Here is a 72089-nt window from a genome sequence, read left to right on the forward strand (position 1 = left end):
GTGTGTGTGTTTGTCCAGTCAGGGCAGGGTGTGTCAGGTGTTTGGTTATCAAATGAAACTTTCATTTTGAAGAAAAGAAATATAGAACATATGGGTTCTTTCAAAACTCGCCTGATTGCCCCACCCCTCCCATCATGGTTTAATATTCTTGAATTCAACCGTTAATTCCTGGAAGTTAGTGTGTACTTTAGTTACATAAATAGTTGAGTTTCTTACTTCCCCATGGGAGAGATCTGTGCTGAGTATTTGCATATGAACAGTTCACAGGAAAGCTAATAGCATTAAAACTGGTTTATACGGACAACCTGCACTTTTCAGGGGACACTTCTTGAAATCGAAACCACAGTATTTTACCATTACTCAAAGACTTAGAAATGTATAAACGGTCCACTTTATAATTGTGTTACAGAGCGTGTAGGACAGGGATAGGCAGGTTCGGTCATGAAGGGTTGTAGTGTTTGGAGGTTTTTTGTTTCAGTCCAGATCTGACATACCTCATTCCGCTAATGGTGGCCTTAATTGGCTAGTTGAATCAGGTGTTTTTAGAGCTGGGCTGGGTAGACATAAAGTCAAAGAGAATTAAGAGGAAGATAATCAAGAAGATCAGAAATAAACAGGCAGGGTAGACAACTTTGCATCTGATGTTTTTTTATTGGTTCACAGTAATGAGTGTAGTGATATTTGGGCTGTAAGTCAGCTTTGCAGCCAGTACTTAACCACAGCTATCCCAGCTATTCCGAGGGCAAACGTCACAAAATCCATTTCCGGTTTTCCATACAAACACGCCAGTTAGGCATATCAACATTAGCAAGGTTTCCATACAATTTGATGCGAATATTCTAAAATCCGCATAAAACAGTATGCCCACATGAGAGGTGTTTCCATCAAATGGACTTATTGCTGATAAAAGGCTGTGCGTAATGACGTAGTGCATATAAAATTAACTTTTGCGGTTAAATTGCCATGTACCGAATGAAAAATACTAGTTAAATGGGTTTCCATCGCATTTTCAACTCTACTGATGGTTTTGCCAGAATAACTGTTGCTTTATATGCCCACTGGTATTGACAAGTGCGTGTTAGCCAACAGCTCACATACACAGTGCAGGGAGGTTACCTACATTATTAGATTATTGTGGATAAGAGCAATATTATTTTTTATTGTCAAGCGGCAGCCAAGCATCAGTTCATGTCACCAGAATAAAAAGAGCCTGGATATGTAAAGGAAATGAGCATCAAGCTCATCAGCTTGCACTTTCACCACCCTGTGAAGTTCATCATTATTTATTTAATCAGTAGCCTAATAAACGACATGGTTTCCCCGAGTCGTAGTGGGAAAACCACACAGCATATCATCGCGTGACTCTAAATCGTTTCTACCGGCATTTCTCGCAAACATAATTTTACTGACACAAAAAGATCCCACCATGTCGAACGAACAAATTGTCTGTAGACATTTATAAAATTGTACCGGCATATTATGTTAGCATCAGTCCGTTCGTGACGTTTTTCAATTCATCCTCATGAAATGGTTGGATAAAAACCTAGTAATAGTGGACTTCTCAAAATAAATATCTTTAGTAAAGGGGTTAACATGAAACGAATCTTCATGTGAAACCATTTGACATAAGAATTGCTCATTTATTTTCATGAAAGTACACTTTGGTCACACATGAAACAAATATTTGGTTTTGGGAGTTATTTGAGTCCCTGAGAGCACAATCGTTCTATATGAATATTAGATAAGCACCATAGCGCACACCCTCAGCTTACATATGGTTTCAAACATTATTGCATAGGACAACTGGTTAGGAAACTGGCAATTCTAGAAATCCCAACGCTAGATAGTCCAACAGCATGGGATATGTATTGTACAGTACAAGATAATAAAAAAGTGAATGTGATGAATGCTAACCAAACATATACAAAGTTGTTATTAAAGTTATGGAACGCAATACAAACATTAAAAAGCAACACATAGAACAGACTATTTTGTTATGTCAATAGCAACTGTACACAAGCACCATACAATTCAATTAAAAAACACATATTAGCCTATAATGTGTTTTTTTTACATTAGGAAATAGCCCTGTAAAGACACATCTAAGGTCTATTCAGTATGATTTCATCTACAGCTTTTATTGATTAAAGTTTGACTGTGTGTGTGTGTGTGTGGGGGGGGGGTTTGTGTGCGTATGTGCATGCCTACATTTGTGCGAGCATGTATGTGTGCATTTGTGCGTGTGTGTAAGGAAGTTGTGGGTTAACTTAACACTGTTTCATAATAACATGTAGGTGTTGTGATATAAAATGTTGTTGAAGACGATATTAACTGAAGCCCCTAATAACGAAATGTGAATGAGTGGGCCGAGGGAACCAAAGGGATCTGCTAAAAATATTCATTAAGGAACTGTACTGTTAACAGCCGACTACGGCATATTATAGAGTCCTGGAAAATGTCCATTGCTGCTGCTGACAGCATCTAGACTTGAGGACGGTTGGTCATTCAATCACATCAAAAGGCCATAATGGTGCAAAAGGTGACAGTGAACATGGAGCTTTGCGCCAGATTTGTTTCCGTTTTAGCCAACTCACGCAAAAGACAAAGGAGAAGGATAAAACACAAACAGATCCATCTACCAGTCAACATCTATGGCGTAAAAAAGCCACAAACATGGATGACATAAAATTGAGTTACAGCATTGTACAGAAAATGGAATATTCCACCGATACTGATTGAACTGAGACATGGATAGAAACAGCACATTTCAAACCCATTCTCCTTTAAGCATCTACTTTTAGATTTAAGCAGATCTCAACTGCGGCAGCAGCTGTTGACTGTGTGAATCCAGCAGTTAATTTTCTCTTAGACAAACATATTGTTCTCTTTAGGAGCTCAGTATGCCAGCCCTGCGGTCTCAGTGTGCCAGCCCTGCGCTCTCAGTATGCCAGCCCTGCGGTCTCAGTATGCCAGCCCTGCGGTCTCAGTATGCCAGCCCTGCGGTCTCAGTATGCCAGCCCTGCGGTCTCAGTATGCCAGCCCTGCGGTCTCAGTATACCAGCCCTGCGGCCTCAGTATGACAGCCCTGCGGCCTCCGCAGCAGTGGCCAGGGTGGAGGTGTTGCCCACGTCAAGGCTTATTTATCCTCTATCTATTTCTCATTTTCTTTCTCCCTGCCAATGTCAAGGCATTGTTCTCCATATCTTTCTCTCTACCCCCACCAAAAATGGTTATTTCTGAAACAGAACAGAGTTATATCTGGAACCAAAAAGGGTTAACCAAGCTACAAGAACAGCCAAATAAACCGTGGTTCTAGGTAGACCTTTTTTCTAGTGCATACCCTAGCTAGTGACATACTGTAATGGGTGAAAATGTGTTTGTTTTATGTTTAATCAATACAAAAAGCATTGCACATGGTAACCTTGAATAAATTAACTGCAGTATATATGATACATTACATGTTATGACAAAATGAGCACCAAAAGCATTGGAATTCAGTTACTACAACAAATCAGACAGTAAACTGCATCAAAAGTTACATTTTCATGGCAGGTATCAAGAGATAATGTCACAAAATCAAACATTACGGAGTCAGTCACAGAGGGACTAGGCTGTCCTAATATGGTAACCATGCATTTTATGACTGATCATATTAAACTATGGAGGGGGGACTTGGTCAAAATTCTAAATACTGATATTAGTTCAATAGATAAAGTGCATCATCCCATGAAAATTATTTGACCTCATGTTACAGTAATTTTAAAACCGAAGAAGAGTGAAATGTTAACTAAATAAACTATATTTGTTTTGTTGTATCAGATCTACTGTAGTTACAGTATATCGTCATTATTTTCAGAATATGGCAATACCTGCACAAAGTAAAACAACTAATTAAATTGTAAAAACTAAGATAAACGTTCATACCCAACTATGTATTCAAACTCGGGCCTTGAGGTCCACTCAAGGAAACTCCTGGTTTTATTTCATCCCTGGTTATGGATTAAATAAAGTTGAACTGCAGACCTCTAAAGTCTACTGGAAGGTTGAGATTTGATCAAACAGCACCGATATTGTAGGAGACACTGTCTAGACAGACCATCAGTCAAACAGATAATACAGAACTCTTTTCAGTCATCCTTTCCCCTTTCCTGGGACATGGGCATATGGGATCATCCATATCTTCAGCCTGGTCTCATAGACTAGACTTAACATAGTAAACTTAAATCCGGGACATTCAAACGAGTATCATATGTTATGGTTGGTATGGTTACATAAGACAGATGGTTACTTAAGGCAAAAAGGAAAGTAGGGTGGTTGGTTGGGGTGGGCCTATGGGTGGTTGGTCAGGGTGGATCAGTAGGCATTTAGCGCAAACGTCTAGCAACCCAAAGTTTGCGAGTTTGAATCTCATCACGGTCAACCTTACTATTTTAGCTAATTAGCAACTTTTCAACTACTTACTACCTTATAGCTACTTTTCTACTACTTAGCATGTTAGATAACCCTAATCATAACCCTACTCATAACCCTAACCATAACCCTAATCATAACCCTAATCATAACCCTAATCATAACCCTAACCATAACCCTAATCATAACCCTAATCATAACCCTAACCTTAACCCTTTTAGCTAACCCTTCCCTTAACCTTAACCCTAACCTTAAACCTTTAACCTAACTCCTAAACATAACCCTAACCCTAAGCCCTAGCCTAGCTAACATTAGCCAGCTAGCTAACGTTAGCCAGCTTGCTAACATTAGCCACCTAGCCACTTTACTAGAATTCATAAAATATCACGTTTTTGTAAATTCGTAACGTGTTTTGTAAATTTGTAACCTATTTTGAATTTTGAAAATTCATAACATATAATATGAACAAAGTATATGAAATGGGTGATGGACATCCACAAATTAATACATACCATACGAAATGTAACATATCATACTAAAAGGAGTATCAGGGATTTACATACATAATCATACGAAATGCTCTTTGACCAGGTTGGTATGTTAGACGTACAATTATATTTTCAACTTTAATTGAAATTAATTCATTAATTCATACAAATTTGAGTAGCTAAATTACTAGTAGTCCACATTCATTAACTAACAAAATACCTAAATGTTGATTGAATCCATATCATTGTAACCCTCCATTGTTAACTGAAATAATTTGGTTTCCCTGGTGACATCAGTCCTGCTCTCAGATTCTATTGGCTGTTGGGGTCGAAAGGTGTAGTCAGGGTGATGGTCTTCTCCTAGTTGTGGTTTATTCTGGGTAGTGTAGTCCACAGCAGGTAAGGGTAGTGGACAGGTGCCATTTTGTGAGTCCCCTAGTGTTGTGGGGCAGGAGTCCCACGTCCCACCAGACCTCCAGACCCCAGGGCACCCTGAGCAGTTTTGGCCCCAGCTCTGAGCCCTCTTTGCTGGGCACCAGCCTGGGCCAGCACTGGGCCCTGGATGGGCCTAGACAAAGTTATTGGTGATCTGCCTTTGGTGCTCAAACAGGTCCTCAATCTCTGCACTGTACGCATCACCTGGTAAAAGAAACAAAATACAGTTAGAGATAAGGAGAAAGAAAGAGAGAGAGAGATTGAGGAAGAGACAGACAGAGAGAGAGAGAGAGTTTGTGAGAGAGAGAGAGAATGTGTGTTAACGACAGATAAATGTAATTTCCCATACCTGCGTGACATCCATACATGTACGCTCTGTGTCCGTCGTATTTGCATCGACATCTCATCACGTTATTCTGGAAGTCCGACTCAGCCATATCTAACGAGGGGTTGACTTCCACCTACAATATGACAGAAACAGAGATTTTTTTATTTTTTTACTTTATTTAACCAGGTAGGCCAGCTGAGTACATGTTCTCATTTATAACTGCGACCTGACCAAGATAAAGCAAAGCAGTGCGACAAAAACAACAACACAGAGTTACACATAAACAAACGTAGTCAATAACACAATAGAAAAATCTATGTGCAGTGTGTGTAAATGTAGAAGAGTAGGGAGGTAAGGCAATAAATAGGCCATAGAGGCGAAATAATTACAATTTATCATTAACACTGGAGTGATAGATGTGCAGATGAGGATGTGCAAGTAGAGATACTGGGGTGCAAAAGAGCAAGAGGATAAGTAAAAATATGGGGATGAGTTAGTTGTGTGTGCTATTTACAGATTGGCTGTGTACAGTTACAGTGATCGGTAAGCTGCTCTGAAAGCTGATGATTAAAGTTAGAGAGGGAGATATAAGACTCCAGCTACAGTGATTTTTGCAATGCGTTCCAGTCATTGGCAGCAGAGAACTGGAAGGAAAGGCGGCCAAAGGAAGTGTTGGCTTTGGGCGTGACCAGTGAAATATACCTGCTGGAGCGCGTGCTACGGGTGGGTGTTGCTATGGTGACCAGTGAGCTGAGATAAGGCGGGGCTTTACCTAGCATAGACTTACAGATGACCTGGAGCCAGTGGGTTTGGCGAAAAATATATGTAGTGAGGGCCAGCCAACGAGAGCATACAGGTTGTAGTGGTGGGTAGTTTATGGGGCTTTGGTGACAAAACGGATGGTACTGTGATGGACTGCATCAAGTTTGCTGAGTAGAGGGCTGGAGGCTATTTTGTAAATGACATCGCCGAAGTCAAGGATTGGTAGGATAGTCAGTTTTACGAGGGTATGTTTGGCAGCATGAGTGAAGGAGGCTTTGTTGCAAAATAGGAAGCCGAAATCCAGATTTAATTTTGAGTCTGGAAGGAGAGTTTACAGTCTAACCAGACACCTAGGTATTTGTAGTTGTCCACATATTCTAAGTCAGAACCATCCAGAGTAGTGATGCTAGTCGGGCGGGAGGGTGTGGGCTGCAATCGGTTGAAGAGCATGCACTTAGTTTTACTTGCATGTAAAAGCAGTTGGAGGCCTCGGAAAGAGTGTTGTACGGCATTGAAGCTCGTTTGGAGGTTTGTTAGCACAGTGTCCAAAGAAGGGCCAGATGTATACAGAATGGTGTCGTCTGCGTAGAGGTGGATCAGAGAGTCACCAGCATCAAGAGCAATATCATTGATATATATACAGAAAGAGTCGGCCCGAGAATTTAACCCTGTGGCACCCCCATAGAGACTGCTAGAGGTCCGGACAACAGGCCCTCCGATTTGACACACTGAACTCTATCTGAGAAGTAGTTGGTGAACCAGGCGAGGCAGTAATTTGAGAAACCAAGGCTATTGAGTCTGCTGATAAGAATGCAGTGATTGACAGAGTCGAAAGCCTTGGCCAGGTCGATGAAGACGGCTGCACAGTACTGTCTTTTATCGATGGCGGTTATGATATCGTTTAGGACCTTGAGCGTGGCTGAGGTGCACCCATGACCAGCTCGGAAACCGGATTGCATAGTGGAGAAGGTACGGTGGGATTCGAAATGGTCGGTGATCTGTTTGTTAACTTGGCTTTCAAAGATTTTAGAAAAGCAGGGCAGGATGGATATAGGTCTATAACAGTTTGGGTCTAGAGTGTCTCCCCCTTTGAAGAGAGGGATGACCGCAACAGCTTTCCAATCTTTGGGGATCTCAGACGATAAGAAAGAGAGGTTGAATAGGCTAGTAATAGGGGTTGCAACAATTGCGGCGGATAATTGTAGAATGAGAGGGTCCAGATTGTCTCGCCCAGCTGATATGTAGGGGTCCAGATTTTGCAGCTATTTGAGAACATCAGCTGTCTGGATATGGTTGAAGGAGAAGCAGGGGGGGGGGCTTGGGCAAGTTGCTGCAGGGGGTGCTGAGACGTTGACCAGGGTAGGGGTGGCCAGGTGGAAAACATGGCCAACTGTAGACAAATGCTTATTGAAATTAGCGATTATCGTAGATTTATCGGTGGTGACAATGTTTCCTATCCTCAGTGCGTGCAGTGGGCAGCTGGGAGGATGTGCTCTTATTCTCCATGGACTTTACAGTGTCCCAAAACGTTTTGGAATTAGTGCTACAGGATGCAAATTTCTGTTTGAAAAAGCTAGCCTTTGCTTTCCTAACTGACTGAGTATATTGGTTCCTGATTTCCCAGAAAAATTGCATATCGCGGGGGCTATTCAATGCTAATGCAGTACGCCACAGGATGTTTTTGTGCTGGTCAAGGGCAGTCAAGTCTGGGGTGAACCAAGGGCTCTATCTGTTCTCATGTTCTACATTTTTTGAATGGGGCATACTTATTTAAGATGGTGAGGAAAGCACTTTTAAAGAGCAACCAGGCATCCTCTACTGATGGGATGAGGTCAATATCCTTCCAGGATACCCGGCAAAGGTTGATTAGAAAGGCCTGCTCGATGAAGTGTTTTAGGGAGCGTTTGACAGTGATGTAAGTCGCTCTGGATAAGAGCGTCTGCTAAATGACGTAAATGTAAAAATGAGGGGTGGTGGTTTGACCTCGGACCCATTACGCACGCAGGCAATGATTGCTGAGATCCTGGTTGAAGATGGCGGAGGTGTATTTAGAGGGCAAGTTGGTCAGGATGATATCTAAGAGGGTGCCCATGGTTACAGATTTAGGGTTGTACCTGGTAGGTTCCTTGATAAATTGTGTGAGATTGAGGGCATCTAGCTTAGATTGTAGGATGGCCGAGGTGTTAAGTACAGTGCTGTGAAAAAGTATTTGCCCCCGTCCTGATTTCTTATTTTTTTTGCACATTTGTCACACTTAAATATTTCAGATCATCAACCAAGTTTTAATATTACACAAAGTTAACCCAAGTAAACACAAAATGCAGTTAAGTGATCATTTTATTTATTAAGGGAAAAAAGCTATCCGAACTTTCATGGGCCTATGTGACAAAGTAATTGCCCCCCCTTGTTAAATCATGAATTTACTGTGGTTAATCCAATTTTTTTGGAAAGCTGAGTTCAATTTCACTAGACACAACCAGGCCTGATTACTGCCAGACCTGTTGAATCAAGAAATCACTTAAATAGAACCTGTCTGACAAAGTGAAGTAGGCCAAAAGATCTCAAAAAGCAAGACATCAATTCAGGAACAGATGAGAAACAAAGTAATTGACATCTATCAGTCTGTGAAGGGTTGCAAAGCCATTTCTAAAGCTTTGGGGCTCCAGCGAACCACGGTGAGAACCACTATCCACAAATGGAGAAAATTTGAGTGGGCCAAAATTCCTCCACAGCGATGTGAAAGACTCATTGCCAGTTATCGCAAACGCTTGATTGCAGTTGTTGCTGCTGAGGGTGGCACAACCAGTTATTAGGTTTAGGGGGCAATTACTTTTTCACATAGGGCCATGAAGGTTCAGATAGCTTTTTTCCCTTAATAAATAAAATGATCACTTAAAACTGCATTTTGTGTTTACTTGGGTTATCTTTCTGTAATATTTAAATTTGTTTGATGATCTGAAACATTTAAGTGTGACAAATGTGCAAAAAAATAAGAAATCAGGAAGGGAGCAAATACTTTTTCCCAGCACTGTATGTCCCAGTTTAGGTCACCTAACAGTACGAACTCTAAAGATAGATGGGGGGCAATCAATTCACATATGGTGTCCAGGGCACAGCTGGGGGCTGAGGGGGGTCTATAACAAGCGGCAACGGTGAAAGACTTGTTTCTGGAAAGGTGGATTTTTAAAAGTAGAAGCTCGAATTGTTTGGGCACAGACCTGGATAGTATGACAGAACTCTGCAGGCTATCTCTGCAGTAGATTGCAACTCCACCCCCTTTGGCAGTTCTATCTTGTCGAAAAATGTTATAGGTATGGATGGAAATTTCAGGATTTTTGGTGGCCTTCCTAAGCCAGGATTCAGACATGCCTAGGACATCCAAGTTGGCAGAATGTGCTAAAGCAGTGAATAAAACAAGCTTAGGGAGAAGGCGTCTAATGTTAACATGCATTAAACCAAGGCTTTTACGGTTACAGAAGTCAACAAATGAGAGCGTCTGGGGAGTGGGAGTGGAGCTAGGGGCTGCAGGGCCTGGGTTAACCTCTACATCACCAGAGGAACAGAGGAGAAGTAGGATAAGGGTACGGCTAAAGGCTATTAGAACTGGTCGTCTAGTGCGTTCGGAACAGAGCGTAAAAGGAGCAGATTTCTGGGCGCAGAATAATAGATTCTAGGCATAATATAGAGACAAGGGTATGGTATGATGTGAATACAGTGGATGTAAACCTAGGCATTGAGTGATGATGAGAGAGGTTTTGTCTCTAGAGGCACCATTTAAGCCAGGTGATGTCACCGCATGTGTGGGGGGTGGAACAAAAGGGCTAGCTAAGGAATATTGAGCAGGGCTGGAGGCTCTACAGTAAAATTAGACAATAATCACTAACCAAAACAGCAGTAGACAAGGCATATTGACATTAGGGAGAGGCATGTGTAGCCGAGTGATCATAGGGTCCAGTGAGTAGTTAGACGAGCTGGAGAAGCGGCGATTCAGACAGCTAGCGGGCCGGGGCTAGCAGGCTAGCAGATGGGCCTTCGGGGGACGCCGCCACGGAAGAGCCTGTTGAAACCCCCTCGGACGGTTACGTTGGCAGACCAGTCATGATGGATCAGCGGGGCTCTGTGTCGTCAGTAAAAGGGTCCAGGCCAACTGGCAAAATAGGTATTGTAGCCCAAGAATTGGCTGATGGACCTCTTCAGCTAGCCGGGAAATGGGCCTAGCTTGAGGCTAGCTCCAGGCTAACTGGGCTGAGGCTGGCTGATGTCCGAGTTAACGGTGATGACTGCTAGCAGTGGCTAACTGACTACTAGCTAGTAGCTAGTTAGCTGGCTAGCTCCTGATGGGGGTTCCGGTTCTAAATTGTAAAAAATAGCAGATCCGTAACACATTGGATGAGGCGGGTGGCAGGAGAGTGTGTTCAGTCCATAGATGGAAATTGAGATTAAAAAAATATATATATATATATATATATATACGAAGAAAAATATATATACTTGGGATGGGACGGGACAAGACAAACAGACGTCTGACTGCTACGCCATCTTGGGAAAGTATAGTCAACTCCCATATATATTGTAAATGAGAACTTGTTCTCAACTTGCCTACCTGGTTAAGTAAAGGTGAAATAAAAACATATATATATATATATATATATATATATGTGCAATGTCTAACACCAGTGTGCACTAAACTAGACCAGAACAAGAAACACATATTTCAATTGGGACCGATGAGCTTGATGTACTCAAATAGAGTTTGCACTTGTATCAGTAGCTGAGAGTACTTGAGCCCTGCAATGAGCCAGAGCTACTACAAAGCTATTACAATGTAAGAGTATGATGGCTGTCTGTGACCTCCTGACCTGCAGCTGCTCACTCCATCTTCACCCCACTGTGTTATTAGAAAACAGAGGGAGGGAGTTTCTCATTTCATTCTTCCCCCTCAAGTCTCCCTGCCATATCAGACCCATGGAGAGGAAGAGAGCAGTCTTAGCCTACTTCCCAAGTAGCACCCTATTCCCTTTGTAGTGCACTACTTTTGACCAGGGCTCATATATAGCTAGGGAGGGAGAGGGAGAGGGAGAGGGAGAGGGAGAGGGAGAGGGAGAGAGAGAGAGAGAGAGAGAGAGAGAGAGAGAGAGAGAGAGAGAGAGAGAGAGAGAGAGAGAGAGAGAGAGAGAGAGAGAGAGAGAGAGAGAGAGAGAGAGAGAGAGAGAGAGAGAGAGAGAGAGAGAGAGAGAGAGAGAGAGAGAGAGAGAGAGAGAGAGAGAGAGAGAGAGAGAGAGAGAGAGAGAGAGAGAGAGAGAGAGAGAGATATCCACATTTGCTATTTAATAACATTCAGTTGAAAGACACTGGGAGACATCAGCAGTAATAGCAGCCTAAGGAAAACTCATACAGTAAATAGTTGTATGACTATTGTATGGAAGGTTGTGTAAGTTTAGTATAAATGTTGAGTAACAAAGACATTCTCAACCCACACAGTGTGCATCCTTAGAAGAAGAGTTGTGTAATTGTATGGTTTGTCACAGGACTAATGGATTGCCAACTGAGTCTCACACCATTTGAGTCATAACAGAAAACTATTTTAGAGGAAGCCTCAATCTGTTTGCTTCCCACTTCCGTGTTTCTGTCCTGTCATTGAGAGTCTGAATCTCTTGTAAAAATAAATTGATCACAAAAAAGTCTCAATGCAGTTTACCATATGGGCAAACATTACTCCTGGCTCGTTTAAAGGACACCTTTATGTTGAGGACTAAAGCTGAATTAAAGCAGTCATTTAGTGTGTGGTTAAGAAGGTACAGTAGTTACAGAGAGCATAACCGTGACTGTATAAGTGTCTGTAATAGGTGCTATTCTGAGCTCTACCATGTTCTTATAGACTGTTATTCACCAGTCTACATCCACAGCTGCTGACATAACCATTCTGTTCTGTAACGCACACACACACACGCATGTGGATGAGGGCAAACACAGTCAGGCAACCAAACACACACACACACACATAAACACACACACACACACATAAACACACGCATGTGGATGAGGGCAAACACAGTCAGGCAACCAAACACACACACACACACACACACACACACACACACACACACACACACACACACACACACACACACACACACACACACTCCGTGATAATACTGAGAAGCCATATTCCCTAATAGCTGCTCTGTAAATGTACTACACCCACTCTAAATACAGGCTGCATCCAGCTACACAGGAAAACAACTTTAACCCCTAAAAAACATATTTAAAACTTTGTGAATGCTCAAAAACTAGCCATGATGGCAACTCTGTAGAAATTACAGTGTTGGACTTTGTCGTCTGTAGTCGGTTGGCTTGGGCCATCGGAATGTGTAACGGAGTGATAAAAAGGCCTGTAAGGACAGCAAAGGAATTCCAGGGAGAAATGAAAATGTGGTGGCTGGCTGTAATGAGAAGGGTCTAATGATAGAGGGTTCATTTGGGTAATTGGGGAATGTTTAGTCCATGTCTCTCAAATGTAGATATGTAATGTTATGGTCCTGCGTTCACTAAGTGTCTCAGAGTAGGAGTGCTGATCTATGATCAGGGCACCCCGTTTTACTTAACTAGTCCTAGGTCATCACTCCTACTCCGAGACACGTTGTGAATAAAAGCCCTGAACGGTGCACCCCACTGAATAGGGCCTCGAGTTTGAACAACTGGAGATTGGACAACTGGAAGGGTTATTCGGCTGTCCCCATAGGATAACCCTTTGGAGAACCCTTTAGGTTCCAGGTAGAACCCTTTTGGATTCCATGTAGAACCCTTTTCACAGAGGGTTCTACATGGAACCTAAAAGGATTGTACCTGGAACCAAAAAGGGTTCTCCTATGGGGACAGCTGAAGAACCCTTTTGGAACCCTTTTTTCGAATAGTTACATGCTCACTCATTCCTGTCCTCATCTTCTCACTCCTGTCCTCCTCTTCTCACTCCTGTCCTCCTCTTCTCACTCCTGTCCTCCTCTTCTCACTCCTGTCCTCCTCTTCTCACTCCTGTCCTCCTCTTCTCACTCCTGTCCTCCTCTTCTCACTCCTGTCCTCCTCTTCTCACTCCTGCCCTGCTCTTCTCACTCCTGTCCTCCTCTTCTCACTCCTGTCCTCCTCTTCTCACTCCTGTCCTCCTCTTCTCACTCCTGTCCTCCTCTTCTTACTCCTGTCCTCCTCTTCTCACTCCTGTCCTCCTCTTCTCACTCCTGTCCTCCTCTTCTTACTCCTGTCCTCCTCTTCTCACTCCTGTCCTCCTCTTCTCACTCCTGTCCTCCTCTTCTTACTCCTGTCCTCCTCTTCTCACTCCTGTCCTCCTCTTCTTACTCCTGTCCTCCTCTTCTCACTCCTGTCCTCCTCTTCTCACTCCTGCCCTGCTCTTCTCACTCCTGTCCTCCTCTTCTCACTCCTGTCCTCCTCTTCTTACTCCTGTCCTCCTCTTCTCACTCCTGTCCTCCTCTTCTCACTCCTGCCCTGCTCTTCTCACTCCTGTCCTCCTCTTCTCACTCCTGTCCTCCTCTTCTTACTCCTGTCCTCCTCTTCTCATTCCTGTCCTCCTCTTCTCACTCCTGTCCTCCTCTTCTCCTGTTTTCTTCTCTCCTCTCTTCCTCAACTCCTTTTCTTCTCACAGCTGTTGCATTGCCACCACTTGTAATTACGCCCTGCTCTACATGCCTAAAATACACACATTTGTGTGTGTGTCCCCGTGAGCGTGTGTGTACATCTATCATAGGGACATGGAGGGTGACTAAATAAAACAGGCTGAGACACTTTTCACTGTAACCTCTCAACTGACTCCCATGTCCTAGGTAGCACAGTCATTAAGGGAACGAGTTTCACCATAACCCTCCTCATTAACAGAGAGTGATTAGGTAGTACTATTAGTAATTACAGGGGTGGTAGTTTCACCATAACCCTCCTCATTAACAGAGAGTGATTAGGTAGTACTATTAGTAATTACAGGGGTGGTAGTTTCACCATAACCCTCCTCATTAACAGAGAGTGATTAGGTAGTACTACCAGAAATTACAGGGGTGGTAGATTCACCATAACCCTCCTCATTAACAGAGAGTGATTAGGTAGTACTACCAGTAATTACAGGGGTGGTAGTTTCACCATAACCCTCCTCATTAACAGAGAGTGATTAGGTAGTACTATTAGTAATTACAGGGGTGGAACTTTCACCATAACCCTCCTCATTAACAGAGAGTGATTAGGTAGTACTACCAGTATTACAGGGGTGGTAGTTTCACCATAACCCTCCTCATTAACAGAGAGTGATTAGGTAGTACTACCAGTAATTACAGGGGTGGTAGTTTCACCATAACCCTCCTCATTAACAGAGAGTGATTAGGTAGTACTATTAGTAATTACAGGGGTGGTAGATTCACCATAACCCTCCTCATTAACAGAGAGTGATTAGGTAGTACTACCAGTAATTACAGGGGTGGTAGTTTCACCATAACCCTCCTCATTAACAGAGAGTGATTAGGTAGTACTACCAGTATTACAGGGGTGGTAGTTTCACCATAACCCTCCTCATTAACAGAGAGTGATTAGGTAGTACTACCAGTATTACAGGGGTGGTAGTTTCACCATAACCCTCCTCATTAACAGAGAGTGATTAGGTAGTACTACCAGTAATTACAGGGGTGGTAGTTTCACCATAACCCTCTTCATTAACAGAGAGTGATTAGGTAGTACTATTAGTAATTACAGGGGTGGTAGTTTCACCATAACCCTCCTCATTAACAGAGAGTGATTAGGTAGCACTATTAGTAATTACAGGGGTGGTAGTTTCACCATAACCCTCCTCATTAACAGAGAGTGATTAAGTAGTACTACCAGTAATTACAGGGGTGGTAGATTCACCATAACCCTCCTCATTAACAGAGAGTGATTAGGTAGTACTATTAGTAATTACAGGGGTGGTAGTTTCACCATAACCCTCCTCATTAACAGAGAGTGATTAGGTAGTACTATTAGTAATTACAGGGGTGGTAGTTTCACCATAACCCTCCACATTAACAGAGAGTGATTAGGTAGTACTATTAGTAATTACAGGGGTGGTAGATTCACCATAACCCTCCTCATTAACAGAGAGTGATTAGGTAGTACTATTAGTAATTACAGGGGTGGTAGTTTCACCATAACCCTCCTCATTAACAGAGAGTGATTAGGTAGTACTATTAGTAATTACAGGGGTGGTAGATTCACCATAACCCTCCTCATTAACAGAGAATGATTAGGTAGTACTACCAGTATTACAGGGGTGGTAGATTCACCATAACCCTCCTCATTAACAGAGAGTGATTAGGTAGTACTACCAGTAATTACAGGGGTGGTAGTTTCACCATAACCCTCCTCATTAACAGAGAGTGATTAGGTAGTACTATTAGTAATTACAGGGGTGGTAGTTTCACCATAACCCTCCTCATTAACAGAGAGTGATTAGGTAGTACTACCAGTAATTACAGGGGTGGTAGTTTCACCATAACCCTCCTCATTAACAGAGAGTGATTAGGTAGTACTATTAGTAATTACAGGGGTGGTAGTTTCACCATAACCCTCCTCATTAACAGAGAGTGATTAAGTAGTACTACCAGTAATTACAGGGGTGGTAGATTCACCATAACCCTCCTCATTAACAGAGAGTGATTAGGTAGTACTACCAGTAATTACAGGGGTGGTAGTTTCACCATAACCCTCCTCATTAACAGAGAGTGATTAGGTAGTACTATTAGTAATTACAGGGGTGGTAGTTTCACCATAACCCTCCTCATTAACAGAGAGTGATTAGGTAGTACTATTAGTAATTACAGGGGTGGTAGATTCACCATAACCCTCCTCATTAACAGAGAGTGATTAGGTAGTACTATTAGTAATTACAGGGGTGGTAGTTTCACCATAACCCTCCTCATTAACAGAGAGTGATTAGGTAGTACTATTAGTAATTACAGGGGTGGTAGTTTCACCATAACCCTCCTCATTAACAGAGAGTGATTAGGTAGTACTATTAGTAATTACAGGGGTGGTAGTTTCACCATAACCCTCCTCATTAACAGAGAGTGATTAGGTAGTACTATTAGTAATTACAGGGGTGGTAGATTCACCATAACCCTCCTCATTAACAGAGAGTGATTAGGTAGTACTATTAGTAATTACAGGGGTGGTAGATTCACCATAACCCTCCTCATTAACAGAGAGTGATTAGGTAGTACTACCAGTAATTACAGGGGTGGTAGATTCACCATAACCCTCCTCATTAACAGAGAGTGATTAGGTAGTACTATTAGTAATTACAGGGGTGGTAGATTCACCATAACCCTCCTCATTAACAGAGAGTGATTAGGTAGTACTACCAGTAATTACAGGGGTGGTAGTTTCACCATAACCCTCCTCATTAACAGAGAGTGATTAGGTAGTACTATTAGTAATTACAGGGGTGGTAGATTCACCATAACCCTCCTCATTAACAGAGAGTGATTAGGTAGTACTATTAGTAATTACAGGGGTGGTAGATTCACCATAACCCTCCTCATTAACAGAGAGTGATTAGGTAGTACTATTAGTAATTACAGGGGTGGTAGTTTCACCATAACCCTCCTCTCATTAACAGATAGCGAGTTTCACTGTAACCCATGGCTTTCCCATGCCTCCGAGGTATAAAAATAATAGAACGCCTAATTGCCCCCAGGGACAGCATGCTGGGATTAGTAATGTGAGACAGAAGTGGTGGCTGATGGGAGTTGGAGTTTTTTTATGTGTCCTGAGGTGGCGCCCAGAAGGACACAGCTGATTAACATGAGACAGGGTAATGACAGAGATGGAGAGTGTATGTGTGTGTGTGTGTGTGTGTGTGTGTGTGTACATACATGTGTACAACATGGCTGTCTCTCATGGTAACACAGAGGGTGGTCTGCAGACCTCGGTCACATACATGTTAAATACTTCAACATACTTTAATAGTTTTGCGGGGTAAAAAGGGACCAATGGGATCATCTAAAAAGTGTAAACTCCAAGCTGAATCAAGCGCAGCTGTGTGTGTCTGTACCTGGAATATGTAGTCTCCAGGCTTGACATCGGTGATGTCGATCCACTGACAGTCGATGTCGTGGCGGTACGTATCCCAGCAGCCCACTGAGATGCCCTGGTCGCCCATGTTGTAGCAGGAGAAACGCTTATGCAGACCTGACACACAGACAAGTACAGTGACTTTACTCTTCAGCTTGATGCTTTTAGGAGCCAGTTTCAGCTATTCAAAAAGAAAAGTAACCATGGTCCAGGAATAATTTAGGTCATGGACAGCATATGAAGCCAAGTTGTTTAAAATAAATGGTTGATATAAATGTTAATAGCAGGTGACATTGCCATATTATGAATGTTAATAACATGTGACATGAGGTGCTGTCCATGTTAATAACAGGTGTTATTAACTTCAGGGTGATTATGTATGCATGTTAATAACATGTGACATTAGGTGTTATCCATGCTAATAACATGTGTTATTACCCTCAAGGCAGTACGCATCCATGTTAATAACAGGTGTTGTTACCTTCAGGGCAGTATGTATGAATGTTAATAACATGTGACATTAGGTGATATCCATGTTAATAACAGGTGTTATTACCTTCAGGGCAGTATGTATCCTCCAGACAGAAGCTGGCCTTGTGTCCCTCTGCTATCCTGGTCCCATTCAGAGTCAGCAGGTCATAGTGGGTGAACACCTCAATGCTGTGGTAGTGCCTGGTAACACAGAATAAAAGGGGTGGTCAGGGTGTGTGTGTGTGTGCAGCTGGCTCTCTGTCTCACATTAGAACTAGACGTTGATCCATGTTTCTCAAAGTATTTAAGGTTATGTTTAGGCGTCAACTCTGAAATCTTAAGGTTAGGCAAGGGTTAAGGTTTTTGGATAGACAAAAATCTCAAAAACAACTTTCTATCGCTGGAATTGAACTTGTAACCTTTGGAATCAGAGGTAGATGTTTACACACATCCGCCATCCGATCCACCATCCCTGTCCACAACACCCTTGCAAAACTGAAACCTACGTGAAAGTAACAGTGCTCACTGTTGCCCATAGTGGTCAGTTTCCACATCATCTCCCCATGTCCTCAGGCATGGATGGACGTTGACTACTGACTTGTATCACGGGTGACCTGGCTGGTGTGTGTATGTCTGGGAATCAGAACAGTCGCTCCCTATGGAGCTGGTAGCCCAGTGATCTCAACACTAGAACATGAGAGAGTAACACCTCTCATAGAACCTTGTTCTAGAACTTGCTAGGTTGCACCGCTCACACACAGACCTGTTTACACACTCACAGTGAATGGGGGGGCTTTGAAACTCACCTACACACACATTCATGCATTTCTCGTGAACACACACATACAGTACACACAGGCACACGGCTCCAGGCATAAATGACATAAGAGGTCGCTTTTAGCACCGACCAGCAGAAAAATCAGTCAGAGTCTCATCTTAATTTGAGGGTAACAGTAGTAGAATATAAGGTTCAGTCAGAGTCTCATCTTAATTTGAGGGTAACAGTAGTAGAATATTCAAGGATCAGACATTTGGTTATGCATCAGCAGTTGTTCTCTTATGTCAGTCACTGACAGTCACTCAATTAGCAAAGTCAGCTAAAACATTTAAATTGGTAAGTTAGTCTTGCCAGCTATCTATCTAAAGGTGTAGTAATCATGGCCTGATACCCACAAGACACAGAGGCCCTGACCTACAGGGGGCAGTGACCTACACGGGGCCCTGATCTCCAGGCGGGCCCTGACCTCCAGGGGGCCCTGATCTCCAGGCGGGCCCTGATCTCCAGGCGGGCCCTGACCTCCAGTGGGCCCTGATCTTCAGGGGGCCCTGAACTCCAGGGGGCCCTGACCTCCAGGGGGCCCCCATTGATTTTGTTAGTCACACTAGCTCAGAAATCATATTAACATGACAAAATGTCTACAATTGCAGGTAATTTGCTTTAAAACTGAAAAAATGTAAATCCACCCTAAGGCAAAATTAGTAGAATTGCATGAAATGTGTTATATGAAAAATGACGCCTTAAAAGTGATGGGTCATTCGCTTGCAATGTACTTAGCAATGACATCCACTAAGAGATAAGCATAACAGAATAGCAATATTAATATTTTTTTTCCCCAAACGGGCATTTTCCATAAGTCTATCCATAACATTATCGAAGAAAAGCTTTATGTGGACCATTAGTTTCTGTAAGTAAGTTTCTGCCAAACAGCATTTATTGTCCTTAATGACAATTAGATCATACTTTTACATACTTTCTAACCTGTATCTAAATCAATTCAATGCAGTTCAAGTCAATAGACCTTACTCATTCCACACAGAACAATTATGTCCCACAAGGGCCATTACAGCTGTAAAATGGAAGTCTGTGGTGTTGGTTTCCATAACTCCTTCAGGTAATGTAACTCACTGTCACGTCCTGACCATAGTAAGAGGTTATTTTCTATGGTAGAGTAGGTCAGGGCGTGACAGGGGATGTTTTGTGTTTTTCAATTTTTTTTATATCTATGTTTAGGTTCTAGTTTTTTATTTCTATGTTGTTTTTTTTGGAATGATCTCCAATTAGAGGCAGCTGGTCCTCGTTGTCTCTAATTGGAGATCATACTTAAGTAGGGCTTTTTTCCACCTGTGTTTGTGGGTAGTTGTCTTCTGTTTAGTTTATGTACCTGACAGAACTGTGCGCTTTCGTTTTCACTTTGTTATTTTTTCTTCAGTGTTTTGAGTTAAAATAAATATTCATCATGAGCAATCAACACGCTGCGCTTTGGTCCCCTCTCTACGACAGCCGTTATACTCACAACCTGTAACATGGTCATCCAAAACCACAACTTCCACTACCAAACACTTATAATGACCGAAGACTCCAGCAGCCTCCCTGTGACTGTAACTAAGGGACTGTAACTAATGGACTCTAACTAAGGGACTTTAACTGACTCTAACTAAGGGACTTTAACTAAGGGACTTTAACTGACTCTAACTAAGGGACTTTAACTAAGGGACTTTAACTGACTCTAACTAAGGGACTTTAACTAAGGGACTTTAACTAAGGGACTTTAACTAAGGGACTGTTACTAAGGGCGTTTTTACATATGAAATTCGGTTCCCTGATTCGGTTTCCTACAGTGTTTTTGAGAATTCTACAGAATAGGTTTTGTTTTCACAAGACCTGAAAATAACTGTTTCAGGATGTGATTAGAAAAATGTACATTCTACATGACGTTAGCAAGCTAGCTTGTTTGCAACGGACAAAAAGTTCAATACGACTCGCACTTCTGGTCCTGAATCTTAGACCCCCTACTCACCAGGTCCAGGATTCGTTTCAGTCAGGGTAAGGTTGTTTTAGAGCACGGATCAGGGTACCTTATGCTCCAGGAACCAGGTCATACAGGGGATATGTGAAAGTACCTTAACTCCTACACCCACAAGCAGTGTTGGAAAAAGCACCCAATTGTCATACTGGAGTAAAAGTAAAGAAACCTTAACAGAAAATTACTAAAATAAAAGTGAAAGTACCCAGTAAAATACTACTTGAGTAAAAGTCAGAGTATTTGGTTTTAAATATACTTAAGTATCAAAAGTAAATGTAATTGCTAAAATATACTTAAGTGTCAAAAAAACAAAGCATTTGTGTTTAGTGAGTCCGCCAGATCAGAGGCAGTAGTGATGACCAGGGATGTTCTCTTGATAAGTGCGTAAATTGGACCATTTTTCTGTCCTGCTAAGCATTCAAAATGTAACGAGTACTTTTGAGTGTCAGGGAAAATGTATGGAGTAAAAATTACATTATCTTATTTAGGAATATAGTGAAAGGTAAAAGTTGTCAAAAAGAGAAATATTAAAGTACAGATACCCCAGAAAATTTGTACTTGAAAGTATTTTTACTTAAGTACTTCATACCACTCCCCACGTCCCCTCCATAGAGTATAGTGATATAGTACTACAACTCATGACAAGTATGGCAACAGAGAGTTTCAACTACTACAAACTAAGTATATGGCAATGCATTGTAAAACTACAACAATTCCTTCATGCAGTGAAACAGAACAACAAGTACATGGCCTTCTAGAACTACAAAGCCCCTGACTCCCATGCAGAACCTGTGATACGCGTGCCATGTCAAAGACTCCCTGGTAACCCTAGGTCTGAAGTCAGCCTTTTTCATGTTCATAATGCCAAAGACTACAACTACAACACCCCTTACCTGTGACACGCGTGCCAGGTCCAAGACTCCCTGGTAGCCCTAGGTCTGAAGTCGGCCCGTCCCATGTTCATGATCCTGGAGGAGAATCGTAACAGGCGGCGGTGTCCATAGGGCCAGTTCATTCTGGCAGCAGAAGACGACAGACAGTTCTCCTCGTTGGCACAGGTCAGCAGGTGTAGGGGTCGGTCCTCCAGGTAGGCTGTCTCCTGAACCAGTTGGGCATCTAGTACCAGGTCAGGGGCAGCTAGAGGGCAGGGAAGAGGGGTGAGATGTTAGGGTTAACGTAAACATGTATCGGAGTGACAGGTTAACCGGGTATTACATGAAACAATGGGGCAAGGGCCACTACGGAGAGGGGAGGGATAGGTTAGAGGTTCACCAGTTACAATGCAAGTGATTCTGGCTGGGTTTTAAGGCTTGGTATCTGTAAAGCACTTTGTGACAACTGCTGATGTTAAAAGAGCTTTATAAAATACATTTGATTCATTGATTGAACCAGAGATCAATCAGAGTTCACGTTCAGAAAGCAAAAAAGGAGAAACGTTTTCAGGTACATCAGTTTCAAACCGTTTTCTCCCAAATTTCGTGATCTTTTACAGAAGCCTAGAAGGATCTCTTAAGATTACACAGGTTAGAGATCTAGCCAGGTGGAACAGGTGTAGAGATCTTGCCAGGTGGAACAGGTTAGAGATCTAGCCAGGTGGAACAGGTTAGAGATCTAGCCAGGTAGAACAGGTGTAGAGATCTAGCCAGGTGGAACAGGTGTAGAGATCTAGCCAGGTGGACCAGGTGTAGAGATCTAGCCAGGTGGAACAGGTGTAGAGATCTAGCCAGGTGGACCAGGTGTAGAGATCTAGCCAGGTGGAACAGGTTAGAGATCTAGCCAGGTAGACCAGGTGTAGAGATCTAGCCAGGTGGACCAGGTGTAGAGATCTAGCCAGGTGGACCAGGTGTAGAGATCTAGCAGGGTGGAACAGGTTAGAGATCTAGCCAGGTGGAACAGGTTAGAGATCTAGCCAGGTGGAACAGGTGTAGACATCTAGCCAGGTGGAACAGGTGTAGAGATCTAGCCAGGTGGAACAGGTTAGAGATCTAGCCAGGTGGAACAGGTTAGAGATCTAGCCAGGTAGACCAGGTGTAGAGATCTAGCCAGGTGGAACAGGTGTAGAGATCTAGCCAGGTGGAACAGGTGTAGAGATCTAGCCAGGTGGAACAGGTGTAGAGATCTAGCCAGGTGGAACAGGTTAGAGATCTAGCCAGGTGGAACAGGTTAGAGATCTAGCCAGGTAGACCAGGTGTAGAGATCTAGCCAGGTGGAACAGGTGTAGAGATCTAGCCAGGTAGACCAGGTGTAGAGATCTAGCCAGGTGGAACAGGTTAGAGATCTAGCCAGGTGGAACAGGTGTAGAGATCTAGCCAGGTGGAACAGGTGTAGAGATCTAGCCAGGTGGAACAGGTTAGAGATCTAGCCAGGTGGAACAGGTTAGAGATCTAGCCAGGTAGACCAGGTGTAGAGATCTAGCCAGGTGGAACAGGTTAGAGATCTAGCCAGGTAGACCAGGTGTAGAGATCTAGCCAGGTGGAACAGGTTAGAGATCTAGCCAGGTGGAACAGGTGTAGAGATCTAGCCAGGTGGAACAGGTGTAGAGATCTAGCCAGGTGGAACAGGTGTAGAGATCTAGCCAGGTGGAACAGGTGTAGAGATCTAGCCAGGTAGACCAGGTGTAGAGATCTAGCCAGGTGGAACAGGTGTAGAGATCTAGCCAGGTGGAACAGGTTCGAGATCTAGCAAGGTGGAACAGGTTAGAGATCTAGCCAGGTGGAACAGGTGTAGAGATCTAGCCAGGTGGAACAGGTTAGAGATCTAGCCAGGTGGAACAGGTTAGAGATCTAGCCAGGTGCAACAGGTTAGAGAGCTAGCCAGGTGGAACAGGTGTAGAGATCTAGCCAGGTAGACCAGGTGTAGAGATCTAGCCAGGTGGAACAGGTGTAGAGATCTAGCCAGGTGGAACAGGTGTAGAGATCTAGCCAGGTGGAACAGGTTAGAGATCTAGCCAGGTGGAACAGGTTAGAGATCTAGCCAGGTGGAACAGGTGTAGAGATCTAGCCAGGTGGAACAGGTGTAGAGATTTAGCCAGGTGGAACAGGTTAGAGATCTAGCCAGGTGGAACAGGTGTGGAGATCTAGCCAGGTGGAACAGGTGTAGAGATCTAGCCAGGTAGAACAGGTGTACAGATTTAGCCAGGTGGAACAGGTTAGAGTTCTAGCCAGGTAGAACAGGTGTACAGATTTAGCCAGGTGGAACAGGTTAGAGTTCTAGCCAGGTAGAACAGGTGTAGAGATCTAGCCAGGTGGAACAGGTTAGAGATCTAGCCAGGTAGAACAGGTGTAGAGATCTAGCCAGGTGGAACAGGTTAGAGATCTAGCCAGGTGGAACAGGTGTGGAGATCTAGCCAGGTGGAACAGGTGTACAGATCTAGCCAGGTAGAACAGGTGTAGAGATCTAGCCAGGTAGAACAGGTGTAGAGATCTTGCCAGGTAGAACAGGTTAGATATCTAGCCAGGTGGAACAGGTTAGAGATCTAGCCAGGTAGACCAGGTGTAGAGATCTAGCCAGGTGGAACAGGTGTAGAGATCTAGCCAGGTGGAACAGGTGTAGAGATCTAGCCAAGTGGAACAGGTTAGAGATCTAGCCAGATTTAACAGGTGTAGAGATCTAGCCAGGTGGAATAGGTGTAGAGATCAAGCCAAGTGGAACAGGTTAGAGATCTAGCCAGGTGTAACAGGTTAGAGATCTAGCCAGGTGGAACAGGTTAGAGATCTAGCCAGGTAGAACAGGTGTAGAAATCTAGCCAGGTAGAACAGGTGTAGAGATCTAGCCAGGTAGAACAGGTGTAGAGATCTAGCAGGGTGGAACAGGTTAGAGATCTAGCCAGGTGGAACAGGTTAGAGATCTAGCCAGCTAGAACAGGTGTAGAAATCTAGCCAGGTAGGACAGGTGTAGAGATCTAGCCAGGTAGAACAGGTGTAGAGATCTAGCCAGGTGGAACAGGTGTAGAGATCTAGCCAGGTGGAACAGGTTCGAGATCTAGCAAGGTGGAACAGGTTAGAGATCTAGCCAGGTGGAACAGGTGTAGAGATCTAGCCAGGTGGAACAGGTGTAGAGATCTAGCCAGGTGGAACAGGTTAGAGATATAGCCAGGTGGAACAGGTTAGAGATCTAGCCAGGTGGAACAGGTGTAGAGATCTAGCCAGGTGGAACAGGTTAGAGATCTAGCCAGGTGGAACAGGTGTAGAGATCTAGCCAGGTGGAACAGGTGTAGAGATCTAGCCAGGTGGAACAGGTGTGCTGTGATGACTCACTCTCTGAACAGGTGACCCCTGCAGCCTTAGTCCTGCCACCCCGGGGACAGTGGATGTGGTTGTTACGGCGACACTGTTGGATTGACAGCTCAGTTCCGACACAGTGGGTTCCACTCAACACCAACTCTGCTGCGTTAGGATCCCCAGCCCAATACCACGTCTCCTAGAGAGAGAGAGAGAGAGAGAGAGAGAGAGAGAGAGAGAGAGAGAGAGAGAGAGAGAGAGAATGTGTGACTACTGTACATGAAGCACCTCGATGGTTTGTGGTATATGGTAAATATACCAGGGCTAAGAGCTGTATTCAGGCACTACGCTTTGGCATCATGCGTAATAACAGCACTTAGCTGTGGTGTATTTAAGCCATAAGGCCCGAGGAGGTGTGGTATATGGCCAATATACCACGGCTAAGGGCTGTTCTTAGGCACTACGTAATGTGAAATGCCCGGACAGCCCTTAGCCGTGGTATATTGGTCATATATCACAGACCCCCAAGGAGCCTTAGTGCTACTATAAACTGGTTACCAACGTAATTAGAGCAATAAAACTAAATGTTTTGTCATACCCGTGGTATACGGTCTGATATACCATGGCTTTCAACCAATCAGAATTCAGGGCTCAAACCACCCAGTTTATAATGGCAAATATATCACATCCTCTAGAGCCTTATTGCTTAATTGTGCCTCATGGAAAGTGTTATCCATGCTTTTGTTACTTCTAGGCTGGACTACTGCAATGCTCTACTTTCCGGCTACCCGGATAAAGCACTAAACAAACTTCAGTTAGTGCTAAATACGGCTGCTAGAATCCTGACTAGAACCAAAAAATTTGATCATATTACTCCAGTGCTAGCCTCCCTACACTGGCTTCCTGTTAAGGCAAGGGCTGATTTCAAGGTTTTACTGCTAACCTACAAAGCATTACATGGGCTTGCTCCTACCTATCTTTCCGATTTGGTCCTGCCGTACATACCCACACGTACGCTACGGTCACAAGACGCAGGCCTCCTAATTGATCCTAAGAATTTCTAAGCAAACGGCAGGAGGTAGGGCTTTCTCTTATAGAGCTCAATTTTTATTGAATGGTCTGCTTACCCATGTGAGAGACGCAGACTCAGTCTCAACCTTTAAGTCTTTACTGAAGACTTATCTCTTCAGTAGGTCCTATGATTAAGTATAGTCTGGCCCAGGAGTGTGAAGGTGAACGGAAAGGCTGGAGCAACGAACCGCCCTTGCTGTCTCTGCCTTGCCGGTTGCCCTCTTTCCACTGGGATTCTCTGCCTCTAACCCTATTACAGGGGCTGAGTCACTGGCTTACTGGTGTTCTTCCATGCCGTCCATGGGAGGGGTGCGTCACTTGAGTGGGTTGAGTCACTGACGTGGTCTTCCTGTCTGGGTTGGCGCCCCCCCCCTTGGGTTGTGCCATGGCGGAGATCTTTGTGGGCTATACTCGGCCTTGTCTTCGGACGGTAAGTTGGTGGTTGTAGACATCCCTCTAGTGGTGTGGGGGCTGTGCTTTGGCAAAGTGGGTGGGGTTATATCCTGCCTGTTTGGCCCTGTCCGGGGGTATCATCAGATGGGGCCACAGTGTCTTCTGATCCCTCCTGTCTCAGCCTCCAGTATTTATGCTGCAGTAGTTTATGTGTCGGGTGGCTAGGGTCAGTCTGTTACATCTGGAGTATTTCTCTTGTCTTATCCGGTGTCCTGTGTGAATTTAAATATGCTCTCTCTAATTCTCTCTTTCTCTCTTTCTTTCTTTCTTTCTTTCTTTCTCTCGGAGGACCTGAGCGCTAGGACCATGCCTCAGGACTACCTGGCATGATGACTCCTTGCTGTCCCCAGTCCACCTGGCCATGCTGCTGCTCCAGTTTCAACTGTTTTGCCTGCGGCTATGGAACCCTGACCTGTTCACCGGACGTGCTTGTTGCACCCTCGACAACTACTATGATTATTATTATTTGACCATGCTGGTCATTTATGAACATTTTGACATCTTGACCATGTTCTGTTATAATATCCACCCGGCACAGCCAGAAGAGGACTGGCCACCCCTCATAGCCTGGTTACTCTCTAGGTTTCTTCTTAGGTTTTTGGCCTTTGTAGGGAGTTTTTCCTATGGAGTGTTTCCTAGCCACCGTGCTTCTTTCACATGCATTGCTTGCTGTTTGGGGTTTTAGGCTGGGTTTCTGTACAGCACTTTGAGATTTCAGCTGATGTACGAAGGGCTATATAAATAAATTTGATTTGATTTGATTTGTTACTGAGTATTTCAGCTGTTCATGTTTGAGGACTCAGGGATACTCAGTGAGTGAATTGTGGAAGTCAGGGAGTATAGGGGCAAATCTGAAATGGCACCATATTCCCACAAAGGGCTCCGGCCAAAAGTAGTGCACTATACAGAGAATAGGGTTTCATAGGTGTGTTTCTATACAGAGAATAGGGTTTCATAGGTGTGTTTCCGTACCTGGTGTGCTCGAGATGCGAACCCCAGACCCAGCTGTCGACAGACAACCATGGCTTCGTTGATCCCCCAGTTCTCACTGCAGACTGACCCCCATCTCTTACGACCCCCTACATCCATCAGTACCTCCACACGGCCCTCACCTGGCACCCTGCCTCCCGCCAACCGCACCTGGGGTAAGAGGAGGAAGGAGGTTAGGAAGAGGAGGTGTTAGCAGAGGAAGGAGGGTAGAAGGGTAGGAGGAGGAGGAAGAGGAGAGGTAGGAGGAGGAAGAGGAGAGGTAGGAGGAGGAAAAGGAGAGAAAGGAGGAAGAAGAGGAGAGGTAGGAGGAGGAAGAGGAGAGGTAGGAGGAGGAAGAGGAGAGGTAGGAGGAGGAAAAGGAGAGAAAGGAGGAAGAAGAGGAGAGGTAGGAGGAGGAAGAGGAGAGGTAGGAGGAGGAAGAGGAGAGGTAGGAGGAGGAAAAGGAGAGAAAGGAGGAAGAAGAGGAGAGGTAGGAGGAGGAAGAGGAGAGGTAGGAGGAGGAAGAGGAGAGGTAGGAGGAGGAAAAGGAGAGAAAGGAGGAAGAAGAGGAGAGGTAGGAGGAGGAAGAGGAGAGGGTAGGAGGAGGAAGAGGAGAGGTAGGAGGAGGAAAAGGAGAGAAAGGAGGAAGAAGAGGAGAGGTAGGAGGAGGAAGAGGAGAGGTAGGAGGAGGAAGAGGAGAGGTAGGAGGAGGAAAAGGAGAGAAAGGAGGAAGAAGAGGAGAGGAAGAAGAGGAAGAGGAAGAGGAGGAAAATAAATGTTAATTTAAATTACGTTTTTTTCTAAACCTCTAAGTTTGGCAAGTCAAATGTTTAGAGTTATGTATCTAATGAGTATATAATAATGGAATTTGTGTGTGTTCTAACCGTGCTGTCCAGGCCAAGCTTGGGGACGTTGCAGCGTACTGAGGCGTCCTGGGTGTGTTTGAACGTCCATAGAGGGGCATCCTGGAAGTTACATTCTAGGATAGACTTCTCTGTCCCCAAACACTGGACACTGTTAATATGGATAGGACCAGTACCTAGAGACAGAGAGAGCAAAAGAGAGAGAGAGCGAGAGAGTTGGTGATTGCAGGCCTATATTGGTCTCCTATGTTGGTTATCTATAATGATAGATTGTAAGCCTCCATCCATATTGGTCACAAGGACTGGGTACACATCCACCCACACTAAATAGGCTAAACAAAACCCACTTCCTGACCCAAACCTCTCTATCGGTGAGTAGAATACCACATAAAATAACATTGAGTAGGTAGATCAGAACAACCGCAGTTTAACTTATCAGGACCAACACAGCACAACACGAGGGGCGCACACACACACACACACACACACACACACACACACACACACACACACACACACACACACACACACACACACACACACACACACACACACACACACACACACACACACACACACACACTGTGTACGTATACCACCTCAGAGTAAATTACATATAGTAGTAGAAATGATAATATAGTATTGGTCAGAATTGAAAATAGACACTGACGATGACGATGGTGATGGTGATGACGAGAGTTCAAATGGCAGCTGATGTGTTTAGACGGTGGTTTCAGTTTTCAACCTAGTTTCACTTTCATTGACGTCACTACCAATGATCAAAGTGTTGTAAACAGTCAGCAAAAGGCAAATTCACTCCCACTAAATTCCCCTTTCAATGTTCTCCTCCAGTTCTTGCTGTATCATGTTTGTGTGTCCATACTTGACATTCTCTCCTTTCAAGGTCTCATTTTCAAAGGAGAAATGTTTTTGTGTAATCTTTAGATTAGTCTTCTTTCCCAGTGAGGTACAGCAGATGTAGCCTGTGAACCCTATCATATCTTGTACCCAATCAGAGCTCTGCATGTGCGTGACCTCACACACTGTAAAAAGTCATTCGTTCTGCTAACATTTTTGGGGGTGGAAACCATTAGAGTATCCCAACTCAAAGTATATTAGTGTCAATACTTAAAGTAATAAACAGACATCACCTCCCATATGGTTATCTTTCGAAGTTGTAAATACTGTTTTATGTTTTATCAACTTTGTCACTAAATTGCATTATGTATTCTGAACTGTAACAATTGAAGATACTTGAACATAAATATTTATTGTAGTGAACATAAAAATGTGAGGTCCCACCTACTAATTATTTTCAAGTGTAAGTAATAAGTAGTACTGATTAGTAATGTTCAGTGGTCGTGTCTTAATGTTTACCATTGTTTAATGTAATTGAGCATTTGTCATTTTAACCCACCTTAGCAGGCATTGTTGAGAACAGTGCTCATTCCTCTAACAGTAACTGGAGGTAGAGATGTAACCAGTCATTGTTGAGAACAGTGCTCATTCCTCTAACAGTAACTGGAGGTAGAGATGTAACCAGTCATTGTTGAGAACAGTGCTCATTCCTCTAGCAGTAACTGGAGGTAGAGATGTAACCAGTCATTGTTGAGAACAGTGCTCATTCCTCTAACAGTAACTGGAGGTAGAGATGTAACCAGTCATTGTTGAGAACAGTGCTCATTCCTCTAGCAGTAACTGGAGGTAGAGATGTAACCAGTCATTGTTGAGAACAGTGCTCATTCCTCTAACAGTAACTGGAGGTAGAGATGTAAGCATCACAGGATGCTGCATTAGCCTCTGTCATATGACCTTGGTGATGGCTTGTCTCATTATTGACGTCAATTTGTGAGCCGGTTTTGATATCCATTCATCATGATCAATTACACCTGATAGCACAACAAACTGCTTAATATTTTTTTGAAATATACTTTCTTTCTTCAAACATGGATAGAACATTGCGTAAAAGTATCATAAAGTCAAACAATGTTGGATTACCCACAATCCTCTAAAAACAGCGCTACGTAGTCATAACGCTATTTAGCGCAATTAAGTAGTCATAACTTGCAAAAACAAAATCATTCTATATCAGCACAACACAGATACATGAAGAGTTTTTTACTCAAATATCAATGTCTGACTACTACTTTATTATTTTTAAGTAAAGACGCAAAAGTAAGAACAACTTATATATAAAATGTTAGATTGACTTTAACATATGAAGTAATGGGGGCCTCCTGAGTGGCGCAGCAGTCTAAGGCACTGCATCGTAGGGCTGAGGTGCCACTACAGCCTGGGGTTGGATCCCAGGCCGTGTCACAGCTCACATTTGTGCGCACAATTGGCACAGTGCCTTCCAGGTTAGGGCAGGATAAGGCCGGGAGGCTTTCCTAGGCTTATCGCGCTCTAGCGACTCCTGGGGCGGGTTGGCGCCTGCAAGCTTTCCTCAGAAACATTGGTGCGGGTGGCTTCCGGATTAAGCTGCGCAGTGTGTTAAGCTGCGCAGTGTGTTAAGCTGCGCAGTGTGTTAAGCTGCGCAGTGTGTTAAGCTGCGCGACTTGGCGGGTCATGTTTCGGAGAACACATGTCTTGACCATCGTCTCTTCCAAGCCCGTTGGGGAGTTGCAGACAGACTAAACAACTTCTTTGCTCGCTTTGAGGACAACACAGTGCCACTGACACAGCCTGCTACCAAAACCTGCAGGCTCTCCTTCACAGTAGCCAACGTGAGTAAAACATTTAAACGTGTTAACCCTCGCAAGGCTGCAGGCCCAGACGGCATCCCCGGCCGCGTCCTCAGAGCATGCGCAGACCAGCTGGCTGGTGTGTTTACGGACATATTCAATCAATCCTTATCCAAGTCTGCTGTCCCCACATGCTTCAAGAGGGCCACCATTGTTCCCGTTGCTAAGAAAGCTAAGGTAACTGAGCTAAATGACTACCGCCCTGTAGTACTCAGTGACCTCTTGGAGGTCACAGGGATGACTCGAGGGTGGTTGGACAGCAGGTCTCGTGAGGTCACATGCCGGGTCTGGTCCTCTGTGCAGCAAACGTCCAGCGTCAGTTCAACAGAGCATTCTGGGCAGAAATCGGCACAAATCGTTGTGTGCTTTGAGAGACTAGTCAAGGATCATATCACCTCCACCCTACCTGATACCCTAGACCCACTCCAATTTGCTTACCGCCCCAATAGGTCCACAGACGACGCAATCGCCATCACACTGCACACTGCCCTATCCCATCTGGACAAGAGGAATACCTATGTAAGAATGCTGTTCATTGACTACAGCTCAGCATTTAACACCATAGTACCCTCCAAACTTGTCATTAAGCTCGAGACCCTGGGTCTTGACCCCGCCCTGTGCAACTGGGTCCTGGACTTCCTGACGGGCCGCCCCCAGGTGGTGAGGGTAGGTAACAACATCTCCACCCGGCTGATCCTCAACACTGGGGCCCCACAAGGGTGCGTTCTCAGCCCTCTCCTGTACTCCCTGTTCACCCATGACTGCGTGGCCACGCACGCCTCCAACTCAATCATCAAGTTTGCAGACGACACTACAGTGGTAGGCTTGATTACCAACAACGACGAGACGGCCTACAGGGAGGAGGTGAGGGCCCTCGGAGTGTGGTGTCAGGAAAATAACCTCGCACTCAATGTCAACAAAACAAAGAGATGATCATGGACTTCAGGAAACAGCAGAGGGAGCAGCCCCCTATCTACATTGACGGGACAGTAGTGGAGAGGGTGGAAAGTTTTAAGTTCCTCGGCGTACACATCACGGACAAACTGAAATGGTCCACCCACACAGACAGCGTGGTGAAGAAGGCGCAACAGCGCCTCTTCAACCTCAGGAGGCTGAAGATATTCGGCTTGTCACCAAAAACACTCACAAACTTTTACAGCTGCACAATCGAGAGCATCCTGTCAGGCTGTATCACCGCTGGTATGGCAGCTGCTCCGCCCATAACCGTAAGGCTCTCCAGAGGGTAGTGAGGTCTGCACAACGCATCACCGGGGGCAAACTACCTGCCCTCCAGGACACCTACACCACCCGATGTCACAGGAAGGCCAAAAAGATCAAAGACAACAACCACCTGAGCCACTGCCTGTTCACCCCGCTATCATCCAGAAGGTGAGGTCAGTACAGGTGCATCAAAGCTGGGACCGAGAGACTGAAAAACAGCTTCTATCTCAAGGCCATCAGACTGTTAAACAGCCATCACTAACATTGAGTGGCTGCTGCCAACATACTGACTCAACTCTAGCCACTTTAATAATGGAAAATTTGATGTAATCAATTTATCACTAGCCACTTTAAACAATGCCACTTTATATAATGTTTACATACCCTACATTACTCATCTCATATGTATATACTGTACGCTATACCATCTACTGCATATTGCCATCTTGATGTAATTAAATGTATCACTAGCCACTTTAAACAATGCCACTTTATATAATGTTTACATACCCTACAATACTCATCTCATATGTATATACTGTACTCCATACCATCTACTGCATCTTGCCTACGCCGTTCGACCATCACTCATTTATATATTTTTATGTACATATTCGTATTCATTCCTTTACACTTGTGTGTATAAGGTAGTTGTTGTGAAGTTGTTGGGTTATATTACTTGTTAGATATTACTGCATGGTCGGAACTAGAAGCACAAGCATTTCGCTACACTCGCATTAACATCTGCTAACCATGTGTATGTGACAAATAAAATTTGATTTGATTTGATGAGACAAGATCGTAACTACCAATTGGATGTCACAAAAATAGGGTAAAATTTGAAAAAAATATATAATAATGAAAATATATTCATTTAAGTAATAATAACTTGTAAAGTCTCAATGACTTTAGATTAGCAGAACACAAATACATTTAGATTTACTCAATAACCTAATATTTGTTAAAAGTACTCTTCAATATTAAGGGATAAGAAATATTATTGGCATATGAGTTAGTACCATTTTTTTATTTGAGTTCTACTGACCATTGGAGATGTTTGAGTAGCCACTACTCAATTTCTTTAATGAGTTATGGAGTTACTTTTTACAGTGCAGCGGCTGATTTAATGTAATCCCTTTGAGAGATGACGTAGCAGAAAACAACATGGCTGATGTGTAGTAGAACCCCCAGGGGGATCAAAGATCTCTATCAATGGCAGTTGGTGTGAAGGACTAGTGAAATATCTCTCTCTATGGTAGTTGGTGTGGATGATTGGCTATCAGGATGGCTGGGGAAAAGGAGCTTGCCGCTCAAAGGTGGCAGACAGTGCTTTGTTCTAGAGTTGGTGTCGACTGACATGAACACACATTCAGACACACGCCACACACCACTTGTTCTCGCTCTCTCTCAAAACAGTCTTACATGATAGTCTCTCTCTCTCACTCTCTCACTCTCTCACTGCTATATGTTTGTCATGTAGCTCACGTACACCAAAAAGCCCCAGCCAAAAGCTACTAAGTTCCCTAAACCCCGCTTAATTAATGTTCCCTAAATCCCGCTTAATTAATGTTCCCTAAACCACGCTTAATTAATGTTCCCTAAACCCCGCTTAATTAATGTTCCCTAAACCACACTTAATTAATGTTCCCTAAACCCCGCTTAATTAATGTTCCCTAAACCACACTTAATTAATGTTCCCTAAACCACGCTTAATTAATGTTCCCTAAACCACGCTTAATTAATGTTCCCTAAACCACACTTAATTAATGTTCCCTAAACCACGCTTAATTAATGTTCCCTAAACCACGCTTAATTAATGTTCCCTAAACCACGCTTAATTAATGTTCCCTAAACCACGCTTAATTAATGTTCCCTAAACCACACTTAATTAATGTTCCCTAAACTACACTTAATTAATGTTTCCATCATAACTACTAACTAACTATTTGGGCTATTCTCACTAACTATGTCACCAGAACCATTCTATTTCCAGCTCCCTAAAAAGTCTTAAAGATTTTTTATTTGTCTGTTTGATTGGCATGTGCTAATGTTAAATATAGCGTTGCTTATTTATCTAAAATGATTAAATGTCAATGCTATATTTAAACCAATGTTTACTGACTGCATTTACTAAACTTATTGAGACTATTGAGCGAAAATGGCACAAGTTATTCAACAGAACATGTCTCTCGTTTGTGCTTACCAAACTACAGTATCTAAAAACACTTATTCTCTGTACATTTCCTCTGTCTGTCCGTCCGTCCATCTGTGTCCGTGAGTCTCTGCCCTGTCATCTGGACTCTTAATATAGGCCTTTTCCAACATCACATTTAATACAGTATGTTTATGTGGCCTGCAGAACTCAGTCAATATGTTAGAGCGTGGTGGCAGACATGGTGCTTTGATTTACACTACAGCTGCAGTGACTAGGCTGGAGGACAGAGGAAACCCGCTAACAGTGTGTGAACCACAGATCAGCCTCACGTACAAATCCACACACATTCTCAGAGCATTCAGCGGCAGACGGGTGTAGAGTCCTAAGAGCAGTCCTAAACACGGCAGGAAAAGTCCCTCTGACTCACATTGGAATCGTAAACAGTCTAAGGTACTCAGGGTACAGAGGTACACTGTTCCTGTGACCTAAGCCAGGACAGACATAGAGATACACACAGCTTTATCATGGGTGTGTTCCCTCAGGTGCAAAAGACCCTGAATGAAACAGACAGGGCTGGATGTTCACATGGCACAACTGGGGTGAACTTTTTCCTTTGCCAGAGAAAATAACAGTCTAACCCTTGACCCCTGTAGGAAAGACAGAGTCAGACAAAAAGACAGAGAATAACAGATAGAGAGTCCTAGCCTACCTTGTCCCAAGTGAGCTCCAGTGAGGGCCTCCTTGGCAGTTCCGAAGCCCAGCTCCCTGCACACCACGCTGGCTGAGTTGAGGTCCCACAGGTGGTCTACGATGGTACCCCACTTCCCCTCCTTCAACACCTCCACACGGCCCTCACCCAGCCTGGGGCCAGCCTTCAGACGCACCGGCTAGAGTGGGAGAGAAGAGAATTAGAGGCACAGAGAGAGACGGTGAGAGAGAGAGAGAGAGCGTTGGAGAGAAAGAAAGACACAGAGAGAGAAAATGAAAGAGAGAGAGAAGGAGAGAGAGAGACAGTGGCAAGGTCTTGGCTATTAGCACAGTAAGGCATGGAATGTGTGTGTCAGTGTATGTGTGTGTGTGCGTCAGTGTGTGTGTGCGTCAGTGTGTGTGTGCGTGCGTGCGTGCCTGCGTCCGTCTCTTACTACAATTGGGTGAGGTGCTTGGAGTCTTCCAGATGACATGCGCGCAAACTGTGGTCCCAGTACACACCTCGCCACCGCGTGTCTCCCGCTCTTACAGGGGGAGGGGCTAAGTGGGATGGACAGCTGAGTGTGACACTCTGATAGGCTGGTCTCTGACCCCAGGCAGTGAACCTTCTCTACCCAATAACTCTTCTTACTAGCCATGAGGCTCAGCCTAGGAAGGGGGAGAGAAGAGGTTGTAAGTGAATTAGAATGCTTTATAACATATTATAACACATTATAACATTCTAGATGGTCATTTTCCATGAAGAAAAATTTATGGGACTTGCTTTAATTCTTTGTGGTAGTGGAATATGTTTAAAATGTATTACATAAGCCAAGAAGTTCAATATACTCAAAATTAAATTCAGTAAATTAATTGGTCTGATTACTTTGATAGACTCTACTATACCAACCTTATTACTTTTGATTGTGTGGCAGTTAGATCACATATTTTATCACAAATAACTAGACTCAGACTAGCCTACTAGACTTTTATACACTCCTACTAGAATATCACAGTATATGACAACTGTAATAATATAGTATAATAAGATAAGGAGGCATTGTTGAAGTTAAAATACATTAAAAAATATATATTTTTATCCCAAGCATTTATCCCTTACTTTAACCAAACATAAATGTCTTAATCATAGGATAAAGCTGTTAAAAGAAAGTTAATGACAGGATAAATAAATCCAAAGTAAGGATACAGGGATGGACGGAGAGATGGAAGACCTAATGGATGGAGGGATGAAGGGATAAAACCAGGTTGTACTGATTGATATGATAAAGGAATGAATGTACGGTTGAAGGTGTGGATGGTGTGTCTGTGTGTGTCTGTGTGTGTGTGTGTGTCTGTGTGTGTGTGTGGGGGGGGGGGGGGTCGTAATCATAGGATAAAGCAGATTTAAATAGCACAGAAGTAGACCAAGATGTTATACCCTCTACATGTTCGTCTAAAGTGCTGGGAAAGTGGTCAAAATGGCAGTTGTTTGAAAAAATTCAGACGAAAGGTTCTGATGCGGTGACTAAAACAACTGTATCGTTACATCTGTACAAGATGTTTCTGTTCCGATTCCAGATCTGAATAGCAGAGAGATAGACCAATAGTCATAACCTCTCCGTTTTCGGGAAAGTGTTCAAAACTGCAGTTGTTTGAAAAATATGTTAATGCCGTTACTAAAACAGCTGTATCATTAGATCCGTAGTGTACCTCTTGATTGGAAGTAGATATTTCTGTTCTTATTTCCAGATTTAAATAGCAAGGAAGTAGACAAAGATGTCACACCATCTAACTTTTTGTCAAACTTCTTTGGGAAAGTGGTCAAAATGTCAGTTGTTTATTAAAGAAAATGTTGTAGATACGGTCACTTAAACAGCTGTAACTTTTGATCGGTACCAGATAATTCTGTTATTATTTCAGATTTGAATAGTAGAGAGGTAGAGGAAGATGTCTAAGTGTTTGCCAAAGTGGTCAAACAGCTGATTTGTGTCAAAAGTTGTATTGTTGCATTTACAGTGAATAGAAGTTGGAAGTGATGATGTCACAATGGGGAGTTTTAGAATGTTGAAAAAGTCACATTAAAGTGAATGAAGATGGGAAAAAAAGACCAACAAAATCATAGTTTAAAAAGTATAAATAATATAACAAAGTTGTATGCAAGCTCACTATTCCAGACCAGTCTGCATTTTAAAGTTTGAATGGTGTTTCTAGCTTAAACGGTGTAAGAGGAGTAGGGTGCAGAATAATAAAAAGTATGACAAAGATTTAAAGTCTGAAATTGTGCTTCGCAAGTCCCACTTAACTTTAATGTGTGCATAGCTAACGTCTGGTAATTTATGTCATCTCAGTTCCATGAAGGAGAGGAACAAGACAAGCACTATCCAGGAACACTTCGTATGAATACTTTATAATGCATTACTATAGTATATATACTGTATAGTAGATGCTATTTAGCAGACACTTTTATCCAAAGTGACTTACGGTCATGTGTGCTAAAATCACATACACAAACATTATCAACATCTGGAGAACAAAGAATTTGTAGTTAGTTGAGATGTTCCAACATCTGAGTTGGTCTTACTTTGTGGATGGATCAGCAAGCTTGGTGTCCCAGATTTTCCTGTGAAGAAACAGGAAAAATAGGAAAGGACGTTAGTATCTCTTCCGTTTATTAGTTGAGGTTTCGTGAAACACCTGTTAGTCCTGTGAGGTGATATGACTAAAGCTTACCTACCGAGTTAGCTTTAGTAAACGACAACTGTCTCATGTGCTTGGTTAATGCCACACACAGTGATACCCACACACAGTGATACCCACACACAGTGATACCCACACACAGTGATACCCACACACTGTGATATCCACACACAGTGATACCCACACACTGTGATACCCACACACTGTGATACCCACACACAGTGATACCCACACACTGTGATACCCACACACAGTGATACCCACACACTGTGATACCCACACACAGTGATACCCACACACAGTGATACCCACACACTGACTGTAGATATCTGGTGTTTGTATGGTCCATGCCACACAGAATGATTCCCCCACACACACTGTTTATCAGCCACATCGGTAGGCATGTGTTGTTGGTGTACATGGACGCAGACAGAAACAGTTATGTCCTAGAAGCATCTGTACCTGTCATATTGGCCTTATGGATGCCAACCAGTATAAATACACTTACATAGATAAATATTGTCAGCCTAAAGAGAGGCCCATCTGTGTTGAGATACAGTAAATCGTTGTATATGTGTGTAGATGGGATTGTGAATTTTTCCCTTCTTCTCTCTGACCAACACTTCCTGTCTCTCTTTCCTTTATGTTGGGGTGTAGATGTCTAGCCTAGGTCTGTGTGTTTAGAACGACTGGTCAGAGTGTAGTAGGTCTATGTGCCGCCAGCTAAGCCAGGCTTTAAGAGAAAAAGAATGATGTCTGTTGTCTGCTCAAACAACTGGGTTGTATTCATTAGGCACCAAATGGAAGCAAATGGAATAAAACAGGGAGGGACTATGGCTTCAATAACAAATACTTACTTGGCATTTTACAAGAACATTGCTAGTACAAGAACATTTGTAAATAACTCTGGAAAGCGAGAAAGGGATTCAACCTAAACACCGCGCCTTTTGAAACTACTCATTATACTAACCAACCATGCGTAGGCTGAAAAAATGTGACTTTCAAGAACAACTATGGACGATATTGCTGGGAAAAGGTTGAAACAAAACACACACACAAACAAACAGTGTTGGCACACGCTAACCGTAAGAACTGGTCAGTCTGTCCGAGAAACTCTCTCCCTCCCTCCCTCCCTCCCTCCCTCCCTCCCTCCCACTCGCTCACATACACACACACAAACACGGTTGATCTGCATCCAAATAGCCGTCCCATAGTTCCCACCCCCAGATGCAGAGAGTGCCAAACAGGAGCTGAGGTAGACTAGACTACACACACACACCCACGCCCACGCTGTCACGCCCTGACCATAGAGAGCCCTTGGTCCTGTCCTTTTGAAGAACGTGACAGAATATCCCACCAAGCAAGGACCAAGCAGCGTGTTCATGAGGTAAAGGAGTTTTGGACATGGGAGGAGATCATGGGAGGACACGAGACCCTTCCTTGACGGGAGTTGCAGAGGAGGGGGGGGCACGAAGGGTGTTCGACTGAGCAGCGTGGAGTGCCAGAGCCCGCCTTGGAGTCGATGGAACACTGTGAGGAAGGATACCGGAGAGAGGGGTTAGCTAAGAGTATGCGGCAACTCAGGCGTTTGGAAGAGCGTGTCATCAGTCCGGTGAAACCTGTGCCGGCTCCACGCACCAGGCCTCCAGTGCGCCTCCCCAGTCCGGTACGTCCTGTGCCAGATCCCCACACTCGTCCTGAAGAGCCAGAGACCGTCAGGGAGGCAATGGATACGTTGGGAGAGAGAGAGAGATGAGAGAGATGTTGGTCAGGTGTGTTCTGCACAACATTCGACCTGAAGATCCTGTCAGCAGTCTGGTGTGTCATGGGTCAGCTCCCTGCACCCTCCCGGAAGTGCGCGTCACCAGTCCGGGAACAGCTGTGCTGGCTCCACACACCAGGCCTCCAGTGCGCCTCCCCAGTCCGGTACGTCCTGTGCCAGCTCCCCGCACTCACCCTGAAGTGCGTGTCACCAGTCCGGTGCAACCTGTGCCGGCTCCACGCACCAGGCCTCCAGTGCGCCTCTACAGCCCGGAACCTCCAGCGACGGTTTACAGTCCAGAGCTTCCAGCGACGGTTCACAGTCCGGAGCTTCCAGCGACGGTCAACGGTCTGGAGCCTCAAGTGACGGTCAATGGCCCGGAGCCTCCAGTGACTGTCAACGGTCCGGAGAGTCCAGGCACGGTGTCCAGTCCCGCTCCAAGGCTGGAACCTTCCTCTGCGCCGGTGCCCAGCCCAGGCACGGCGTCCAGTTCCACTCTATGGTCGGAGCCTTCCTCTGCGCCGGTGCCCTGTCCAGGCACGGTGTCCAGTCCCGCTCCAAGGCAGGAGCCTTCCTCTGCGCCGGTGCCCAGCCCAGGCACGGCGTCCAGTTCCGCTCCATTGTCGGAGCCTTCCTCTGCGCCGGTGCCCTGTCCAGGCACGGTGACCAGTCCCGCTCCAAGGCAGGAGCCTTCCTCTGCGCCGATGCCCAGTCCAGGCACGGTGTCCAGTCCCGCTCTATGGCAGGAGCCTTCCTCTGCGCCAGGGCCCAGTCCAGACACGTCATCCAGTACCGCTCCAAGGCCGGAGCCTTTTTCTGCGCCGATGCCCAGTCCAGGCACGGCATTCAGCCCGGCACCATGGCTGGATCCGGGGTCTGGGCGGGGGCTATGACCCGCACCGGAGCCGCCACCGACACTAGGCACCCCCCTACCCTCCCCATTTGTTTTCAGGTTTTGCGGCTGGAGTCCGCACCTTTGGGGGGGGTACTGTCATGCCCTGACCATAGATAGCCCTTGGTTCTCTATGGTGTTTAGGTCAGAGCATGACTAGGGGGGTGTTCTAGTCATTGTATTTCTATGTTGGTCAGTTGTATGGTTCCCAATTAGAGGCAGCTGGTAATCGTTGCCTCTAATTGGGGATCATATTTAGGTAGCCTTTTTCCCACCTGTGTTTTGTGGGATATTGTTTTGTTTAGTGCATTTGTGTGCTACAATAGGCACGTTCATTTTGGTCTTTGTTGTTTTGTTAAGTTTCACTTTGAAATAAAATATGTGGAACTATACGCACGCTGCGCTTTGGTCCCGTCCTTTTGAAGAACGTGACACATGCACACACACACCCCCACACACACATGCACAAACACAACTCAGTCAGCTGCACTTAGGGAAACAAATACATCTACGGATATTCATAACACAGGATATTTGGATTTCCAACATGAAACTAACACATTCCTGCCCTGCTAGTCACAAAGTCTACAAAGGAGGATGTTGGAATGAAGAGAGACATTGTTTCAGCCCTGGTGTTGTAAAGTAGCTAGAGTTAAGTCCTGTTACAGTGGGAAAGTAGATGTCACTTCTTTCCGGTATGGTACCTCCTTGCACTATTTTTGTTGTTGATCTAAATATAGAATTACATATAGAATCATTATGCATTTACTGTAATATCATCTCTCATCACTCTGAGGCCTAATAGTAAATATTTGTTGTTTAACTTTTAAAATGTTTACCTTTTTGACGGCACATTAACACATTACATAAAACCAAAAGAGACATCTGTTACAAAACACCAAGAAATATAAAGAATGTCATCCATCAGGCCTACACTTGTAACCTGAATTGATCCGTCCACTGTCACTAAAATGTCACTCTTATCACAGTACCACACCACATCCATTCGCACATTTTTCATGCGGGTGAAATGCGGTAATGATAAATAATAGTATTTGTTTTCTAGGCATCTTTGTTTTAATTATTGGGATAGGGTCATGTTCAACCGATATGAAGTACCCCCACTATTTATTTGACTGTACCTGTCACACTATGATCTCCTTGCTCCTGTCTGTTTCTAGTTCCTGTTTTCTAGTTTTCCCAGTTTTGACCATTCTGCCTGCCCTGACCCTGAGCCTGCCTGCTGTTCTCTACCTTGTCACATCACACTGGATTATTGACCTCTGCCTGCCCTGACCCTGAGACTGCCTGCCGTTCTGTACTGTTTGGACTCTGATCTGGATTACCAATCTCTGCCTGTCCCTGACCTGTCGTTTTGCCTGCCCCCTGTTCAAGTAATAAACTTTTGTTACTTCAACACTGTCTTCCCTAAAACGTGATAGTACCGGCTTACTTTACCCCTGTGTTACAGTATGGCCAAGTGCTCACCTACCACGTTATGAACAATACCTGTTTCCAGACTACGAAAGGTGTCTATGAGCCATGTAGGAGAGACTGAAATAAGCATGTTTATTTAAACATGTCTGTTTACCTAATAATGTTATAACACATGGGTTTCATATTACGAGTTTAAAGTACCCAAAGACACTGCCAGCTAATGCTAGCATGGGGTGTAAATGGACACCAGCCATGTTAGCTTAAGCCATCAAAAGTTGAATTATATGTACGAGTAATGTTCAGACAGACATATACTGCAGCAGTAAGGTCATGCTAAAGGGCTTGTGGTGGATTGAGACAGACACACACGCTGCGAATTGAATTGAACACTTATTCTTAAATGAAATTCGTAAAATAACTTGGATGTGTCTACCATGTGTCTCTGTTGTAAAACGTTCGTAAACCAGAGAATAGACACACACATATACGCAAAGGCGCGCCCGCACACACCCACCCACCCACACACACGTAACCAGGGGAGAGAAGGTCTGTGACATAATTGTGACCTCACCACACACCAATCAAACCAACTATTTCCCTCACCACACTGGCACTGACTAAATTGAGCACCGAGGAAAGAAAACCACATATCAACCATATCCCAGACTCCTTTGATTCAGTTACAGTATATTTGGTTGAACTTTGGTGGAACTTCACCTAAGTTCCCTTAACTTCAACCGAACTTCAAAGCATTGAAAAAAGTGCCATATAAAACCTATGTATTGTTGCTACTATTCTAACTTTATTCATGCTACTTCTGTCTTTGAAGATACAGTGCCCTCAGAAAGTATTCATACCCCTTGACTTATTCCACATTTTGTTGTGTTACAGCCTGAACTCTAAATTGATTATATAGATGTTTTTCTCTCACCGATCTACACAGAATTCCCCAAAATGACAGTGAAAACATGTTTTTAGATTTTTTTGCAAATGTATTCAAAATGAAATACAGAAATATCAAATTTACATATGGATTCACACCCCTGAGTCAATACATGTTAGAATCACCTTTGCCAGCGATTACAGCTGATTAGTATTTCTGGGTAAGTCTCTGAGAGCTTTGCTCACCTGTATTGTATAATATTTGCACAAGCTCAAGTTGGTTGTCCCTTAAGTCTTGCCATGTCACGTCTTGCCATGGATTTTCAAGCTGATTTAAGTCAAAACTGAAACTCTGCCACCCACTGTCTTCTTGGTAAGCAACTCCAGTTTATATTTGGCCTTGTGTTTTAGGTTATTGTCCTGCTGAAAGGTGAATTTGTATCCCAGTGTCTGTTGGAAAGCAGACTGAACCAGGTTTTCCTCTAGGATTTTGCCTGTGCTTAGCTCTATTCCGTTTATTTTTATCCTTAAAAAACATCCCAGTCTTTGCCGATGAAAAGCATACCCATAACATGATGCAGCCACCACCAAGCTTGAAAATATGAACAGTGTTGTGTTGTGTTGGATTTTCCCCAAACATGACACTTATATTCAGGACATAAAGTTCATTACTTTGCCCATTTTTTGGCAGTTTTACTTTAGCGCCTTATTGCAAAAAGGATGCATGTAAAGGCTTCCTTCTTATCACAATATGTTAGTATTGTCGCGTAACTACAATGTTGTTGATCCATCCTCAGTTTTCTCCTATCACAGCCATTAAACTCTGTAACTGTTTTAAAATCACCATTGGCCTCATGGTGAAATCCCTGAGCAGTTTCCTTTCTCTCCGGCAACTGAGTTAGGAAGGACGCCTGTGTCTTTGTAGTGACTGGGTGTATTGATACACCACCCAAAGTGTAATTTATAACTTCACCATGCTCAAAAGGATATTCAATGTCTGCTGTTTTTAATTTTTACCCATCTACCAATAGGTGCCCTTCTTTGTGATGCATTGGAAAACCTCCCTGGTCTTTGTGGTTAAATCTGTGTTTGAAATTCACTGCTCGACTGAGGGACCTTACAGATAATTGTATTGTGGGGTACAGAGATGAGGTAGTCATTCAATAATCATATTAAACACTATTATTGCACACAGAGTGAGTCCATGCAACTTATTATGTGACTTTGTAAGCACATTTATACTCCTGAACGTATGTATGCTTGCGAATAACAAAGGTATTGAATACTTATTGACTCAAGACATTTCAGCTTTTCATTTTTTTTAAAACATAATTCCAGTTTGACATTATGGTGTATTGTGTGCAGGCCAGTAACACAAAATCTCTATTGAATCCATTTTAAATTCAGGCTGTAACACAACAAAATGTGGAAAAAGTAAAGGGGTGTGAATACTTTCTGACGGTATTGTATTTAGGGTGCACATATCCCTCTTTCTCTAATACGATTGTACAGATGTTAGCTAGCTAGCTAGTGTATATTATGAACACTTGTATGAACACACATTATGAGCAGGTGGATTGGGGTTGAGAAAACAGAACTACTGTTCACTACACCTCTGACTCTATAATGGTATGTGTATAAATGTGTTTAACGGTTCTCCTTCCCAGAACCCCAGTCTGCCTGTATAATCAGCGTGTTACAGGCTCTACCCCTCGTTTACCAACCCAGAAAGAGAGAGAGAAAGAGCAAAAGAGGCTAATTATAGGGGGACCCACCCCTATTGCTAAACGACAACAATCATCCTGCTGTTTCTTTTTTCATCACCGTCACACTCCCTTGCTTTCCTTACCGCTTTACCACATTCTCTCCCCCTTCACCTCTCTCTCTCTCTCTCCAGTATCTTCCTCCCTTACCCTGCAGTGCCAGAAGAAGAGGAGTATGCAATGCAATGTTGCAATGTTGGAACCCCGGATATGAATAGCAACCACTTTAAACACCAAATGTCTTTGTCAGGATAGTGATTGCTGGGAACCATCGATCTTAGATCCACAGTTTTGAGTTGTCCAGATGAAGTTACAGAGTTGCATAGTCTGTGTCCTCCTATCATGGATGATCCTCTTTCTATGGGCTCAGCGATGATAGCCTGTGAGCTCCTCCTTGGTTATGGATGATCTCTTACGCAAGTACAGTACATGCAATAAAACATGTCAGTCAAAACGCAACTGAATGAATTACAGCTTGGGCTGACAACCACGGTTAAACGCTTCTCCTCAACCACATAAAGCACACCCGCCCGCCATACATAGGCCTACATAAATCAAAAGACGCTATATAAATTAGAGACAAGCTCACATTGGATCCCTCAAGTTTCTCAGATCTGAGACACCAACCGAGACTGAATCGGTTACACAAAATGTCACCCTAAGGAAAATGATACCCCCCCATCTGGGCTGAAGCGCAATTAATCAATTGTAGGACCTCTAATCTCCACGGTGACAGAGGGAGACAGACAGTTGCTGACACAGCGGGGCCACAGCTGGGCCCAGGCTATAATTGGAGACAGTAGAAAACCCTGGGTAGTCTGAGTGGCTCAGTCCTACACACTGTTCTTCACACACAGACACACACACATGAACGATGCACACACACACACACACACACACACACACACACACACACACACACACACACACACACACACACACACACACACACACACACACACACACACACACACACACTTACAGACATCAACAGACAGACACACACAGCTATAATTGGGGTGTTTTTTCTCTGGCGGCAAGCAGGGCAGAAACCTGGAGAGCCTCAGTACTGCCCAACCTACAATTACAACATCTCCAGGGTCTCATCCAGACCAGTAGACACGGACAAGAGCCAGGAGGGGACAGGAGCCATATGCTCTGGTCTCGTCTGAGCTTTCTAAGAATGGACCAGAGACTGTCTGAACAAGCTACTGTAGGTCAATTCATGCCAGGTCATGCCAGTCCTAATTGGGTTCTACTGGGTTAGGACTACATTAAAGGTGCAATCTGTAACTTAAATTTTTCTGTGAAATAAATTATATTTTCATTTAGGTTTTTGGATGAATGTGAAAATAATACAATTTACAGACTGCACCTTTAAGCCATGTTAAAATCAATCAATCAACCAACCATCAGTAAGTCAATCACTCATTCTATTTTAGGATGTGGGATATCGGGCTATACATAAAAACTGTAGCGTCTTAAATTATCAACCAACCAGGACTAAAATACTAATAAAATCCATGAGAACAAAACTATAAAAGAGCAAAACTGGCCTTAATAAACTATACAGACTTTAAACATGTCTAACTGTCTAATCTGAGGTAAAAAAATAAAAAAAACGATCTGGCCTTTCTGGGTCATATCAGAGTGATGTGGTGCCAAGGATAAAGCTTTCACCAGCTGGACCAGCAGGCACACAAACACTGGGGTACCGTTCAGTAGGCACGAAATGAAAGAAAACGCTTTGAAACAGATGGAATTTAGCCAATGAGAAAGTCCCTTTTTGTTGTCCGTTTCCAGATGTGTTCTCCCGTCTGTCCCTTCGGAACACAACACCAGGTCAACCCTAGGACACAGAGACCCAACTGAATAAAAATAGAAAGCAACCACTGCCGTCCCAAATGCCTTGTTATTTACTAAACTGAGAATGAAACATACTGGCAGGAAAACAAACTGGCGGTTTGAACTCGGAAAAGATAATGGCCAAATACCTGTACTTACATTCTAAAAGTAGGCATTTTGGGTATTCAAAAATAGAATGTTTTATAATATTTGAAATTTCAAAAATGTTGTTTGATTTAAATGTCTTGATGTCATACTTATTTTGGCTTTTCATGTAGTAGAATTATCTGAACACTACTGAGGAAGAGAGTAGTCTTGTCAGATCCATGTGTTTGACAACAGCCTATAATTAGCTGAGGTGACAAGCTGTACCCAAATGAACGAATGGCAGGAAGCAACACAATTATGCATTAAATGACACATTCTCAGTATAGGTGAGTCTAGTAAGTTGATATTTGTTGCTTACTGCATACGTTTTCACTAAAAAGTATGTTCTAAATACTAAATAGTATGATGGGCGTATTATGGGCGGTTGGTAGCCTAGCAGTAAAGAAGGGATGGTGCCAGTAACCGAAAGGTTGCTGGTTTGAATTCCCGAGCTGACTAGGTGAAAAAATCTGGCGAACAAGGCATTATCCAATGCTCCTGTAAGTCTCATTGGATAAGAGCATCAACTAAATGACTATAATGTAAATGTCCCGTACAATAATAAGTACACAGTATGCAGTTTTAGTAAGTAGCCTATAGGCAAGACAGATTTCGGACACGGCCATTGTACCAAATGCACTTGTCAAAACAAACAGACAAATGCTCCTGAAAATATCCACCTCTCAGTCTATTCATTTATTCCCTACTTTCTTTGTCTTCTTCTTCTGTTGTCATCTTTTTTCCTTTCTTTCATTCTTCCTGCTTTGAACATTGTTTCTGTGACCTCACAGGTTCAAAAACAAGAGGCCAACAGGATTCAGCTGCCTGTGAATTGTTCAGGCTAAGTCCTTCAGACTACACCAACCTTGTCCTGTTTCTCTCTCGTCTCCCTTACAATTCCACTATACTGGCTATGAGCCTAGGTAGGGCCTCTGTCTTCCACGGTGCCATTATGGAGCTAAATATCTCATTGGAATTAATCACCTCTGAAAATGTACCAATCCGGTGTTGAAACTCCCCTCACTTGAATGTAACATGACAGTGAAAGGTCTAGTGAGGAAATTAACTGGCTAAAACAGTAGCTCTCTCTTTAAACAGATACAGGAATCAGAACAGATGTTATGGTCAGTTCAGTCACACGTACATGCACACACGCACGCATGCGCGCACGCGAGCACGCACGCACGCACGCACGCACACACACACACACACACACACACACACACACACACGGGGCTAGCTACAGTAGCTGCAGCCCATATGGGGAATGAATGTCTCACACAGGACAAAACCATTAGGAAATAATTACAATAGGATGTTCATGAAAGTCTGGACAGAGGACTTTCATTCATGATGGGACAGAAATAGTCGTGCTAATGTGTGGTTCTCCCTCGATTCTAAACTAAACCGTCCTAATAACACTGTTTTCCACAGGGTCAGAGGAAGTACAGTTAGGTCGGTGAGTGAGTGAGTGAGTGAGTCTGACAACTGAGGACGCTTTGTCTGACAACTGAGAGACTTCCTAATATGGATACCATACACATGAGGACATGTACATCCGGAGAAAACCTCAGCCCTGTCCGAAAACCCCTCCTACACCTTCCAACTATTTGCTACGGTCATTCTCCCCACTCCCTCAACAGTCTTTACTCTGCCTCCACCCCAATGGACATGTATTTATTCATCACTGCTACAGTTGTTATGATGTAGAAATAGAAATGACACCAGTGCTATTTCTATTTCTATTTGGGGGGTTTTATTACCATTTCCATTATTTTGGGCGTTGGGCTGAAAGGTTGCTAGATCGAATCCCTGAGCTGACAAGGTAAAAATCTGTCGTTCTGCCCCTGAACAAGGCAGTTAACCCACTGTTTCTAGGCTGTTATTGTAAATAAGATTGTGTTCTTTACTGACTTATCTAGTTAAATAAAGGTTAAAAAAATAAAAAATATAGATACATTTCTCTTAGTCCTACATGTTGGAGCTCACTGTACCCTGCAATCCCACCTGTAACCCTGAACATGTGACTATTAAACACTCTGAATCTGAACAATCCTGCCTGTAACCCTGAACATGTGACTATTAAACACTCTGAATCTGAACAACAATCACACCTGTAACCCTGAACATGTGACTATTAAACACTCTAAATCTGAACAATCCTGCCTGTAACCCTGAACATGTGACTATTAAACACTCTGAATCTGAACAACAATCACACCTGTAACCTTGAACATGTAACTATTAAACACTCTGAATCAGAACAACAATCACACCTGTAACCCTGAACATGTAACTATTAAACACTCTGAATCTGAACAACAATCCCACCTGTAACCCTGAACATGTGACTATTAAACACTCTGAATCTGAACAACAATCACACCTGTAACCCTGAACATGTGACTTTTAAACACTGAATCTGAACAACAATCCCACCTGTAACCCTGAACATGTGACTATTAAACACTCTGAATCTGAACAACAATCCCACCTGTAACCCTGAACATGTGACTATTAAACACTCTAAATCTCTGAATCTGCAGATCGGAGGGCTGAATGGAGTGGGTTACGTACTTGTATGTTCTTTCGTTGTGTAGTTCTGCCTCAGGGAACCCCAGCATTCCACACACCACTCTGCTGCTGTTGAGGTTCCAGCCCAGGTCACACACCTGCCTCCATCTCCCAGCATGCTTCACTTCCACCACACCCTCAGTGATCAGGGCCTGCTTCTTAGTGTGCATCAGGATTGGCCGCAGACGCACCTCCTGGATACGCACCTTGCTGGAATACTGAGGGAGAAGGGGGGAGAGGATTTCTTAAAACGTTGCTGTAAAAAAGTTTAATCAAGGACACTTTCAAATTCAAATGACTTAAGCGTAGAATTTCCAACTGGGACAGTAAATATATAGATCGATTGGTTAATTGGTTGGCATTGGCAGTATCGGTGGTTGATCAGCAAATACCAGACATTAGCAAGTACCAGAGTTATAGAGTTGGTGGTGCCAACTGTAGCTGCTTACCAGGTTGTATAGATGTTGTCTCAGGCTACGTCTACTTTACTACTAGAGGTAGCAGGGATAGAGAGTATAAGATGCCCTGCTACCTACCAGGTTGTATAGATGTTGTCTCAGGCTACGTCTACTTTACTACTAGAGGTAGCAGGGATAGAGAGTATAAGATGCCCTGCTACCTACCAGGTTGTATAGATGTTGTCTCAGGCTACGTCTACTTTACTACTAGAGGTAGCAGGGATAGAGAGTATAAGATGCCCTGCTACCTACCAGGTTGTATAGATGTTGTCTCAGGCTACGTCTACTTTACTACTAGAGGTAGCAGGGATAGAGAGTATAAGATGCCATGCTACCTACCGGGTTGTAGTGGTGCTGTCTCAGGCTGGGCCTCTCTGGAGGGTGTCCGTTCCCATGCTGGGTCTGTCGGGGGTTACTGCGGCTGGCCAGGATGCTTTGCCACTGGGGCGAGACGCTGACATCCGGGCGCAGGGCCACCGACTGACCGTTACGTGACCCTGTGACCTGGTCCAGTCGTCGCTCCGGACTGCAGACCACGCCAAGGTCCTCAGAGTGCTTGCAATCATTGACACCCCAGCCGTTATGTTTACAGTCTTTCACAGTCTTCTCTGTGCCGTCACAACGCACATTGTCCATCCAGATAGGACCTGGGGACGGGGGAAACAGGGTTATTATCGGATATGGACATCAACTTGTTATTGATGGACGGATTAAAGTATTTAATGATTGATTGACTGATTGAATCATCCATCCCTTTATTCATTCCTTCACTGATATAATAATTGATAGCCAAATTTGATAAAAATGTGCCGTAAATATGCCATATACAGTAATAAGATGCAACTGTGGGACTAGGGAGCCTGTCTCTCCAGCTTCTGTAGGCCTCCAACACCCAAGTTTACACCACCAATTACATCACCAAAATAACCCTGCAGTGAATGAACTGAGCCTGCCACCATCATAAGAGACAAAGAAAACTTATGGGACTTCACTGCACTCCTCATTACAGTCGCTGCCTGGCAGGCTGGCGTGGCAATATACTGCCTGAGAGGAGCATTTGTTTTAGAGTAATGACAGCCTTGCCCTGCCAGCGATGTGCTACACTTGCCTTGTTTTATAGACATGCTTTATTTCCCCCTTAAATTACAATTAAAGGGAAGGGTGAGTGAACCAACAGAGCAGTAGCTACGCTAGCTGTCTAGCACTGCCATCCTATCCTGTGATAGGCTACCGCTGTTGTGAAAAATCATGCCTGCCAGTACTTTAGAAACTGAAAGGTTTAGGAACTGAATTTTAGTTAGAATGCAGGCGCCCTCTTCACAGAATTGGAAAGATAGGCCTATGGATTAAAGTTCACCCAAATTACTAAATTATATATTGGTTTCCTTACCATGTAAGCAGTCTATGGATGAGGAAGGACAACAATCCATGCTTTGGTTTAGTTTCCCTGGTACTGTTTCCAGATGCTAACGTTTTAGAATTTGTGGCACAAATCCCACAGATCATATTAGCTTTTTCTGCACATCATGTTCATATTATCTATAACTGACTTTGTTAAGCTTCACAATAAATGTTTGATACTTTCAGATGATTCTCACATGATGTGTGAAAAATGCTAATATCGGTCCAATGACTTGAATGGGATTAGTGCAACAAATGCTAAAACGTTAGCATGTGGAAACAGTAACAGGGAAATTAAAGCATGTGTTCCTGTCATATGTTGTCCATAGACTGCTTACAGGGTAAGGAAACCAATGTGTCATTTTGTAATTTGGGTGAACTATCCCTTTAACATCTGACAGCCATATAAAAAGAATGGAAGCTGACTGTCTTCTTTTAATGTACCTATCGATTTTAAAGAGTATATTATCTGTATTACATTACAGAAATAAAGATACATTTTGATCATTGCAAAAATGCAGCAACTGTTCTGGAACGCTTACCAACACCCTCTCCATATTTGGCACTGTGCGCCCACGTGATGCCGGTCTGAAAGCCCAGCTCTCGGCAGACGACTTTGGCTAGCTTGATATCCACTTCATCGTCACACACCGTCCCCCACGTGCTGTTGTGAAGCACTTCCATGCGACCCTCGTTCAGTCCCCGGGCGAAGTTTCCCGCCAGGCGCACCTTTGAAACCGGAGCGCGCGCGGTCCTGCTGCGGGGTGAGGATGACGAGCGTCGGCGGGGTTCCGAAAGCGCGGAGGAGGAGAGGAAGAGGAGGAGGAGCAGAGAACTCAAGCAGATGAGGAAGATGCGATGCATCATGTCTGTGTATGGAGTGTCGTCTAGGAGATAGAGAGAGAGCGAGCGAGAGAGAGAATTGGGTTAGTAGAGTCATCAACATAATTGACTGAAGGTAATCAGTTGTTTATTAGTTGAGTGGATTTGATAGTGTGATCAATCGTATTTTATTGAGAGATGATTCATCCCAATTCAATATTTTGCTACCCTGAAAGAAGAGGCATTATTTTGGCTCATAACCAGCAGTGGAATTGTAAGGGAGTAAGAGAGAGAGATGTCTATCTTCAAACAGGCCAATACTGACATCATCAGGACAGAGTTGGCCTAGTCTGTCCTATTCAGAGCTGGGAGACAGGTAGGCTACAGGTAAGTGGACAGGTTAGTCTCTCTCGCTCTCAAAATACATTTGAACATCAAAAAAATAAGCTGAATCCAAAGTTTACAGATACAATGAAGAGGACCTGATAGAAACCTGTCTGATATGAGCAGGATATGAAGAAACTCATTAAAATATGAAGTTCAACCACAGAACTATGATAGCATTTCACATAGACATATAAGTAGTCTAGAAATATTTCAGTTCTTAAAATCTAACCCCAGATATGTATAAGTATCACCCTGGAGCTACTGAAACATATTTCACCCCAACTATGATAGCATTTCACATAGACATATAAGTAGTCTAGAAATATTTCAGTTCTTAAAATCTAACCCCAGATATGTATAAGTATCACCCTGGAGCTACTGAAACATATTTCACCCCAACACAGACACAGAGAGACAGGCAGGCAGACAGGCAGAAGGACGGACGGACAGCATTGCATAATACTATAAATTGACTAAATAACTCCACAAATGTTTGAGACATTCACTGTATCCTCAGAAACACATGAGAATACACTAGATCACATTGAGTTGCACAGAAGCCATAACTTTCTTTGTGTAATTACATATCAGAATACGGAATGGAGCTATTATCATAAATTATGATAATTACATTTGGAACAAAATTCCGCATTTGAATGAAACGTCATTTAAAAAATGTATGTGGTTGATGTTCATCAAATAACGTTTATTCTTCAATCAACTAATCCAGAAAGAAGCAACCAGTCATGTTTAACTACCTGATAATCCCTGTTTGAGAAGACACAACCAGATAAGAGCCAACATGTAAACTTAACATAAGTTACCTAGACTAATATATTTCTATTAAAATGTGTACTTGAATTATACATCAAAAGCGCTGCAAGGTCAATAAAAAGGGAATAAAAGGAGAATTAAAAAGCAGGAGGGTGGACTCACCTGTTAGAAAGCTACAGACACAGCAGTCCTAGACGTCCCAGACCGGGAGAGGAGAGAGTGACTGAGTGAACAAGGAAGTGTACCTGCTAGATGAGATCTCTGGTCAATCTTTCTCTTTCTTCTCCTGCCTCCCTCATTCCCTCCCACATTTCTTCTCTCTCTATGTTTTAAGAATTTTCCTGCTCACTCAGAAATGCTGACACGCACACATACACAATTGTCTAATTGCATTTCGATTTAACTATAAACATAGTTTGGGGTGTGTGTGCATTTTAAATGGTGCTGTTGGGAAATAATGATCTGTTTTCAGATACTGTCTGTGTATAATTTCACTGTTGTACATAATCCCACAAATCTCTTGTACCAATAGAGCTAAAATGTAGTCACATGTAACAAATAAAGTCTCCTCACAACCCACTGTATCTCCTATAAACTCACAGGGAGATAAATCTCACTTGATAAACGGTAAAGTGATGAAGCAGTTCAGTTTGTATCTTGATTTTTCACAATGGATCACATGAATAGAATAAGAATCTGCAGTACGGGAGGAGAGTCAACAGTGGGTGGATCCGAGTAATCTTTCAAACAAAAACATTCAGGTTGAATGACTGTAAATGATGTCCTACGTCTTCTTAACGGGTTCAACTAATACAAAAGTATTCCATCATCCATGTTGTGTATTGACAGCATGGTACTGTTGTCTCTACAGGGAGGAGAGATAGGAATCCATCTTAATGTCAAAAATAATCCAAACTTTTTATCACAGAAACATAATGAAATACCGGGGTAATACCTTTCACATGAAAGAAGAATCAGTGTCTGTCCTTTGAATTTATTAATCAATTTAACCATTCAAATAATTCAACATGAGAGCGTATATGTCCTGTACATTCAAGATTGATTATATGTCCTGAATTAATGAATAAATGAGTGAATGAACCTAATCATCAAATCATTCACATTTATAGTCACATGTTTCTGCTAGTGATGGCATCAAATTCTCTTCTCTGATAGGCTGATGGTTGCCTTTACACAACCTCGGTCCAGAATGTTTTACACAACAAGTCTTCGAGGAGGCCAACATTATGCAAGTCTGTGTGTGTGTGTGTGTGTGTTGTGTAAATGCTACCAACAGGAAGTTGCTATGTCAGGAATAGTTCCAAAACGTCAAGTTCCAAGTATCCCAAAGAAGCTGCGTAAACCACAGGGTATATATTTCCTTGTTGAGCCCAACCGCAAACCAGCGTTTTAAAATAGGCCCAGCCTCCTTGTCTCTCTCTCTCTCTCTCTCTCTGCTAGTGTAAGGGTGGTAGTCAGAGATGGGAGTATTGATGAGGGTACAGCACCAGTGAGGAACGTGTGATACGTGAGAGGTGGATTTCTAAGGTCACTTGCCCTCACTTCAGTGTTGGACTACCTAAGTGTGACCCCAACTTCCTGATAAAGCAGGAAGAATAAAAAGCTGTTGTTTGACCCTTTGACTTCAAATTGCAAGGTTTTGATAGACAATTGGAATCACAGCTGTTGTCTTTTATACAGTTTAGTAGGCTTATATCTTCTGTATCTAAGACTATGCATGTCGTTTCAAAGGGAGACATCTCCAGGGGATTTTTCAGTCAATCATCTTGTGTCTTTATACGTTAGGGATTCTTCTGTTCTTCCCCCATGAATAAAATCTTTTCTAGAACTAATTTGTATATTAGCTTTCACCCTTACACTGTATGACATACAGTATGTCTGTATGGCTTCTATATGTAATACAGCAAGTTAGTCTGTTCTGGGATCAGTTCAGTGTTCAGTAGATCACGGTTGTGTTCATTAGGGCATGCAATGGAAAATGTTTTCAAATGTTTTGCAATGGAAACACATGTTTTATGTGTTTCCTATTGGGCATTTCCGATAAGAAGTCCCACAGTCCCTACCTGTTTCAGTAAATGTTCTTCTATTTGGTGTCTATTTGGTCCCTCCTCCAGGTGTCCAGGTTTGTTTGTCTGCTTGTTGGAAAGGTGTTTATTTTATTTCTTACAGAATTAGCCACCTGGAATATTCTGCCCCTGACTGCTGTGTTGATAAAGATATTTCAGTGCAAGCACAAACCTCAGAGCTCCATTTTGAGAAGGACAGGGTGTATTCATAGGATTCATATTCTCATCGGCGATGACTGTAAATTCACAGGTAGACACAGATGGCATGGCTCTACAGATTTCTAAAATATTTATAAAACAGATATGTTTTCATATAAATTTCACACAAAAAACGTTTCTTTCCATTGTAAAACGTTTTAAAACATTTTCCATTGCATGCCCTAATGAACACAACCATGATCTATTGAACACTGAACAAAAATATAAGTGCAAAATGTAAATTGATGGTCCCATGTTTCATGAGCTGAAATAAAACATCCCAGAAAGTTTCTATATGCACAAAAAGCTTATTTCTCTCAATTTTTGTGAACAAATGTTTACATCCCTATTAGTGAGCATTTCTCCTTTGCCAAGATAACCCATCCGCCTGACAGGTGTGGAATATGAAGAAGCTGATTAAACAGCATGATCATTACACAGGTGCACCTTGTGCTGGGGCAATAAAAGCCACTAAAATGTGCAATTTTGTCACACAACACAATGCCACAAATGTCTCAAGTTTTGAGAGAGCATGCAATTGGTATGCTGACTGCAGGAATGTCCACCAGAGCGGTTGCCAAATAATTTAATGTTCATTTCTCTACCATAAGACGCCTCCAATGTAATTTTAGAGAATTTGGCAGTACGTCCAACCGGCCTCACTACCACAAACCACATGTATGGCGTTGTGTAGGTGAGCGGTTTGCTGATGTCAACATTGTGAACAGAGTGTCCCATGGTGGCTGTAGGGTTATGGTATGGGCTACGGACAATGAACACAATTGGATTTTATAGATGGCAATTTCATTGCACAAAAATACTGTGACGAGATCCTGAGGCCCATTTTTTTTAAGGTATCTGTGACCAATAGATGCCTATCTGTATTCCAGTCATGTGAAATCCATAGATTAGGGCCTAATGAATGTATTTCAACTGACTGATTTCCTCATATGAACTGTAACTCAGTATAAATCTATGAAATTGTTGCATGTTGAGTTTATATTTTTGTTCAGTATATTTTTTATTCCATTTTAGATGTGTCTGTGTGTGTGTGTGTGTATGTGTGTGTGTGTGTGTGTGTGTGTGTGTGTCAAAGATAAAAACTCAGTGGTTAGGATGTGTGGTGGAGGATGGATGCAGCAGGGAGAATGTGTAACCACTAACCAAGGGGAGAAAGATAAACGTAGATTACAGTAATATTGAATGCGTGGGAAAACATCAACTGCAAGCCCTCATTCTAAGACCACATGCTGCCTAGGGTAGGGTGTGTGTGTGCACGTGCCTGCCTGCATGCATGTCCCTGTGACCGTGTGAATCTAGAACCAGCAATCTAGTTGTTTGTGCCAGCCAGGCAGGCCGGGACAGGGTGTGTGAGACTGGATGCTTGAGTGGCGGTCCCTCCCTGCATGGCCGGTAAAACCAACACCGGAATAACCTAACGTAGCAGCAGTGGTGGAAAAAGTACTAAATTGTCATATTTGAGTAAAAGTAAAGATATCTTAATAGAAAATGACTCAAGTAAAAGTCACCCAGTAAAATACTACTTGAGTAAAAGTCTAAAAGTATTTGGTTATAAAAAATACTTAGGTGTTCAAAAGTAAATGGGATTGCTAAAATGTACTTAATTAAAACCTCTTAAGGATATGCCCCTTTTTCAGTTTTCACCTGAAATGACATACCCAAATCTAACTGCTTGTAGCTCAGGACTTGGAGCAAGGATCTGCATATTATTGATACCATTTGAAAGGAAACACTTTGAAGTTTGTGTAAATGTGAAATGAATGTAGGAGAATATAACACATTAGATCTGGTAAAGATAACAAAGAAAAAAAATGTGTTTCTTTTTTGTACCATCATCTTTGAAATGCAAGAGAAAGGCCATAATGTATTACTCTAGCCCAGGCACAATTTAGATTTTGGCCACTAAATGGTGACAGTGTATGTGCAAAGTTTTAGACTGATCCAATAAACCATTGCATATCTGTTCAAAATATTGTGTCAAGACTGCCCAAAATGTGCCTAAATGGTTTATTAATATGAATATTTTCAAGTTCATAATTGTGCACTCTCCTCAAACAATAGAATGGGATTATTTCACTGTAATAGCTACTGTAAATTGGACAGTGCAGTTAGATTAACAAGAATTTAAGCTTTCTGCCCATATCAGATATGCCTATGTCCTGAGACATTTTCATGTTACTTACAACCTCATGCTAATCACATTAGCCTACATTAGCTTAACCATCCCGTGGAGGGGACACCGATCCTGTAGAGTTATTAAGTATCAAAAGTAAAAGTAAAATTAAGTTAAAATTCCTGATATTAACCAAACCAGACATCACAATTTTATTTTTTTCTTATTTTTGACTGATAGCCAAGGGCACATTCCAACACTCAGACATAATTTACAAACAAAGCAGTTGTGTTTAGTGAGTCTGCCAGATCAGATGCAGTAGGGTTGACCTGTCAAAATGTAAGGAGTACTTTTGGGTGTCAGGGAAAATGTATGGAGTAAAAAGTACATTATTTTCTTTCGGTATGTAGTGAAGTAAAAGTAAAAGTTGCCAAAATATAAATAGTAAAGTGTAGATACCCCCAAAAACTACATTACTACTTTACACCACTGTGTAGCAGGCGTAGAAGAGTCCACACTTCTGTTTTTCAGGGTAAACGGAAGTTAGGTTGAAAATATTGTATCCCTGAAAACCTGAAACATCTGCTTTTCGCCAATGCAGATACTGTTCTTCTAAGGTGACAACGGAAGAACAGGCTCCTATCAGAGAGGTTTATCAGAGAGATCACACTGGAAGAACAGGCTCCTATCAGAGAGATCACACTGGAAGAACAGGCTCCTATCAGAGAGATCACACAGGAAGAACAGGCTCCTATCAGAGAGATCACACTGGAAGAACAGGCTCCTATCAGAGAGATCGCACTGGAAGAACAGGCCCCCTGTCAGAGAGATCACACTGGAAGAACAGGCCCCTGTCAGAGAGATCACACAGGAAGAACAGGCCCCTATCAGAGAGATCACACAGGAAGAACAGGCCCCTGTCAGAGAGATCACACAGGAAGAACAGGCCCCTGTCAGAGAGATCACACAGGAAGAACAGGCCCCTGTCAGAGAGATCACACAGGAAGAACAGGCCCCTGTCAGAGAGATCACACTGGAAGAACAGGCCCCTATCAGAGAGATCACACTGGAAGAACAGGCCCCTGTCAGAGAGATCACACTAGAAGAACAGGCCCCTATCAGAGAGATCACACAGGAAGAACAGGCCCCTGTCAGAGAGATCACACAGGAAGAACAGGCCCCTGTCAGAGAGATCACACAGGAAGAACAGGCCCCTGTCAGAGAGATCACACAGGAAGAACAGGCCCCTGTCAGAGAGATCACACTGGAAGAACAGGCCCCTATCAGAGAGATCACACTGGAAGAACAGGCCCCTGTCAGAGAGATCACACTAGAAGAACAGGCCCCTATCAGAGAGATCACACTGGAAGAACAGGCCCCTGTCAGAGAGATCACACTAGAAGAACAGGCCCCTATCAGAGAGATCACACTGGAAGAACAGGCCCCTATCAGAGAGATCACACTGGATGGATGACACAGGACAAAAGAAGGGAAAGCAGCCAAAAATACATGACCGGGACACCCAAAGCAAGGCTGCGAGAGATCACACTGGACAACACAGAGCAACGGGGACTCAGGGCAGTTCGTTTTATTCTTTATGTTAATCTGCGACACTCCCTTTCGTATTATATATTACGTTACGTTAGGTTATAGTGTCATAAGTCTTACCTAGTCGCAAAATAGCTTACAAATTGGATAAATAACTTATGATACATTTTGGTGGACGTATAGTTTTATACATCTTTCTCTGATACCAGGTTGCTTGTTGCGCTGTGACAACAAAGGAAAATGACAGGAAGAATGTATGTTAGCATTTAAGGGAACTAACAACAATGGTTAGGATAATTTACATTAAAGGTTAGAACTACAATGACAAAGTTTAGGTCATTTAGGTAGCAAGTTAGGTGAATTGGGTTAAGTTTAGAATAAGGGTTAGGGGAAAGGTTAGCTAAAATGCTACTGTTGTCACCGACGTGACTCGAACATGCAACCTTTGGATTGCTAGACGGTCACAGATTACGCCCACCCATCCTCCCCGACCAATCTCCCTACTTTTGTCTCTGTCTAAAGTAACTAGACCATTAGTAGGTATCATACGTCTTGGAGGTGCTCAGAAATACGTAGAGAGAGAGAGAGAGAGAGAGAGAGAGAGAGAGAGAGAGAGAGAAACATCTGTGAAGACAAAGAGGAACTGACTGTGTGAGCAGTGTATGTGTAGCTAATGTGCCTGACCTAACGATTGGAAGAGGAGGTTGAAGAGTGTGTGTGTGAGAGTGAGAAAGAGAGAGCGAGAGACACACAGTCTTTAAGAGTATAGTTGCTGTGGCTGAGCTCTCTCGCCATCTCCACCTCTCTAATTACGCAGCCCGGCCCTGCTCTGCCCTTAGCCATAATCAGCCAAGGCAGGCCAGAAATACATGCTCTCTCTCACTCTTTCAGATACACAAAAGCATGCACACACACACCTTTGTTTAAACATTTTTGGAATTAGGGCATGCAGTTGATTTTCCCCATGCTTTTAACAGCACTGTTATCTGTATGTCTATCCTTCTCCCCCTGGTTAGTGGTTATACTCTCCCTACTCCATCTACCCCACATACTAACCACAATAAACTTTTATCTGTGACTAACACACACCCACACACACACAATCCATCCTCCATCACGCATACTAACCACCGTACGCTTTCATCTTGCTTACATACACAATCCTCCATTGTTTCCACCCAGCTTCCTTCTGTGTGTGATGATAGGGCCACCATATAGCCCATCTGATCAGCAGCAGCTCTGAATTAGGCTAGTGAGTGTCACAGGAGTGATTTAAACCAACATATCAATGCCTTTTCTGGAAAACTAAATATTCAAGGTATATATAAACACTCTCTCCCTTCTGTTTGTGTGGAGTTCAGTATTAATAGATTATACTACGCCCCCTGGTGTTAAGCAAGCTAAACCACACTCTGCGAACAAAATAAACCCAGGAAAAAAAGAAACGTCCTCTCACTGTCAACTGCGTTTATTTTCAGCAAACTTAACGTGTAAATATTTGTATGAACATAACAAGATTCAACAACTAAGACAAACTGAACAAGTTCCACAGACATGTAACTAACAGAAACGAAATAATGTGTCCCTGAACAAAGGGGGGGGGGGGGTCAAAATCAAAAGTAACAGTATCTGGTGTGGCCACCAGCTGCATTAAGTACTGCAGTGCATCTCCTCCTCATGGACTGCACCAGATTTTCCAGTTCTTGCTGTGAGATGTTACCCCACTCTTCCACCAAGGCACCTGCATGTTCCCGGACATTTCTGGGGGGAATGACCCAAGCCCTCACCCTCCGATCCAACAGGTCCCAGACGTGCTCAATGGGATTGAGAACCGGGCTCTTCGCTGGCAATGGCAGAACACTGACATTCCTGTTTTGCAGGAAATCACGCACAGAACGAGCAGTATGGCTGGTGGCAGTCATGCTGAAGGGTCATGTCAGGATGAGCCTGCAGGAAGGGTACCACATGAGGGAGGAGTCTTCCCTGTAACGCACAGTGTTGAGATTGCCTGCAATGACAACAAGCTCAGTCCGATGATGCTGTGACACACCACCCCAGACCATGACGGACCCTCCAACTCCAAATCGATCCCGCTCCAGAGTACAGGCCTCGGTATAACGCTCATTCCTCTGACCATCACCCCTGGTGAGACAAAACCGCGACTCGCCAGTGAAGAGCACTTTTTGCCAGTCCTGTCTGGTCCAGCGACGGTGGGTTTGTGCCCATAGGCGACACTGTTGCCGGTGATGTCTGGTGAGGACCTGCCTTACAACAGGCCTACAAGCCCGCAGTCCAGCCTCTCTCAGCCTATTGCGGACAGTCTGAGCGCTGATGGAGGGATTGTGCGTTCTTGGTGTAACTTGGGCAGTTGTTGTTGCCATTCTGTACCTGTCCCGCAGGTGTGATGTTCGGATGTACCGATCCTGTACAGGTGTTGTTACACATGGTCTGCCACTGCGAGGACGATCAGCTGTCCGTCCTGTCTCCCTGTAGCGCTGTCTTAGGAGTCTCACAGTATGGACATTACAATTCATTGCCCTGGCCACATCTGCAGTCCTCATGCCTCCTTGCAGCATGCCTAAGGCATGTTCACGCAGATGAGCAGGGACCCTGGGCATCTTTCTTTTGGTGTTTTTCAGTCAGTAGAAAGGCCTCTTTAGTGTCCTAAGTTTTCATAACTGTGACCTTATTTGCCTACCGTCTGTAAGCTGTTAGTATCTTATCGACCGCTCCACAAGTGCATGTTCATTTATTGTTTACGCTTCATTGAACAAGCATGGGAAAGTGTTTAAACCCTTTACAATGAAGATCTGTGAAGTTATTTGGATTTTTACGAATTATCTTTGAAAGACAAGGTCCTGAAAAAGGGACAGTTCTTTTTTTGCTGATTTTACTTCTAACCCACTATCATCAGCCAGGTCGCAATTGTAAATGAGAACTTGTTCTCAACTTGCCTACCTGGTTAAATAAAGGTGAAATAAATAAATCAGTCATCTGTGTGTTCACCATAAGCTGTAAGACTTGGCAGTTGAAGAGATCGTTGACAGCCTCCTCACAGTCTTTATCCATCTTCAGCACCTGTTGCATGGCTTTCTCCGCCTCACTGTACCTCTCCACACAGACAAGCACACTTACCTTCAATGGTCTGCATAACCATATTTTATATAGTTGATAAATAACCACAAGTGCAGAATATGTACCAGAATAGGACAGTTGTGCGGTGCCATGAATACAGTGAATAGAATAGGGTGTGTACTTGTGTGAGGAGGATGACTCCACTGGTTAACTTACAGTGCATTCGGATAGTGTCCAGACCTCTAGAACCTCTAGTATGATGCTACAAAACTTGGCACACCTGTATTTGGGGAGTTTCTCCCATTCTTCTCTGCAGATCCTTCAAGCTCGGTCAGGTTTGAAGGGGAGCGTCGCTGCACAGCTATTTTCAGGTCTCTCCAGAGATGTTTGATCGGGTTCAAGTCCGGACTCTGGCTGGGCCACTCAAGGCCACTCAAGGACATTCAGAGACTTGTCCTGGGATCTCTTTGCTCCGTTCATCTTTTCCTCGATCCAGACTAGTCTCCCAGTCCCTGCCGCTGAAAAACATCCCCACAGCATGATGCTGACACCACCATGCTTCACCATAGGGATGGTGACAGGTTTCCTCCAGATGTGACACTTGGCATTCAGGCCAAATAATTCAATCTTGGTCTCATCAGACCTGAGAATCTTGTTTATCATGGTTTGAGAGTCCTTTAGGAGACTTTTGGCAAACTCCAAGCAGGCTGTCATGTGCTTTTTACTGAGGAGTGGCTTCCGTCTGGCCACTCTCCCATAAAGGTCTGATTGGTGGAGTGCTGCAGAGTTGGTTGTCCTTCTGGAAGTTTCTCACATCTCCACAGAGGAACTCTGGAGATCTGTCAGAGTGACTATCAGGTTCTTGGTCACCTCCCTGATCAAGGCCCTTCTCCCCCGATTACTCAGTTTGGTCAGGCAGCCAGCTCTAGGAAGTCTTCTTCCATTTAATAATGATGGAGGCCACTGTGTTCTTGGGGATCTTCAATGCTGCAGAAATGTTTTGGTACCTTTCCCCAGATTTGTGCCTCGACGGATAATTCCTTCAACCTCATGGCCTCATGCCTTCCCTGTGGATCAGTTGGTAGAGCATGGTGTTTTCAACGCCAGCATGGTGTGTGCAACGCCAGGGTTGTGGGTTTGATTCCCACGGGGGGCCAGTACAAAAAAAAATGCATGAAATGAAATGTATGAAAATGTATGCATTCACTACTGTAAGTCGCTCTGGATAAGAGCGTCTGCTAAATGACTAAAATGTAAAATTGGTTTGGTTTTTCCTCTGACATGCACTGTCAACTGTGGGATTTTTATATAGACAGGTGTGTGACTTTCCAAATCAATTGAATTTACCACAGGTGGACTCCAATCAAGTTGTAGAAACATCAAGGATGACCAATGGAAACAGGATGCACCTGAGCTCAATTTAGAGTCACATAGCAAATACCTTATTTACATAAGTATGTATTTTCTATTTTTTTTAATAAATCAGCTAAACATTCTAAAAACCTGTTTTTGCTTTGTCATTTTAGGGTATTGTGTGTAGATTTATGAAGAAAAAAAACATATTTTATACATTACAGCCTTATTCTAAAATGTAACAAAATTAAGAAATATTCAAGCGGTCTGAATGTACTGTATACCATAACAGCAGGAAGAAAACAGAAAAATTGACTGAGAGGCTGAAATTATTTGAATGAATATATTATGTACAAAAGGACTCATTGGCAGACTCTTTCACACATTTTAAATATTTTGTCAATTTGGAATGAACAGAGATTACATTGCTTGAGTTAAACGTTTTGGGCGTACATAGTCATTAAAAAACACTTTCTCCTAAAGTTGGGACTCGAGAGAAATGGACTCATACTAAAACTGGGCTTCGCACATAAATACTTTATTAATTTCTATCTAACTCATAAAACACACATTTGCCCAAATTAGTGAATACTGTGTACTTGGGATCACTGAACTAAGAAAACATACTTCTGTGAGTCTTTTAAAGATAATAGTATAGTGTTTTCTCACATGACTTTATCCTAATATGAAGTTCTGATTTCTTTGACCAATCTCTACGAGGCCGGAAACCAGGCAACCACAAAAAAGCAGAAACTCCCACCACATTTAATAACAATTCTTTCTCTCAACAGTTACTAAACAGATAGGGCTGATTTCCCAGACTAAGCTTAGTCCTGGACTAAAAATCACTTCAATGGAGAATATACATTGTACTACTACAAACCGGCCCAGAAAGTTCTAGCGTCTGGGGAGTCATCATTTGAATAATATACCAACCAACCACTATGGTCTCACAGGTAAAGCAAATATACATATAAATATGCAAATAAATAGCCTGCACTCGTATGTACACACAGTTTGAGATATAGAGTAGTGTGGACTAAGAAAAAGGACTTTTCCATTTCTAGTGGCAGCTACAGCTCCTCACCACGAGAGGCTTGTTTTGATTCACTGGGTCTCGGAGAAGTTAACCATTTGCATTTGAAGGCTTGAGTGACAGAATAAAGAAACAGCTTACACGTATTACCAGCGCAGACAGCCTTTGGTTGTCTACAAGCATTCTTTGGTTCAGACTAAATACTGACATGGAAGCCTTGGGTCTACAGAATGGTGAAAATCTGAAGAGGAACACAAAAATGGGAAAGTAGATGTAGTTCCGTGTCCAAAGCCTCTCCCCTACAGTGTTGGGTGTCACCCTCACTCGGACAGCTCAAAAATGACACAGGGACAGAATGACAGCCTAACGCTGCAGGGACAGACAATAGTGTGAGATGAGCCTAAGAGGGCTTTACTGCAAAGTGGTGAACCCATTCCTGAAAACCAACCTCCAATAACTACTGTACCATTAGTAAAATCAGACAGATGTAAACCAAAGATGCCGCTAGCTTGGTCTTACATAGCTTCAGCTAGCCACTTTAGACTGCTGAGATGTACCCTCAAGCTTCGGGTCTTGCCTAGACATTCAGTGACACTGTCCTTTAATGGGACACATTGAGAAGGTGCAAGGTCTAGAGAGGGTAGATTGAAACAGAGAGCAAGAAACATTTGGTTAATTTTACAAACAAGATGCTTATTTTCCAGATATTTTAAGGGCTGGCAAACTAAACTTTAAACAAACCCTGACAAACATAGAAAAAAGTTGGTGTCAGTTCTCAGTGTCAAAATCACCCAACAGATTTGGAGTGTGCATTTAATCTGTTTGCCATCGGGTACAGTGGTAAAATGAAACATGGATTAATACATTGAAAAACAAGGTTCTCTGTTAAATTGGTGGTACACCTCTCTGCTCCACTCACACATTGCAATGGCCCATTTAGCTAAGGCCAATAGCACAGAGCCCATAGCCCACTGTATTGCAAGCCCTGGGCCATGTTCATTAGGGCATGACAAGGAAAACGTTTGAAAATGTGTGGCAAAGGAAAATGAGTGTTTCATATTGGAGAAATACAGGTTGTCCCTCTGTTTCAGTCCGTTTAATTCCATGTGGTGCCTAACTAACATGACCATTTTAGGAGGCAGGTTACTTAGCACCAAGGCAGAGTGGACGGGAGGAACCTCTTTCTTATGGATGAACTGAAACGTCAGGTTGAATCTGCTGCAGGCTGGATGGCTGCTGGGTCTTTGGTGTGGTGGTCTGGGTGGTTATTGGTTCTCCTTTGGTGTGGAGAGCATGGCTTGGCCTGGTCCGTTCTGGTGGTATTGGCATGGGAAGAGAGAGACATGGATGGGAGATGAGGACGAGGTGGAGAGCCCAGTTCCCTATGCCACAAACCCCAGACAGCAATAGGACTGACGTTAGCCGTAGGGATAACTGATGCCAGCCGTAGGGCTAGCTGTAAGGCTAGCAAGGTTTTAAGGCTTCAAGGTGTTGAGGTTCATTGCCATGCAAAGCCTAAAGGCCCAGCTGTGGTCAAGGGGGACTGCTGATGTCTTCTGGTCCATTATTACAGTCCTAATGCGCTTCTATTATAGCACTCATTATGCTGTCCTCCATTTTATTAGTCTGAACATTCTCCTCCATCACAACAACAGTCCTACACGGTCCATTTAATATTGAGCCCATCGTCATAACGGGGAGCCAGTTTTTATAAAAGGCCAGAATTGAGGAGGAAACATTTCACGGTAAAGTCTACACCAGTTGTATTGGGTGCATGTGACAAATAAAAATGTATTCGATTTGAAACGGTGCTCAGGGCTGCCAGGGCTTCCTGTCTTTGCCACTCTGTTCAGCAATGTGTTTGTAGCGACACTTGTCCCCAAAATGGCAGCCGGTGGTCCTCCAGAAGTAACACTCGTCTCCGTTCACTGGGCCACAACGTCTGGGACTGGAGAAGGGGCAAGAAGGTTAGAAAGTTACGAAAATGTGATTTTGGGATGAAATTATACAAAATGTTAAAGTGGGCCACGTAGTTCATCGTCAACGGATTTCCTCTTGCTTTATTTTAAAGGGATACTTCATGATTTTGGCAATGAGGCCCTTTATTTACTTCCCCAGTAGAATGAAGCCCTTTATCTACTTCCCCAGAGTCAGATGAAGGCTTTTCATATGGATTTTTTAACAAGATGGTGCTGTTGAGTACGGCTGGTTGGGAGGCCCGGAGGGTTGTGATTGTGTTTTTGAACACCTGTAATCTAGGGGAAATTTTTTTTTTAACATCGTGGTGCTGACAGTCAGCAAGGTGGCACTGCACCTCTCTTCCATTCTTTGGGTTGAACCCTGAGATTAACTTGTGGAATACATTTTTATTTCCCTGTGTGCAGTTGCTAACTAGCATTAGCACAGTGACTGGAAGTCTATAGTAACTGCTAGCATACTAGTAGATACCATGGACGTCCAGTCATTGCACTAAGGCTGGTTAGCATAGGCTCACGAAACTACCTCCAACTTTTTTCATACTAGATCCAGACATAAAAAGGGTTCATCTGACTCTGGAGAAGTAAGGGATAACTATTCCACCTTTTGCAGTTTTAGGTCAAGCGCCTGTGGGGGGGTGGGGGCGCCATTTCACCTTTCACAGATCTCAGCTTTAAAAGGGTGTTCTCTTACCCAGCAGCTGCCTGTTGCAATGCAAGTGGGCTGGTCTTGAGGGGGATGGGCAGAACCCTCTGGCTGCGATGGTCTGGGTAGCGAACCACCAACCTTGTGTTCTCTATACTGTAGCCCTGTGGGGGAACACACATACTAATACATTAATGGCAATAGAATAGAAAAAGTTAAAACATACAGACATACAAAATAAAAAACAGAAAAAAAAACACAGCATCTTATGAAGGCCACTCACGTTGAGTTTCTCCATGGCCCGCGATGCCATGTTGGCGTTCTTGAAGTTGACGAAGGCACAGAACCGCTCGTGGAGAACTCGTATGCTGTCTATCTCCCCGTAAGTTTTAAAGAGGTCCAACAGGTGTTTCTCAGTCAGCTCAGCGGTCACGTTCCCCACCCAGAGAGAGACACACGGGGACCTGAAGGAGGAAGAGAGGCCGAACAGGGAAGAGACATCACTTACGTCCACACAGACAACAAGTTACACATACTTGTCCACACCAAATAAGGAAATCAAAAATGTATGTTTTTCTATTTTCTATGACCCCTGACCCTTATTGGGTCAATGAGATTGGCTAATATCCACCTACCCTGGCAAACCCAATGAGGAATCCTGGCTCACTACTGAGGAAAGAGAGAAGACAACTGAATTAGATCACACAAAACATCTACATTGCAGCAATAGCTCAGAAATGTGTTCCCTTTCCTTCCCATGTCATTTAAATAAGACTAATTCATGACATTGCTGCCCTCTAGGCTTAAGACGAGAAATTGCATGTTTTTCCATACCACTGGCACGGCCTGCACAGTGGTGTGTGTCCTCACCCCTAGAAGCCTCAGGTGAGGTCAGCACAGCCTGTAGAGTGGTGAATCGCTCCAGCAGAGACACACTCTGTCCCTCCTCAAAACCCAGATCCTAGAGACAGAGACGAGAGAGACGAGAGTGAGAGACAGAGCGAGAGGGAGCGCTTCCACCTAAAAGGAAGCGATTCCCAAACCTTCCATAACAAAGCCATCACCTAAAGAGAGATGAACCTGGTGAAGAGTCCCCTTAGCAAGCTGATCCTGGGGCTCAAACACAAACAGACACCCCGGGACAGCAACACAATTAGACCCAACCAAATCATGAGAAAACAAAAAGATAATTACTTGACACATTGGAAAGAATTCACAAAAAAACTGAGCAAGCTGGAATGCTATTTGGCCATTAACAGAGAGTACATAGTGGCAGAATACCTGACCACTGTGACTGACCCAAACTTAAGGAAAGCTTTGACTATGTACAGACTCAGTGAGCATAGCCTTGCTATTGAGAAAGGCCGCTGTAGGCAGACCTGGCTCTCAAGAGAAGACAGGCTATGTGCAGACTGCCCACAAAATGAGTTGGAAACTGAGCAGCACTTCCTAACCCCCTGCCAAATATATAACCATATTAAAGACACATATTTCTCTCAGATTAAACAGATCCAAAGAATTTGAAAACAAACCCAATTTTGATAAACTCCCATATCTACTGGGTGAAATACCACAGTGTGCCATCACAGCAGCAAGATCTGTGACCTGTTGCCACAAGAAAAGGGCAACCAGTGAAGAACAAACACCATTATAAATATAACCCATATTTATGTTTATTTATTTATTTTCCCTTTTGTATTTTAACCATTTGCACATACTTACAACACTGCATATATACACATAATGACATTTGTAATGTCTTTATTCATTTTGGAACTTCTGTGAGTGTAATGTTTACTTTTGTATATTATCTACTTCACTTGCTTTGACAATGTTAACATATGCTTCCCATGCCAATAAAGATCCTTGAATTGAGAGAGCGCGTGACAGAGAGAGAGAGAGAGCGAGACAGAAAGAGGAACCGAGCGACAGAGAGGGAGAGCGGGCGAGGAGCGACAGAGAGGGAGAGCGGCGACCGAGCAAGAGCGGGTGAGGAGCGACAGAGCAATAGCGGGCGAGAGAGCGGGCGAGGAGCGACAGAGCAAGAGCGGGCGAGGAGCGACAGAGCAATAGCGGGCGAGGAGCGACAGAGCAATAGCAGGCGAGAGAGCGGGCGACAGAGCAAGAGCGGGCAAGGAGCGACAGAGCAAGAGCAGGCGACAGAGAGCGACAGAGAGCGAGGAGCGACAGAGGGCGAGGAGCGACAGAGCGGGCGCGACAGAGCGCGACAGGGCGGGCGCGACAGAGTGGGCGCGACAGGGCGGGCGCGACAGAGTGGGCGCGACAGGGCGGGCGCGACAGAGCGCGACAGGGCGGGCGCGACAGAGAGGACGACAGAGAGGACGACAGAGCGTGCGACAGAGCGGACGAGCGCAACATGGCGGACGAGCGCGACATGGCGGACGAGAGCGACATGGCGGACGAGCGCGACATGGCAGACGAGCGCGACATGGCGAGCGAGCGCGACAGAGTGGGCGAGCAAGCCCGACATGTTCCCTTTATCTAATATTAGGTTTTTGGTTGAAGATCTGATAACATTCAGTATCAAAATATGCAAAAATAGAGAAAGTGGGCAAATACTTTTTCACGGCACTGTACATGGAACAGCTGTGGGTCCCTGAGTAGTGGTGTGAAAAGCACTAAACCTAAACTTCAGTTACCTGTCCTACGCTGCTTTTCATAAAAGAAAGGAGACTAGGAAACAGTTTAGGAGCTCTGTAACAGCTATACATTGCCATTTCCCATACGTATCGTGAGCACGTTGGTAGCACATAGCCACGTGTGTGTGCAGGCTTGAACATGTGCGTGTGTATTCAAAGATGTGTGTGTTCACCATAAGCTGCAAGACTTTGCAGTTGAAGAGATCGTTGACAGCCTCCTCACAGTCTTTATCCAGCTTCAGCACCTGTTCCATGGCTTTCTCCGCCTCACTGTACCGCTACACACACACACAGGAGGTCAAGACACCTCAAGCCTGCATAAACATATATTATATAATTGGTGAATAATCACTATACGGAAAATTTGCATCCTATAGAATACAATAGAACAGGAGAGGACAGTTATGCAGTCTGTGGTCCACCTTCATCCCAATGAGTGCACTGCCCTTGCGGAAGTGTCCTTTAGGCCAGTCAGGTGCCAGCTGGATGGACCTCTCAGCATCAGACAGGGCCTGGGGGTAGTGCTCCAAACAGCTATAGCAGTACGACCGGTTCCCAAAGAACCTGGACGGACAGACAGATAAACACACACACACATTCAGAGACACACACACACACACAAACACACACACGGTAAATTGTGGTTTATTGTCTATGTCATACTGTACCAATGTATTGATGTCGGCTAGATACAGTCAGCCTCAAGTATCTATGCTGCAGTAGTTTTTGTGTCGGGGTGCTAGGGTCAGTCTGTTATATCTGGTATAATTCTCCTGTCTTAACCGGTGTCCTGTGTGAATTTAAGTATGCTCCCTCTAATTCTTGCTCTCTCCCCCTCCCGGAGGACCTGAGCCTTTGGACCATGCCTTAGGACTACCTAGCCTGATGACTCCTTGCTGTCCCCAGTCCACCTGGTCGAGCTGTTTTCTAATATTTCTCTCTACAGCATCTGCGGCTATGAAAAGCCAACTGACCTGTTACATCCTCGACAACCACTGTGATTATTATTTGACCCCGCTGGTCATCTATGAACGTTTGAACATATTGGCCATGTACTGTTATAATCTCCATCCGGCACAGCCAGAAGAGAACTGGCCACCCCTCAGAGCCTGGTTCCTCTCTAGGTTTCTTCCTATGTTCTGGCCTTTCTAGGGAGTTTTTCCTAGCCACTGTGCCTCTACATCTCCATTGCTTTCTGTTTGGGGTTTTAGGCTGGGTTTCTGTATAGCACTTTGACATCTGCTGATGTAAAATGGGCTTTATAAATACATTTGATTGATTGATATTAGGACAGTGACTCATTTTTTGTTGTTTCGGCTTTGAAATTATACAATAAGTATGAGGTTAAATTGTAGACTGTCAGCATTAATTTGAGGGTATTTTCATCCATATCAGGTGAATCGTTCAGAAATTACAGCACTTTTTGTACATTTTAGAGGAACGATGGTATTGGGACAAATTCACTTCTATATACTAAGGAAATAAAAAGTTGAGTATTTGGTTCCATATTCCTAGAACACAATGACTACATCAAGCTTGTGAGTTTGCAAACTTGTTGGATGTATTTGTTGTTTGTTTTGGTTGCGTTTCAGATTATTTTGTGCCCAATAGAAATGAATGGTAATTAATGTAGTGTCATCTTGGAGTCACTTTTACTGTAAATAAGAATAGAATGTTTCTAAACAATTCTACATTAATGTGGATGCTACCATGATTACGGATAATCCTTAATGAATCGTGAATAAGTGAGTGAGAAAGTTAGATAAATAAATATAATACCCCCCCAAAAATGCTAACCTCCCCTGTCACAACAAAAAAGGTGTCACTGTCCCAATACTTTTGGAGCTCACTGTAACTAGCGTATTGAGGTCAGAGGTCATGCGGTAGTAAGTGACATAATGCAGACATATAACAGTGTGATATTACCTGTAATCCTTTGGGTCGTATCTGATGGCTTCTGTAAACATAATGACGGCCTGAGAATACTGGCCCTCCTGCACCAGCTTGATCCCTTTTTCTACAGGGCACATACACAGCCAGAGGCTCAAATGTACAAACAACATCTGAGCATGTTTGCACAGCAAGGTGTGTGTGTGCACCCGTATGTGTTTGAGGGTGTGTACAGAGAGTAGTGTGTATAATTGATCACTGCCCTAACGCTGCCACACCTGGATGGATGGATAAACGCATACACTCACCTGTCAATGAGGCGCTTCTCTTAGTCACAGCATCTGTTCCATTCACCTGAAGAAACCAGAACATGTTCCCAAAAAAGTAAGGCAAACACATTAATTAGTTTGCATATTAGCTCCCTAGAGTTTGTCCTACCTAGGAAGCTGTTTATTGTCACTGTAACC

The 72089-nt window shown here is 43.6% G+C and overlaps 2 protein-coding genes across 6 annotated transcripts in view; both read right to left on the reverse strand.

Annotated features, from left to right (window-relative positions):
* Positions 1-5006: 5006 nt before the first annotated feature.
* On the reverse strand, positions 5007-53265 carry LOC115193538 (lysyl oxidase homolog 4). The gene is made up of 15 exons (XM_029752252.1): positions 53182-53265; positions 51579-51923; positions 49975-50282; positions 49181-49395; positions 37760-37798; positions 35634-35847; positions 35201-35378; positions 28393-28547; positions 27512-27679; positions 25052-25214; positions 21689-21932; positions 18077-18192; positions 17501-17637; positions 5683-5794; positions 5007-5537 (listed from the first exon to the last, which is right to left on the reverse strand). Exons 2-15 carry the CDS (start codon positions 51901-51903, stop codon positions 5467-5469), a joined length of 2445 nt encoding a protein of 814 aa, XP_029608112.1. The 5' UTR covers positions 51904-51923; positions 53182-53265; the 3' UTR covers positions 5007-5466.
* Positions 53266-63743: 10478 nt separating this feature from the next.
* The window catches only part of LOC115193539 (hsp70-Hsp90 organizing protein), a 32902-nt gene continuing 24556 nt past the window's right edge, over positions 63744-72089 (reverse strand). For 2 of the 5 annotated variants that reach the window (XM_029752256.1, XM_029752254.1), the window contains exons 7-15: positions 71931-71976; positions 71659-71749; positions 70155-70296; positions 69906-70010; positions 67907-68033; positions 67708-67741; positions 67356-67536; positions 67121-67236; positions 63744-66398 (exon numbers count right to left, since the gene is read on the reverse strand). In XM_029752256.1, the coding sequence (XP_029608116.1) occupies positions 66263-66398; positions 67121-67236; positions 67356-67536; positions 67708-67741; positions 67907-68033; positions 69906-70010; positions 70155-70296; positions 71659-71749; positions 71931-71976 (978 nt within the window). In that variant the 3' untranslated portion in view covers positions 63744-66262. The remainder of the gene's footprint in view (positions 66399-67120; positions 67237-67355; positions 67537-67707; positions 67742-67906; positions 68034-69905; positions 70011-70154; positions 70297-71658; positions 71750-71930; positions 71977-72089) is intronic. The other 3 variants (XM_029752255.1, XM_029752258.1, XM_029752257.1) reach the window with 3 other exon arrangements.

Source organism: Salmo trutta, chromosome 5 (assembly GCF_901001165.1).
Source record: "Salmo trutta chromosome 5, fSalTru1.1, whole genome shotgun sequence".
NCBI lineage: Eukaryota > Metazoa > Chordata > Actinopteri > Salmoniformes > Salmonidae > Salmo > Salmo trutta.

Excerpts from the sequence above, each read along its gene's own strand:
- LOC115193538 (XM_029752252.1), bottom strand. The coding sequence starts at position 51,903 with ATGATGCATCGCATCTTCCTCATCTGCTTGAGTTCTCTGCTCCTCCTC. Across the intron at positions 50,283-51,578 it reads CAAATATGGAGAGGGTGTTG|GTCCTATCTGGATGGACAAT; the intron begins GTAAGCGTTCCA and ends CCCCGTCCCCAG. Across the intron at positions 18,193-21,688 it reads ACCTGGCACGCGTGTCACAG|GCACTACCACAGCATTGAGG; the intron begins GTAAGGGGTGTT and ends CTGTGTTACCAG.